This window comes from Anomaloglossus baeobatrachus, chromosome 7, assembly GCF_048569485.1.
Source record: "Anomaloglossus baeobatrachus isolate aAnoBae1 chromosome 7, aAnoBae1.hap1, whole genome shotgun sequence".
Lineage (NCBI taxonomy): Eukaryota > Metazoa > Chordata > Amphibia > Anura > Aromobatidae > Anomaloglossus > Anomaloglossus baeobatrachus.
Window position 1 is genome coordinate 275,843,645 of NC_134359.1, and position 72,089 is coordinate 275,915,733.

General features: G+C 46.3%; 2 protein-coding genes across 2 annotated transcripts in view; both read left to right on the forward strand.

Moving 5' to 3' along the window:
* The first annotated feature begins 432 nt into the window (after nucleotides 1–432).
* On the forward strand, nucleotides 433–31,875 carry LOC142245442 (uncharacterized). Its single transcript, XM_075318146.1, has 4 exons — nucleotides 433–466; nucleotides 2,164–2,271; nucleotides 6,114–6,942; nucleotides 29,271–31,875. Exons 2-4 carry the CDS (start codon nucleotides 2,211–2,213, stop codon nucleotides 30,457–30,459), a joined length of 2,079 nt encoding a protein of 692 aa, XP_075174261.1. The 5' UTR covers nucleotides 433–466; nucleotides 2,164–2,210; the 3' UTR covers nucleotides 30,460–31,875.
* A 20,815-nt stretch (nucleotides 31,876–52,690) lies between these two features.
* Nucleotides 52,691–72,089, forward strand: part of LOC142245446 (uncharacterized) — a 19,621-nt gene continuing 222 nt past the window's right edge. Inside the window, exons 1-3 of the mRNA XM_075318155.1 lie at nucleotides 52,691–52,900; nucleotides 54,543–54,650; nucleotides 70,185–72,089. The exon at nucleotides 70,185–72,089 is cut by the window's right edge and continues 222 nt beyond it. Coding sequence (XP_075174270.1) covers nucleotides 54,590–54,650; nucleotides 70,185–72,089 — 1,966 coding nt within the window. The 5' untranslated portion in view covers nucleotides 52,691–52,900; nucleotides 54,543–54,589. The remainder of the gene's footprint in view (nucleotides 52,901–54,542; nucleotides 54,651–70,184) is intronic.

Sequence of the window (72,089 nt, forward strand, 5' to 3'; positions counted from 1 at the left end):
CTGCAGGCCTGACACAGGGGGAGATCGCACTCAGCGCTGCAGGCCTGACACAGGGAGAGATCGCACTCAGCACTGCAGGCCTGACACAGGGGGAGATCGCACTCAGCACTGCAGGCCTGACACAGGGAGAGATCGCACTCAGCACTGCAGGCCTGACACAGGGGGAGATCGCACTCAGCACTGCAGGCCTGACACAGGGAGAGATCACACTCAGCGCTGCAGGCCTGACACAGGGAGAGATCACACTCAGCACCGCAGGCCTGACACAGGGAAGCATGGAAGGAGTCACCACAGTCTGCAGACAGCAGAGGAGCCCCTCCCGCTCCTCCAACAGCTTCACAGACTGTGCAGCCACAGGGGGAAGGAGGAACCAGAGACAGCAGGAAGAGGAAAGAAAAGAGCGGAAGAGGAGAGAAAGAAGGTAACGACGGTCAGCAAGAGAGACAACTGACATCAGAGACAGGAGGTAAGAGAGAAACTGGAGGGAAGAGAGAGAAACTAGAGATAGAAAAGAATGGAGGTAGGAGAGAGGAGGTAAATTCCTGAATGTAGGGGGGGAACGTGGTCTATGATATTACATCAACACAATGCACAATTTGTGATCAGCAGTTTCCAGACAATGCACTTTTTTCCCACCATGTTGCACCTTTATCTTTACACTTTGGTTCTGTTGCTGTGTGTAATCATTGTGTTATCTGTGGTGTTACATGGGACTGGAGGTTTTGTCCACATTATATTTATTTAGAGAGTTATCATTGTGTGAAGACAAAATAATGAAAAATCACTTTGAATTGTTGTACAGTAAAGGGTACTTTACACACAACAATATCGCTAACGATATATCGTCGGGGTCACGGTGTTCGTGACGCACATACGGCGTTGTTAGCGATATCGTTGTGTGTGACTAAAAGGAGCAACGTTCAATGACCGCAAAAACGTAAAAAATCGTTGATCGTTGACACGTCGCTCCTTTTCATAATATCGTTGGTGGTGCATGCCGCTGGTTGTTCGTCGTTCCTGCGGCACCACACATCACTATGTGTGACACCACAGGAATGATGAACATCATCCTAGCTGCGTCCACCGGAAAGGAGGAAGGAAGGAGGTGGGCGGCATGTTCCGGCCGCTCATCTCCTCCCCTCCTCTTCTATTGGGCGGGTGTTTAGTGACGCTGCTGTGATGTCGCTGTGACGCCGAATGCACCTCCCCCTTGAAGGAGGGATTGTTTGGCAGCAACAGCGACGTCGCTGAACAGGTATGTGCGCGTGACGCTGCCGTAGCGATATTGTTCGCTACGGCAGCGATCACTACATATCGCATGAACGACGGGGGCGGGTGCTATCGCTCGTGACATCGCTACCAATCGCTAGCGATGTCGCAGCATGTAAAGCACCCTTTAGGCTACGTTCACACATCAGTTTTTTTTCATCAGGCAAAATCCGGAAAAAAAACAGATCCAGCGCCGGATCCGTTTCATCCCCATTGATTTGTATTATTGCCAGATTGTGCCTGATGGCCTTGCGTTGTATCCGGCTTTTGACAGATCCGGCGTAATTACTCAATGCGGCGGCCGGATGGAACGTCTCATTGAACGATTTTTGTCTCTGAAAAAAAAACGCATTGCGCGGATACGGCGTGATTTACAATGGAAGCCTATGGACGCCGGATCTGGCGCTATGCGGCAAAAAACGGATGTGGACGCCAGATTCGTTTATTTAAACTAAGCATGCTCCAATTTATTGTAAAAGACGGATCCAGCAAAAAAAAAAACAATGGATGAAACGGATGCAAAAACAGATGCGCCTGATCCGTTTTTTTATAGATCCGGTATACCGAATCCATAAAAAAAAAAAGGATCCGGCGCATCCGTTTTTGAGTATTCTGCGCCGTATCCATTGCATCAGGCACACGCCGGATTGTGCCTGATGCCAAAAAACTGATGTGTGAACATAAGCTTACCGGACCCTGCTCCACAGACACCTGCTTCTACCACTAGGTGCCGCTGTACTGACTCTGAGGACAGCACTGGTGATATAGGAGGTGATGATGTTAGCAGTGATTGGCTGCTCAGGTGCCACACGAGTTTGTAGGAAAAGCGTCCATCTAGAACTTTCCATGTGAGATTTCCTTCTCTCTGTGACTTTTACATTATTATTTTCACAGTTTTGAAATCCTGGAAAAATCTGAAGAAGATTCATCCCGAAGCCATAATGGAGAAAGGAGAAAGCGATGTGTGGGGAGATGAGCGGTGCAAAGAGGAGGATCCTACAGGTAATCGCCCCACAATATAAATAAGAGCAGAGCCACACTCTCCTCATTCTCCGGAGCAGATGTAGCGCCCCAGAGACGGGGATTACTACAGGGTTTTATAATATTAATAGAGTTGATCGGATGGCAAATAATCCAGTACCAGCGGATCACTGCCAGATTTAAAAAAAAGAGTCCGATCCGCTCCGGAATCCGGTGCCCATATAAGTCAATGGGGATCGGAATCCGGAGGTTAAAAATGTTTGTGGAGGGGTTAGGGGGCTAGGAGTGAGCGCGGCATCTCACCGAGGCGCTGTCATGGCGGCACACTCCTTCCGGGTCACGCTGTTACCTTCCGGAGCAGACAATTCAATATTCATTGTTTTCCCCGCCCACCGGCGTGTGTTGGTTGCAGCTAGACACGCCCCCACCCTGAGTGGCAGAGTGTCAGCTAACTGCAACCAATCACAGGCGCCAGGATGGCCGGTGGGCGGGGAAAGCAGTGCACTGTCGGTCAGTTCACGGTGGTAAAAATAAACACTCGGCACTTGGCAGCACAATTATAGCATGCGGCTGCAGCCCTAGCTGTCGCACTGTATCTGAGCTGTGTATACAGTGCCCAGAGTCACACGTGCGAGGCTTTGCCGGGTGCTGCCATGGCAGACTCGCGTGAACCCCTCGCATGTGTGATTCCGGTGAAAGTAAAAAAAAAAACAAAACGACGTGCGGTTGCCCCTATTTTCATCCCCAGCCAAGATAACGCCAGCCGGGGGCTGGTATTCCAGCCCGCAGCCACCCGGTAGTGCCGTATCTATTAGATGTGACTATACCGGTGTGTATGCTACTGGCTCTTCTCTCAGGCGTGATGCGGTGCCAGTCGGGGTAATAGCAGGGGTTAATAACAGCACACAGTTGCTACTAAACCCTAGGTTAGTGTGATGGCACAGGTGTCTATCAGATACCTGCATCACACTAACCTGTAAATGACAGTAAATAAACAAAACACACAGAAAAATCCTTTATTTGGAATAAAATACAAACATCCCCTCCTTCACCACTTTATTAAGCCCAAACACCCTGCAGCTCCGACGTAATCCACAGGAGAAGTCCCACATCGCTACAGCTCTGCTACATCTGAATATCACAGAGACCGCTCTCTGTGATCTCCAGAGAATGAATGAGCTGCGCATTGAGCGGTGACGTCACTCAGGTCATTTGCGGTCACAGCTGGAGATTCCCACGGTCCTTCATCTGTGATCGCAGGTGGAGGTCATTGAGTTCACAGACCTGCATCTCCTAGCAGAAAAATCGCAGTTTTTTTGGCCAAGAGATACAGATTTTGTGCTGAAATTTTTATACCATATTCCTGCATCCAATCTACACCTCCTGGCAAAAAAGCGGTGTTTTGGAGCAATTTTTTTGCCGCGGTTATTTTTACCAGGAGGTACCTAGAAACACATGCACGCTCCTGTCAGAAGTGTGCAGCAGTGCGGGTCTGACATCACCCGACACAGCCTCCTGCTGTCTGAACATGAGCGTGCATGTACCTAGAAACACATGCACGCTCCTGTTAGAAGTTTGCAGCTGTTCTGCGAGGTCAGACTCGCGGGAGTTCCTCACAAGTGTGACTGCAGTGTAGAAAAAAAACGCTTGCTTTATTTATTTTTTTTAAATAAATAAAAAAAAAAACGACGTGCGGTCCCCCATCTATTAGATGTGACAATACCGGTGTGCGATACCGGCTCTTCCCAGAGGCGTGATGCGGTGCCAGTCGGGGTAATAGCAGGGGTTAATAACAGCACACGTCTGCTGCTAAACCCTAGCTTTGTGTGGTGGCACAGGTGTCTATCAGATACCTGCATCACACAAACCTGTAAGTGACAGTAAATAAACACAGACACAGAGAACAATCCTTTATTTGAAATAAAGTACAAAACACACCCTGCTTCACCTCTTTATTAAGCCCAAACACCCTGCAGCTCTGACATAATCCACAGGAGAAGTCCCACGCCGACACACACACTAGTGGATGCAGGAGAGCAGACAGCAGCTGCCAAACTACAAGGCTCAGCATCCTCCATCTAGGACTGTATGCAGGATTTTTTAACCCCCCCCCCCCAAAAAAAATGACGTGGGCTTTACCATATTTTTGTATGCTAGCCAAGTACAGCAGGCAGCTACGGGCTGCCCCCAACCCCCAGCTGCCTATTTGTACCCGGCTGGGCACTAAAAAATATAGGGAAGCCCTTTTTTTTATTATTATTATTATTATTATTATTTCATGAATTTTATGAAATAATTAAAAAAAAAATGACATGGGCTTCGCCCAATTTTTGAGTCCAGCCAGGTACAACTAGGCACCTGGGGATTGGAATCCGCAGTGCAGAGTTCCCAAGCTTTCTGGGCACCCCCGCTGCGAATTGCAGTCCGCAGCCACCCCAGAAAATGGCGCTTTCATAGAAGCGCCATCTTCTAGCGCTGTATCCAACTCTTCTAGCTGCCCTGATGCCGGGTGGCTCACTGGGTAATAATGGGGTTAGGGCTAGGTGTGTATTATCAGCTAGCTCTAAGCCCGAAATTCATGGTGTCACGCCAATATTAGACATGGCCACCATAAATTTCTAGTAAAGATAAAAAAAAAAACCACAGAAAAATATTTTTATTAGAAAGAAAACACAATTAGTGACTCCATTTTTATTGAAATAAAGAACCCCTCTCCGCAGTAATCCTGGGTCAAGGGTCCCACGCCGTCCAATCCGGATCCAATATCATCTGAAAAAAACAAACAAACTACACACTTCAGTGCTGCGTCGGACTGGCTACCGGAGGAAACTCCAGTAATGCCAGGCCTGGATTCAGAACACACACACACACCACACAGCGTGCGCGCGCACACACACACCACACAGCGTGCGCACGCACACACCACACAGCGTGCGCACGCACACACACTACACTGCGCACACACTGCGCACGCACACACACACACACACACTGCACAGAATCACACACATAGCACAGACACACACACACACTGCACACACATAGCACAGACACACAGCTGTGAGTGCTTTCCTGCGGTGACCTGGCATTCAGAAGGTGAGCCCAAGTCAATGCAGGGGCGCACACACAGCATTGTGAACTCACCTCACCTGAGCCCCGGTGTCCTAGGCAGCTGCTGTGCTGGTAGCATAGCTGCAGCTAATCGCGTCCTCCTGTCAGCTGATCTCCAGTCCTGTTGTAACCGCGCGCGCACCCGCGGTCACAATGGGATCTGAAGAAGCGAGGGCGCATGCGCCGCACTCTCGTGCACACAGCTGCATGGTACTGCGGGCTTGAGAAACATGGCGCCGGAGATAAGCGCTATGCGCAGGCGCCAACTCCGACGTCATGTTACTGAAGAGGGAAATTTAAATACAACCAGAGAGAGGGAGGAACAGGCAGCGGGGGGGAAGGGACCGGGATACAAGTGCATAACACGCCCGGACATTAGGAAAGAGGTGTACACGTCAATCAAAAAGTGCACGAATTTTCAAACTTTATAAAGTTGGATTTCGCTGCCTAAGCACCCTAGCTGCACCCTGATGGTATGTACACACTCTGCCTGATAGTGCCAGTACTGCACTGGCTGCACCTTATAGACGAAAAACCTGATGTTTGGTTCCCTTTAAAGCTAGAAACCAGCGGCAGCGGGGATAACACCTCCAAGCCAGATATCGGGCTGAGGGACAGGGGCATCAAATGAGACTTGTCCCAATTTATACAAAGTGCTGAAAAAAAGTTTTCTTACATTTTTAATTTTAATATTTTGATAAACTTAAACAATTATATTTATTTTGCTCAAAAATAAGTTTTATTCTTGACAGATGACTGTACCAGCAACTCTGAAGGACATCTGATATCTCCAGATTTTAAAGCAGAAGATTGTAGCATCATACAAGACACATATGAAGATCATGGCATACACTCATCACAGACTGTTACGCAAACTAGAAGTCACAAAAAAAGTGTGGAAGATCAAAGTGAGCCCTCTAGGAAACAATCATTTTCTTCCTCAGAATATGGGAAACGTTTTGGTCAGACATCAAATTTTGTTGTACCTGTGAGATCACACACTGAAAGGAAACCATTTTCATGTTCAGAATGTGAGAAATGTTTTCCATATAAATCAAGCCTTGTTGCACATGAGAGAAGTCACACAGGGGAGAAGCCATTTTCATGTTCAGAATGTGGGAAATGTTTCGCAGAAAAATCAACTCTTGTTAAACATGAGCGTGTTCACACAGGAGAGAGGCCATTTGCATGCTCAGAATGTGGGCAATGTTTTAAATGTCAATCAAATGTTATTAGACATGTGCGTCTCCACACAGGAGAGATGCCATTTTCATGCTCAGAATGTGGGAAATGTTTTAAGAAGAAAGAATCTCTTGTTACACATCAGAGAATTCACACAGGAGAGAAACCATTTTCCTGTTCAGAATGTGGGAAATGTTTTACAGAAAAATCAACTCTTGTTACACATCAGAGAATTCACACTGGCGAGAAGCCTTTTTCATGTTCAGAATGTGGGAAATGTTTTAACGAAAAATCAACTCTTGTTACACATCAGAGAATTCACACTGGAGCGAAGCCATTTTCATGCTCAGAATGTGGGAAATTGTTTACTACTAAAACTCATCTTGTTAGACATGAGCGGCTTCACACACGAGCGAACCATTTTCATGCTCAGAATGTGGGCAATGTTTTACTAAGAAATCACAGCTAGTTAGACATCAGAGAACTCACACTACGATGAAGCCACTTTTACTTTTATTTTTAGTCAACTGAAAATGTTTTTTTTACTGACACTTTGTTAGTAAGAAATTTAAATCAATGGTTTGGTTTTTTATTTATAGAAATTTGACTTTTTTTTTTTTTTTTAAATATTCAAACTTTTGTTATACCAGTAAACCTATTAGCTAACATTTACCCTATGTCAGCATAATACTTTACTTTGTCAGAAGCGTTAAATGTTTAAGAGAAAGTTTTCATTATTTTAGGACAATTTACAAATCTTATTCTTTTAAGGACCAATTCGGTTTTGAAGTGACTTTGAGGGGCCTTTTATATTGGAAATTCTCCTGAAAGGATGTAATTTTAATAATAGCATGCCAGAAAAGTATGCAAAACTGCTTTTAGGAATTTTAACGCTTTAGGTGCTTCTTAAGAAATAGTATAAAACATAATGGAATTAAAAATTGTGGGACGTGCAGTCGGTGAAAAACAACACCTATAATGAAGCGAGTAAAGGGTGCTTTACACGCTGTGCTATCGCTAACGATTTATCGTTGGGGTCACAGTGTTTGTGACGCACATCCGGTGTCGTTAGAGACATCGCAGCAAACGAGCGACCTTAAACGATCGCAAAAGAGACAAAAAATGTTGGTTTTGGAGAGGTCGTCTAAACACCAAAAATCGTTGTCTCGTACGTAGCGATATTGTTCGTCGTTCCTGCGGCATCACACATCGCTATATGTGACACCGCTGGAGCAATGAACATCTCCTTACCTGCCTCCACCGGCAATGCGGAAGGAAGGAGGTGGGCGGGATGTTGCGTCCCACTCATCTCCGCCCCTCCGCTTCTATTGGCCGGCCGCTTAGTGACGTTGCGGTGATGTCACTGTGACGCCGAACGCACCTCCCCGTTGAAGGAGGGATTGTTCGGCTGTCACAGTGACGACGCTGCCGTAGCGATAAGGATCGCTACGGCAGCGATCACTACATATCGCTCGTACGACGGGGGCGGGCCTATCGCGCTCGACATCGCTAGCAATGTCGCAGCGTGTAAAGCACCCTTAAGAAAGTTAGATTGGCATATGAGAACTATTTGGAGAAGGCAACAATCAATAACCAAAATATTTATTTAATGGCAAAGTCAGAATTTGATATTTGTCTAGAAAGATTAGAAACCGTAAAAGGACAAAGAAAAGAAGCAGAATTTTTTTAAATTTTGAAACAAAGCAGGAACACTTCTAGTGAATATGGCAAAAGGGGGAAGACTTTTGTCTTTTATTGGGTCATTAAAAGACACAGAAGGGAACATTCAGAACAACTACGAAAAAATAAATGAGAGTTTACAAAACTATTATTCGAGATCATTTAACCCCTTCAGCCCCCGGGCACTTTCCGTTTTTGCGTTTTTGTTTTTTGCTCCCCTTCTTCCGAGAGGCGTAACTTTTTTATTTTTCCATCAATCTTGCCATATGAGGGCTTGTTTTTTGCGGGATGAGTTGTACTTTTAAATGAAACCATACGTTTTACCATATAGTGTACTGGAAAACGGCAAAAACATTCCAAGTGCGGAAAAATTGCAAAAAAAGTGGGATTGTACAATAGTTTTTGGGATATTTTATTCACCGTGTTCACTATATGGTAAAACTGATGTGTGGGTATGATGCCTCAGGTCGGTGCGAGTTTGTAGACACCAAACATGTATAGGTTTACTTGTATCTAAGGGGTTAAAAAAATTCACAAGCTTGTCCAAAAAACGTGGCGCACGTTTTGCGCCATTTTCCAAAACCCGTAGCGTTCTCATTTTTCAGGATCTGAGGCTCAGTGATGGCTTATTTTTTGCGTCTCGACCTGACGTTCTTAACGGTACCATTTTTGCGCAGATGCTACGTTTTGATCGCCTGTTATTGCATTTTGCGCAAAATTTGTGGCGACCAAAAAACATAATTTTGGCGTTTGGAATTTTTTTGCCGCTACGCCGTTTACTGATCAGATTCATTGATTTTATATTTTGATACATCGGGCATTTCTGAACGTGGCAATACCAAATATGTGTGTATTTTTTATTTTTTTAACCCTTTAATTTTCAATGGGGTGAAAGGGGGGTGATTTGAACTTTTAGGTTTTTTATTTTTTTTTAATTTTTTAAAACTTTTTTTTTTACTTTTTTTTTTATTTTACTAGTCCCCCTAGGGGGCTATAGCGATCAGCAATCCGATCGCTTTGCACTATCTGCAGATCTCAGCTACAGAGCTGAGAACTGCAGATTTGCTGCTTCACTTTCAATGCCGGCTGTATTCCGGCATTGAGAGGAAGTGACTCATGTTAGCTACAGGCGTCATCACATGACCCTGTGCTACCATGGCAACCACCGAAAGTCACGTGATCATGTCACGTGACTTCCGGTGGGGGCGGGGTAAGTCACTGTCATGGCGGCGCCCATATACATATCGCTGCCAAGACTTTGGCAGCGAAATGTAAGGGGTTAATGGCCGCGGGTGGAAGCGATTCCACCCGCGGCTAGCAGGTACACATATCAGCTGTTGATAACACCTGATATGTGCGCCGATCGCCGCAGGGGGCGGGGCTTACCGACACACGATCCATGATGTATCTAGTACGTCATGGGTCGTTAAGGGGTTAAACAAGGGACGGCCGATGAGAATGAAGGGAGAAAGTTTCTCGATACGTTAAATTTACCTTCCGTTGAAGATGCAGATAGGGAATTTTTAAATATACCAATAAGGCTTACGACACACATCCGTGCTGCCGGCACGTGTTTGTCATTTTTTACACGTACCGGCAGCACGGAGACACGTTAACCAATGCTACCCTATTGTAGCAGGCACACACACGTAAAACCACACGGAACGTGTGTCCGTGTGCGTTTGTACGTGTGTGCGTTTTTCAAAGCGCTGACATGTCAGTGATTTCTCCCGCAGCACGGGTGTCACACGGCCCGCACCCGTACCACACGGGTGTAGTGTGGATGCGGTCCCGTGTGACACGCGCCGGAGAAAACACACATGTCAGTGAAAAAAAAAAAAAAACATTAACTCACCTTCTCCAGCCCTCCTGTCTCTGCCGCTGCTGCCTCTTGCTGCCGACCGCCGCTCATTATTCTCATTGAATATTCACTTCACTGCCTGGCAGCAGCAGCAGCGGGGAGACGGGAGGGCTGGAGACCGAGGATCAGCACCACGGACAGCAGCGCGGACAGCAGGAAGGACCAGGTGAGTATGTTAATTACCGGTTATACGTGTGCTATCGCGGATAGCACACGTAGAACACACGTGTCACGCACGTACCAGAGACACGTACTTACCTGCACGCAACACGCAGGGAAAATACGTGTCTCTCGGCACATGCGTGAATTTCACGTGAGTGTGGCAGAAGCCCAAGAAAGGAAGATGTAGACCAGACGAGTAGAAAATTGACACATCATAAAGTGCCAGGTCCTGATGGTCCAACAAGAGAATTTTATAAAATCTTTAATGAAGACATCACGCCAAGATCGATGAGGGTATTTCACTTCACACTACAAAATAAAAGGGCAGAATAGATTTGGGGTGTGTCTTTTTTTTTTGGGGGGGGGGGCAGTATTGTGCTAGAATAAAAGTTGTCATATTTATACATAATTTTTACTCTATAGTGTTCCTCTCCCGCACACCATCAATTTAATTGTAAGCTAATGTGCATTTTAATTTGTTTTATATGCTTTTACTGTACAGTATTTTGTATTAGTGTACTGTAATAAGTTTATATGAATACAGTACATTATTTTGTATTACTGTAATAAGTTTGAAAAAATACAGTAAATATTTTTGGGTTATGGAACAAATTGTCTGCTTTTCACTTATTTCCTATGGGAACATTCTCTTTGATATAAGAGGAACTTGGTTTAAGAGCTCACTCCCGGAACCAATTATGCTCGTAATCCAAGGTTCCACTGTAAAAGTGTTATATAAAAGTGGAAAAGCTATAAACGATCTATTGTCTTACAGACAAATATCTTTAATCAATCTAGATATTAAACGATCTACAACATTAGCAGATTGTTTGTTTGGCCCAACTACTACGGTCACTTATAGGACCACATCAAGATTAATTTGTTAACCTCTTCATGACACATAATGTACTGGGTACGTCATGGCGGTAAGTCCGGCACATAGGTGATTTGAACAGCTGACATGTGTGTCTCACAGGCGTGGGTGGATCTGCGATCCACCTGCGCCAATTAGCCCCTTAGATCGTGCTGTCAAAATGTGACAGCACGATGTAACTGCTGCATTAATCGCGCACTCACCCGCCGAATTTGGAAGTCACGTGATGTCATAATGTGGAGTTGATGGTTGCCATGGTAGCACAGGATCATGTGATCACTCCTGTAGCTATCATGACTAACTTCCACTTACAGCAGGCAGAGCACTCGCTGTTAGAGAAGAGCAGCATTTCAGCAGGTCAGAGCTGTGTAGCTGTGATCTACAGAAATGAACAAGCGATCAGACTGCGGATCTTTATAGGCCCCTAGGGGAACTAGTAACTTAAAAAGAAAAAATTGAAAAAAAGCTTTAAAAAATGAAGAAAAAAAAAAGTTTAAATCACCCCCCATTTGCCGCATTTAAAATTAAAGGCTTAACAAATGTGCGTATATTATTTTTTTTTATCGCCGCATTAAAAATGCCCGATGTATCAAAATATAAAGTCAATTAATCTGATTGGAATTTTTTTACCTATACGCTGTTTACCAAACTCCAAAATTTAAGTTTTTTGGTCACCACAAATTTTGCACAAAATGCAATAACAGGCGATCAAAATTTATCATCTGCGCAAAAATGGTACCGTTAAACATCAGCTTGAGATTAAAAAAATAAGCCGTCACTGAGCCCCAGATCCCGAAAAATGAGAACGCTATGGGTTTTGGAAAATGGCGCAAAAAGTGTGCCACTTTTTTTTTTTTTTACAAACTTGTGAATGTTTTTTATCCCCCTTAGATAAAAGTAAACCTATACATGTTTGGTGTGTAAGAATTCGCACCGACACATACGGTTTACCATATAGTGAACACAGTGAACATAATATCCCAAAAAGAATTGTGCAATCGCACTTGCTTTGCTATTTTTCTGCACTTCAAATTTTTTGCCTTTTTCCAGTACACTATATGCTAAAACTCATGGTTTCATTTAAAAGTACAACTTGTCCAGCATAAAATAAGCCCTTATATGGCATCATTGATGTAAAAATATAAAAAAGCTACAAGAGGAATAAATATCATTACTTACAGCAAAGATGGAATTGCAGCTGGACGTTACCTAGGCCAAAAGCTACTACTCCTGCAGGATACAGCTAAGCCTTCACTAGAGGGAGGCATCACAGGTGCAGGAGGAGCAAATCACACACACACTTCCAAACATGGAGGGGGCGATTGCTGGATGGTAAAACTGCACATTGATGGCTTGCATAGAGCGCTGTTCCTTCTTGCAGATGCACAGTCACAAACCCGCAGCCTATTAGGCGACGCCCATATTCTTAGATCAGGCGGGCTGCCAAGCCGCACTCCACTGCACATCATACGGGGACAGAAACTCTAATATGCAAGGTCTAACAGAAATGGGCCTGGCTGTATCCTGTACACAAAAATGAGGTTTTTTGTTGGTGTTATGGCCATAAGACGGAAACCTACAACCCTCGTCACGGGAACCTCATACTTGTAGGTCCCTACACTATATATAAAATCAAAAAGCAACAAAAGAGGAATAAATATCATTACTTACAGCAAGATCATCAAGTCATCAGTGTGCAGTTTTACCATTCAGCAATCGCCTCTCCATGTTTGGAGGTGTGTGTGTGATTTGTTCCTCCTGTACCTGTGATGCCTCCCTCTAGTGTATCCTGCAGAAGTAGTAGCTATTGGCCTAGGTAACGTACAGCTGCAGTTAAATCTTTGCTGTAAGTATTGATGGAAAAATAAAAAAAGTTACTGCTCTCGGAAGAAGGTAAGTAAAAAAGGAAAAAACGGAATATCGTCCGGGGTGAAGGGGTTAAAACTAGTGCAGCAGTATGCAATATTCCAGCAGTATTGGGATACTGAGAGTCATGCAGTTTTGGGCAACAAACTGCACCAAAAAGTGACAAAACAGAGCGTGTGCAAAGGGAACTGAAGCTCCGAGTTGTCAAGTGACAGCCTCAAAATCCTAATGATTTAGAGATGATCTGCAAAGAGGAGTGGACCAAAATTCCTCCTGACATGCGCAAACCTCATCATCAACAAAAAATTTCTTGACTGCTGTGCTTGCCAACAAGGGTTTTGCCACCAAGTATTATGTCTTGTTTGCCACAGGGATGAAATACTTTTTTCTCTCTGCAAAATGCAAATTTATATAATTTATACAATGTGATTTTCTGAATTTTATTTGTGATATTTTATCTCTCACTGTTAAAATTAACCTTACCCTTAAAATCACAGACTGTTCATGTCTTTCTCAGTGGGTAAACTTACAAAATCAGCAAGGGATCAATAATTATTTCCTTCACTGTAAATGGCCAGAAAGTGTCACTCTTCCCTGATAATTCAGCGGATATCCCAAAAAAGGGTGGAATTCTTGGACATTAAGCTCAGATTACGACAATTGGATGTGTCTTATTCCATGGTATACCTGGCACGACGAGTAACGGCTATGAACTCTACGCATTTCTTTGAGTCTCCGAAGGATGCCCTCGGGTGGCTGGACAAGAACGAGAAATTCATTCAAGACTCAGGGCTGCGACGGGGCTCCCCACTGGATGAAGCAGGCGTGTGCTCCATCTCGCCCCTTTATGGTTTCTCTGCCTAAGTTATTTCTCTGTTTATGGGAAAAGCCACCCCCCTATTCTTTTGTCAAACTGGGGGAGGGCAGGGGGAGGCGATGTGGACTACCTCTCTCAGCTGGGACGTTTGATCCTCTGTGGTAGTTCTCTATGAAAGGCTGGTTATCTTGCATTTCATAGAGAACTACCACACTGCAGAAACCGAAAATGAGAGGGCGGCTGTCGGTTCCGGACCCGTTTATCACCTGGCAAAGCAGCTACAGCACTTTAAGAATTGGGAGGGAGAAGGTGAAGGAACCTCGCCATCAATAGTGGCAATGATACGTCATGCACTAGGAAAAGGGATCTGCCTGCGTAATTAGATTTAGGAGGGTTCTAAAAAGTATCTATCCCTATGTACCATACCTTAAGGGAGATGGGAAGAACCTGGGAAAAGGTAAAAGACATAATTAACGTGGGAACAGCTACTAAATATTTAATTATTTTGGGGAACTCAAACCTCCCTGAGCTGAACACGTTGCATGGGTTTGAGTTATGGCAGCGGAAGAGGCTCAAGAAGATACAGCAACTGTTTGATGAGGGAGGTGTTAAAGGGAACCTGTCTGGTCCAATATGCACCCAGAACCACGAGCAGTTCTGGGTGCATATTGCTAATATCTGCCTAACCTTCCCTGTATAGACGTTCATAGATAAAGAGATCTTTAGAAAAAGTATTTCTAAAGATCTTTTATCGTATGCTAATGAGAGAACGACTAGTCCCCTGTACGTTGCTTCCCTTGCTAGTTATCCCCATAATATTAGTACGCCCATGTGGGTGTACTAACATGCTAATGAATGCGCTGTGTCAGAGGATAATCTCACTCACCTCTCCGCTGCCATCGCGTCCGACGCTGGATTTCGGCTCAGTGCGCATGACCCCGGAGTTTCGGTCATGCACAATACTTCAGTTTGAAGCTGGGACACGTACACTCGGCTTCATAGTGCGCATGACCGAAAATCCGGGGTCATACGCTCTGAGTCAAAATCCAGTGTCGGGCAGCGATGGAAGCAGAGAGGTGAGACTATCCTCTGATGCTGCGTATTCATTAGCATGTTAACACGGGGGTGTTACTAACATGCTAATGGAGCCAACTAGCCAGGGGAACTAACGCCCATGGGACTAGTCCCCTCGCTCATTAGCATACGGTAAAATAGCCTTAGAAATACTTTTTCTAAAGATCTCTTTATCTATGCTAGTATATACAAGGACGGTTAGACAGGGAATAGCAATATGCACTCAAAACTGCTCAGGGTTCTGGGTGCATATTGGACCTGACAGGTTCTCTTTAAAACGTTCGAGATACTTAGAAGGGAATTCGATATCCTGAATAACAGGTTTTTATAATACCTTCAACTTAGGCATGCTTGTGAGGTACAATCTGGGCCAGTGAGTTTGTCACCAGTGGATCGGATGCCACTACTGAACATTTCGGTGGCGGCTGGGGACATTAAGGGGGCAATGTCCTGGTACTACCTGTATTTCCAAGATGCCAAAGGCAAGGCGGAGATCTGTGGAATTAGAGAAAAATGGCAGAGAGATGTGGAGATTATCCCTACTGAGGTATGGGAGGAGGTAGTGCAAAATATTCCACTACTGTCAGTAAGTGAGTCACAGAGATTTTCAAAATTATTTCTAGTACACAGGGTATATAGGATCCCAGTGTTTTTATTTAAAATAGGAGCTAGTACTGATTCATGTTGCTGGAAATGTGGAGCTGCGGATGCAGATGTGATCCTTGTGTGGAACTGTCCACGTCTTAGAAGGTATTGGACGGGTGTGCTCGGCCTCATAAACTTAGTATATGACTGTCAAATAGATCGTAGACCCCTGACATGTATTCTTGGGTATACTGCGGACCTTCCTATACAGGAGAGCCATAAGACACCTATTGCGCGCCAAGCACGGAAGGTCATAGCACTAAATTGGAAGAACACGGCCCCAAATACTAGAGAATTGATTGAGAAAGTAAACAATACACTTATGTTGTGCCCCGGGGCAGCCAGGCTACTCGGATTTGGACGTCTGTGGCTCAAGGGGTTCCGGTCAGAGGGCACCGTCGACCAGTTTTAAAAAAAGAAAAGAAAGAGAAAAATATAGTCCGACTACGCCACTCGTGGTGTGTGGCCAGGGATGGTAGAGCCGCCGCTGCAAGTTCCCGCCGGGGAGGATGGATGGGGGCAGCGTGGATGGTAGAGCCCTCCGCGAGCAGGGCTTTTCCCCAGGGGCAGGTGAAGGGTTAACATGGAGGCGCAATTTGGTTTTCTTTACTTACTACTGGGTTCGCACCCTGGAGACGTGCTGGATCCCAGGTGCGCCCGAGTCCACTATAGCTGTGCCAGCCAACCTGGTTCCACTCCCCCACTGATGCACTCTGGTGTATTTGACGGTCCTTCCTGGCGTGGAGCACTTGGAGGTCCGCCTGTTGTCTGGGTCCTGACACAGGCAGCTTGGACTATTTAAGGGAATATGTCCCGCTCCTCCCTTTGCTGCTGTTGCCTCGGACGTTAGTGGTGGCAGATGAGTCCTGGAAAAGCACCCGCCCGGCAGAGTTAACAGATGCCTTGAAGTCCTGGGATCTGCAGCCTGTGCGTGCAAAGTACTGGGAGCCTTGGATGTCCACCCCACAGGATCACTCTGTCCTTGGAGCTTGGTCTCTCGTTCTCCAGCTACTTTCTCCTCTGAGTGGCTGATCTTTCTACTCAGGTCTTTGCTACTTTCTCTGTGTCTCAAGATTCTGTTGTCTGTCTTGACACCTGTCCTTTTACTACCGCTCACTTCTCAACTCCTTCCTCTCTCTGTCTTCTGCTGACTAGCCACACTTCCCAGGTCACTCTCTCTTCCCCAGGTCTGGTCCATCCCTTCCTAGTTGGCTGCCTGTTCGCTCACAGTGCCCAGCCCGGTCACCTGGTTCTAAGGGGTCTCTCCCACCCTGGTTGTGAGTGTAAATGTCCTGTTGTGCTAGTGTGTGTACTGACTGGCACAAATTTATATATATATATATAATCAGAAGAGGCGGGCATATAAGAAATTTGAGGAACTATGGGCTCCATGGCTGGATACCCCAAATTTGTCCCCAACGACACTAACGTGGGCTAGAGCTTTGCTAGCGGGCCTGATTTAATTTGTCTTTGTGGAAGGGGACGTGTAAAATTATGATGGACTCCATGCGCTCCAATCAGATAATATGAATATTGCTGATCTATGCTTTGATATATACATGATTGTAAATGTACATGTAAACATATTTGAATGCTGAACCAGGTAGGAGAATTTATTGGGTGTGGGGGTGAGGGGCGGAGGAAAGGGGAATGTTTGACATACTTACATGTATGTGTCGCGGGCGGCGGCGCGCTGCGCTCGCTAACGCTTGGGTCCTGCTGCTGCTGCTCGGTGGCTCGAGTGGTGGGCCGGATCCGGGGACTCCTCGCCCGTGAGTGAAAAGGGGGGTGGTTTGGTTTGGGGATTTAGTCCGTGACGCCACCCACGGGTTGTGGGGAAGATGGGAACCACCGCTGCTGGTGACGGGGATCCCGGGAGCGATGGTAGGGAGCAGCTGGGATGTTGTTTTCCCCCTCCGTGGGTAGGGGTTGGTGGTCCCGGGGCCCGGTGGTGTGACGGGGAGGCAGGGTAGGTGAGGTGCAGGGTTGCAGGGACAGCGCGGCGCGGTGTCGGATGGCACGGGTGTACTCAGCAAGAGATGCACAAAGTCTCCGGTAAACCAAACGGCTGGATGGACGGGTCCCGCAGCCGGCTGCAGAGTCTCTCCCCGGACAGGTGATGGCGGCTGTCTTTCCCTGCACCTTTGTGTACTGTCTTGACTACGATGGGTTCCCAACGGTAGTCCGCTCCCCGGTGTATGGATGCCGGAGGAGCCCGTTTTGCCTGCAGGCGCTGGCCCTTGGGTCTCTAGCCGTTGGCGGTGGCTGTATACCCTCACGGTGCGGACGGTTGCCTTCTAACGGGTCTTTGGTTGTTAGGAAACCCCTGGGGTTCCTGTCACAGTCGGATTTGACTGTTGACAGTGACTCCAAGCCTAGTCGGGGTCCGATGGCCCTGCCTGTGTGTGCTAGCTTCACTTCGCTCCCCGGTCGGTACCGGCAGGCCACCGCCCGACCCCGGTCCTACGGTTCCGCGTTGATCCACCACTCCTGCAGACGGCCGCCATCGTCTGCCAACCTTGCTGTCAGTGCCTGGGCCACAACCCAGACACTCTCCACTTTACTCCTCTCACTTCAACCTCCTAAACTTCACTGCTTCTTTTCCCGCGTCCAGGCCTGTGAACTCCTCGGTGGGTGGGGCCAACCGCCTGGCTCCGCCCCACCTGGTGTGGACATCAGACCCTGGAGGGAGGCAACAAGGGTTTTGTGTCTGGCTAATGTAACTGCCTAGGGTGGTGGGGGTGTGTTCGTGTTACCTGTGATGACCTGGCTAGTCCAGGGCGCCACATATGCACATTTTTGTTGAACTAAAACTGTTTAATAAAAAAATACCTGATTTAAAAATATGAAACGAGGGACGAGGGTGGACAGTTCATCAAGACAATGATCTCCAACACAGCCAAGGAAACTCAATTGGTTTCAGAGAAAAGCAATAAAGCTGCTAGAATGGCCGAGCCGATCACCAAAGCTGAATACAATAGAAAATTCATGCAAGGAACTAAAGCTCAGAGTTCATAGAAGGCCTGACACATGGAGAGATTGCACTGAGCACCGCAGGCCTGACACAGGGAGAGATTGCACTGAGCACTGCAGACATGACACAGGGAAGCATGGAAGGAGTCACCACAGTCTGCAGACAGCAGAGGAGCCCCTCCCGCTCCTCCAACAGCTTCACAGACTGTGCAGCCACAGGGGGAAGGAGGAACCAGAGACACCAGGAAGAAGGAAAGAAAAGAGCGGAAGAGGAGAGGAAGAAGGTAACGACTGTCAGCAGACAAGAGAGACAACTGACATCAGAGACAGGAGGTAAGCAAGAAACTGGGGGGGAAGAGAGAGAGTGAGAGGCTGGAGGGAAGAGTGAGAGGCTGGAGGGAAGAGTGAGAGGCTGGAGGGAAGAGAGAGAGGCTGGAGGGAAGAGAGAGAGTGAGAGGCTGGAGGGAAGAGAGAGTGAGAGGCTGGAGGGAAGAGAGAGTGAGAGGCTGGAGGGAAGAGAGAGAGAGAGGGTGGAGGGAAGAGAGAGGGTGGAGGGAAGAGAGAGAGTGAGAGGCTGGAGGGAAGAGAGAGAGGCTGGAGGGAAGAGAGAGAGGCTGGAGGGAAGAGTGAGAGGCTGGAGGGAAGAGTGAGAGGCTGGAGGGAAGAGTGAGAGGCTGGAGGGAAGAGTGAGAGGCTGGAGGGAAGAGTGAGAGGCTGGAGGGAAGAGTGAGAGGCTGGAGGGAAGAGTGAGAGGCTGGAGGGAAGAGTGAGAGGCTGGAGGGAAGAGTGAGAGGCTGGAGGGAAGAGTGAGAGGCTGGAGGGAAGAGAGAGAGTGAGAGGCTGGAGGGAAGAGAGAGAGAGAGGGTGGAGGGAAGAGAGAGGGTGGAGGGAAGAGAGAGAGTGAGAGGCTGGAGGGAAGAGAGAGAGAGAGGGTGGAGGGAAGAGAGAGAGAGAGGGTGGAGGGAAGAGAGAGGGTGGAGGGAAGAGAGAGAGTGAGAGGCTGGAGGGAAGAGTGAGAGGCTGGAGGGAAGAGTGAGAGGCTGGAGGGAAGAGTGAGAGGCTGGAGGGAAGAGTGAGAGGCTGGAGGGAAGAGTGAGAGGCTGGAGGGAAGAGAGAGAGGCTGGAGGGAAGAGAGAGAGGCTGGAGGGAAGAGAGAGGGAGGCTGGAGGGAAGTGAGAGAGGCTGGAGGGAAGTGAGAGAGGCTGGAGGGAAGTAAGAGAGGCTGGAGGGAAGAATGAGAGGCTGGAGGAGGGAGAGAGGCTGGAGGAAGGAGAGAGGCTGGAGGAAGGAGTGAGGCTGGAGGGAAGGGAGAGAGGCTGGAGGGAAAGGAGAGAGGCTGGAGGGAAGAGAGTGTGAGGCTGGAGGGAAGAGTGAGAAACAAGAGATAGAAAAGAATGGAGGTAGGAGAGTGGAGATAAATTCCTGAATGCAGGTGGGAACGTGGTTTATGATATTACAACACAATGCACAATTTGTGAACATCAAAGAAGCCAAAGAATATAAAATATATTTTTTATTCATTACTTATTAAAATTCATATATGAAAAAACTCCACTATATAATACCCTAGGACAAGGTAAAACAGGTCAGAAGGTTTAGCCAATGGTTCTACATTTAACATAGGGATTTAAGGATTCATAGTGCCCCATAGTTGAATATACATAGTTGAATATACATATACAAGGCTTTCATGTAAATTCCACATTTCATCACTTCATCTTCATTATGTATTTATATATATGCACTTTTATATATTATATATTGTATCATCTATTTATTATGTACTTGCATTCAACTATTGTATATGTGCACTTTTTATATATGCACCTATTTATTTATATATGCATATTGATGCCTTCTGACATTGTTTTTCTGACAATTCGTGATGCACTATATTCTTTAAGAGCCCATAAAGATATTGATGTACGTGTTGCATATGAAGAGGGTCGTCCCCTCGTGTTAAAATCGGTGCTGTCTTGTAGTTTTGTGTGCACTGCCCTCACAGTGTGATGCGCGGGTCTGGAGAGGCTTGGACTGCGACTTTGGCCCGGCGGCTAGAATTGACCAGGCGCTGCTTCCGTTGTCATGTGACAGATGGAACGCAGTATGCGGGTCAGAGCCGCCGGGCGGAAGTTCCTTTCATTTCCGGCACTCCGGCCTCCCGACGCCGCGCAAAACAGCATGGGTGAGTGCAATCCACGTAATCAGGCAGCGTACTATATAAAGACCGAGTCCCCCTACCCCAACACACGCCCCCTGAAGAAGAAAAAGGCGAAACACGTGTTGGGGTCGCAGGACGTGGTTATCAGGTCTTCAACAGGTAAATTGCATACTAATGGTTTCCCTGAGGGGTTGAGGGTTACTTTTCCTACCGATTAAGCTATGTGGTGTATTATGTGGTAACCATATGTTTATGGTACTCCGGTTACATGTCCACATAGCAGGTTATATACCAATGTTACCTGGAATCCCTCATTGACTTTAAATTTAGTTATGGTATGTGGCACCTAGCTATTGGTTACCATATAGTATGTTACCGTGATGATGTTTATGTAATGGGTTCTGCACTTGGAAAAGAGTAGATTGAATTTTCATTGTAGCCTTGTATATGTATATTCAACTATGGGGCACTATGAATCCTTAAATCCCTATGTTAAATGTAGAACCATTGGCTAAACCTTCTGACCTGTTTTACCTTGTCCTAGGGTATTATATAGTGGAGTTTTTTCATATATGAATTTTAATAAGTAATGAATAAAAAATATATTTTATATTCTTTGGCTTCTTTGAGCTTCTTTAATATCTGTATACCTATAACAGATTTTTGTGTGATTTAACTTGAATAGAAGCTTTACCACAGTGGTGGTGGAAGTATGTTATAGTAGGCAAAACGTGTGAACAATTTGTGAACAGCAGTTTCCAGACAGTGCAGTTTTTTCCCTCCATGTTGCAGGTATCATTACAATTTGGTTCTGTTGCCGTGTGTAATCATTGTGTTATCTCTGGTGTTACATGGGACTGCAGGTTTTGTCTACATTATAGTTACTTAGAGAGTTCTCAATGTGTGAAGACAAAATAATAAATAATGAAGGAAATCACTTTATCATATTGTTGTACACTTACCGGACCCTGCTCCAGTGACGCCTGCTTCTACCACTAGGTGCCGCTGTACTGACTCTGAGGGCGGCACTGGTGATATAGGAGGTGATGATGTCGGCAATGATTGGCGGCTCAGTTGCCACACGAGCTTGTAGGAAAAGCGTCCATCTAGAACATTCCATGAGTTTTCCTTCTGTCTGTGACTTTTACATTATTATTTTCACAGTTTTGAAATCCAGGAAAAATCTGAGGAAGATTCATCTTGAAGCCATAATGGAGAAAGGAGAAAGCGATGTGTGGGGAGATGAGCGGTGCAAAGAGGAGGATCCTACAGGTAATCGCCCCACAATATAAATAAGAGCAGAGCCACACTCTCCTCATTCTCCGGAGCAGATGTAGCGCCGCAGAGCCGGGGATTACTACAGGGTTTTATAATATTAACAGTAGTTTACATTGTTTACATGTGGTATGCGGTGTACACTGGTACATCAAGGGTTAAACTCTCCACAGGGCTTGTTACTGGGCAGAATAGCTGGTGGGCGGAGTCTTAGTACATAACTGCCGTTACCTCAGGTGTTAGTCAGAGTACAGTTGGAGCTCAGCCAGTGCACAGGCCAGACACATGAGGGGACTTTACTCCCCGCTCCAGAGGGCTGTATGGGAACCGACTGACCCGAAACTACGAGCAGGATCTCTTAGGACTTTTACACCTTTAGGCCCCCTTCACACGTCAGTGATTCTGGTACGTTCGTGCTTTTTTTTATACTTACCAGAATCACTGACATACGCAGACCCATTATAATCAATGGGTCTGCTCACACATCAGTGATTTTTCACTGAACGTGTCTCCGTGCAGAGTACAAGCGTGTCCGTGATTCTGCACGGGGACAAGTCCGTTTTTTTTCTGGCATCACTGATGACCCACGGACCACACTATGGTGTGATCAGTGTGTGATCCATGAAACACATGCCTGCAAAACACTGACATATCAAATAATAAATATTTTCAACTCACCTTTCCAGCGATGCGCTGTCCAGCCTTCGCTCTCTGCAGCTCCTGCCCGGTTCATGAATATTCATGAAAGCAGGAACAGCCGACCCGGAAGTAGCTGCTGAGAGCGGTGGGCGGACGCTGCAGAGCCGAGGAGTTCAGCACCATGGACAGCAGGAGCAAAGTCAGGTGAGTAATGTCCATATGCAATCACGGATCACGGATTGCACATGGACAACCCACGTGTGCCGTGAATCACGGAACACGGAGGGACATGTGCGTGTTTTACACGTCAGTGAAGAACGTCAGTGTTTTTCACTGACGTGTGAAACGGGCCTTAGATGGAATGCCCTGGTGTGTACAGTGCCCTAATCTACCTGAACCTTAACCCCTTCACTCTCGAGCCTGTTTTCACCTTCATGACCCGGCCAATTTTTTTCAATTCTGACCAGTGTGACTTTATGAGATTATAACTCTGGAACGCTTCCACGGATCCCAGTGATTTTGAGGTTGTATTTTTCATGGCATATTGTACTTCACGTTAGTGGTAAACTTAGGACGATATTTTTTGTTTGTGAAAATATCGAAAATTTCACAATTTTCAGACTTTGAATTTTTATGCCCTTAAACCAGAGAGTTATGTCACAGAAAATAGTTAATGAATAACATTTTCCACATGTCTACTTTACATATGTACAATTTTAAAAGTTAGAAGGGTTCAAAATTGATCAGCAATTCCTAATTTTTCCAAGAAAATGTACAAAACCATTTTTAGGGACCACATCACATTTGACTTTGATTGGCCAAGGTGACAGAAAATACCCAAAAGTGACACCTCTCTAAAAATTGCACCCCTGAACCTCTTCACGACACATGTCGTACTGGGTAAGTCATGGATCATGTGAGGTTAATCCCCGCAGGCTGCCATGGGCAGTCTGTGGCGATCCGCACACATATCAGTGGATTTCAACAGCTGACGTGTGCCTGCTAGTTGCGAGTGGAATCGCATTCCACCCACGACTATTAACCCCTTACATCTCACTGCCAAAATCTGGCAGCGAGATGTATATGCGCGCGGCCATAACGATAACTTACCCGCCCTCATCGGAAGTCACGTAATGTGATCACATGACTTCCAGTGGTTGCCATGGTAGCACAGAGTCATGTGATGAGGCCTGTAGCTATCATGAGTCAGTTGCTCTTAGGCCATGTGCCCACGGGAGCTTTTTGCTGCGGAGTTTGCCACGGAAAACCTGCGGATTTTTCTGGATTTTCCAGATAAATCCGCAGGTTCTAGCATATACAGGCACTCCCCATGTTACCCTATGGGACATGGGGAGTGTCTGTGTCCACGCTGCGGAAAGTGCGGCCGCGGAGATCCCTCAGCAGCACCTAACTGCATGTCAATTATTCATGCGGATTTACTTGCGGAGATCCCGGCCCTCCGCTATGGAGATAGAGGCCGGCACGTCCGAAGGTAAATCGCGTGAAAGTCCGCATGTTTCCCGCAGCTATTCCGCTAGAAACTTGCAGCTAAAAATAGCTGCGGATGCCAGCGGGCAGCTGCGGGAAACATGCGGCCGTACCTGCGAATATATCCGCAGGTACGAGCGCCCGTGGGCACATGGCCTTACACCCGGCAGACTGCGGTGTGTAATAGGAGAGCTCCTTTTCTGCAGATCACAGCTGTGTAGCTGCGATCTGGAGAAATGGAAGAGCGATCAGACTGCTGATCATTATAGTCCCTTAAGGGACCTAGTAAAATAAAAAAAGTGAAAAAAAAAGTTTAAAAAAATAAAAAAAACTAAAAGTTCAAATCACTCCCCATTCGCCCCATTGAAAATAAAGGGGATAAAAAACATACACATATTTATTTGGTATTGCCTAGTTCAGAAATGCCCGATCTATCAAAATATAAAATCAATTAATCTGATCAGTAAATGGCGTAGCTGCAACAAATTCCAAACGCCAAAATTACATTTTTTGGTCGCCGCAAAGTGTGCACAAAATGCAATAACAGGCGATCAAAACGTAGCATCTGCTCAAAAATGGTACCGTTAAAAACGTCAGCTGAAGATGCAAAATATAAGTCATCACTGAGCCATAGATACAGAAAAATGAGAACACTACGGGTTTTGGAAAATGGCGCAAAACGTGCGCCACTTTCGTGGACAAAAATGTGAATTTTGTTTAACCCCTTAGATGCAAGTAAACCTATACATGTTTGGTGTCTACAAACTCGCACCGACCTCACGCAGCACAGCGACACATCAGTTGTACCATTTAGTGAACACAGTGAATAAAATATCCCAAAAACTATTGTGCGAGCACTCTTTTTTTTGCAGTTTTTCCACACTTGAAATTTTTTTGCTGTTTTCCAGTACAGTGTATGGTAAAGCTTATTGTTTCATTTAAAAGTACAACTTGTCCCGCAAAAAAACAAGCCCTCATATGGCAAGATTGACGTAAAAATAAAAAAGTTATGGCTCTCGGAAGAAAGAGAGGAAAAAAAACAAAAATGCAAAAACGCCCGGAGCTAAAGATATTAAATTTCTCAAAATCACTTTCAAGAAGTTTATTAACCCTTCAGTTGCTTCACAGGAACTAAAGCAATGTGGAAGGAAAAAATGAAATAATTATTTTTTTTACCACAAAAATGCTACTTTAGCTGAAAATTTTAAATTTTCCCAAGGGCAATAAGAGAAAATGCACCTTAGAATTTGTTGGGCAATTTCTCCTGAGTACGCTGATACCACATATGTCGTGTTTGGGCGTACAGCAGGGCTCAGAAGGAAGGAAGGAAGGGTCATTTGAATTTTAGAGCATAAAATTGTCTGGAATAGAGTACTGTTCTACATGCGTACAGCTTCCGATGCGAGAGCATCGGAAGTGATATGCTAATGACCCTCTGCTGCAAGCGTCAGCCGAGGGTCATGTGACTGTGATGCGATCTTGCGATTGTATCACAGCTCCGGAGAAGAGGGAGGGAGCACTTTCTCCCCATCTCCTCCGCTGCCTGTCTCTGCGTATATTGTACTGCAGTCGCATGACATACGAGTACAGTGCAATGTTTCTTACGCTCCTATAGTCTCATATGTGGGTGCGTGAGCCGAGACTCGCTGCCAAACGCAGCATGCCGCTGTGGCATGAGAAATCAATCTCAGATGGACGCTGCCCCATAGTTTTGCACTGGTGTGCGTGCAATCCAATGTTTTATCGGATTGCACTTGTCCATGAAAATCGCAAGTGGAGCAGTACCCATAGATAGCAGACGCCATGTCGCGTTTGTAGAGCCCCTGATGTGCCTAAATAGTGGAGCTCCCCCACAAATTACCCCATTTTGAAAATAGACTCCTCAAGGAATGTATCTAGATAGTTGATGAGCACCTTGAATCCCCAGGTGCTTCACAGAATTTTATAACGTTGAGTGAAGAAAATGAAAAAATACATTTTTAACCATAAAAGTGTTTTTTTAATACCAAATTTTTCAAATTCACTAGGGTAACATGAAATGATAAACCATACAATTTTTTGTGCAATTTCTCCTAAGAAACCCAATACCCCATATGTGGTGGAAAACTACTTTTAAGGCACAGTGCAATGTGAAGAAGGGAAAGAGCGCCATATCATAATGCAGATTTAGTTGGAATGATTTGTGGGTGCCATGTCACATTGGCAGAGCCCCTGAGGTGCCAGAACAGCGGAAATCCCCCCAAGTGACCCCCATTTTATAAACTGCACCCTTCAATGAATTCATCCAGGGATGCAATGAGCCTATTGACCCTACAAGTGTGTCACAAAATTTTGTACTATTGAGCTATGAAGAAAAAAACAATTACATTTTTACCACTAAAATGTTGTTTTAACTCCAGATTTCCAATTTTCAAAATGCGAATAGATTAAAAAAAGGCCAAATAATGTGTTACACAATTTCTCCTAAATGTGGTAATACCCCATATGTGAATGTACAGTACTATTTGGCTGCACCATAGGTCTCGAGAGGGAAGGAGAACTATTAGATTTTTGGAGCACAGATTTTCCTAGAATAGTATGAGGTTTCCATTTGCAGAGCCCCTAAGTGTCAGAACAGAAGAAACCCCCTCAAGTGATCAAATTTTGGATATTACACCTCTCTTAGAATTCATCTACAGGTGTAGTGAGAATTTTGTCTCTAGACACTAGTGAAGATGGATACAGTACATGTATGCAGTGGGATAAAACCACACATAGGAGTATTAGGCTATGTGCCCACGCTACAGGATTTACCGCGGATTTGCCGCGGATTTTGCCGCGGATTTACCGCGGATTTGCCGAAAATCTGCAGCAGCAGCACTTCCAAGCCATTTCAATGGCATTTTGGAAATGCTGTGCCCATGCTGCGGATTTTTCCGCTGCGGATTTGCCGCGGATTTTGATCCGGAAAAATCTGCAGCATGTCAATTGTTTGGTGCAGATTTGGTGCGGATTTTTGGTTTTGAATGGGGAAAAAAAAAAAAATGAAATCCGCATCAAAATCCGCGGCAAATCCGCGGTAAATTCGCGGCAAATCCGCGGGTGCAGATTTGCCGCGAAAGTCGCGGATTTTCAGGCAGAAAAATCCGCAGGGACATTCTAGCGTGGGCACATAGCCTTAGGAACATGTTGGTGTGGAAAATAAATGTAAAATTAGTGAGAGAAACCCATTATTAAAAGGTAAAACACCCACATAGTGAAGTCTATCACTAAATAGAGGAGGGGTAAAAATGGTACCATAGCAGTAAATGGAATGACCTATCCTAGGGTACTGGGGCTTGTTAGCTTTCATTTTCATGTAGCAATGATGGCTTGTTTTCATTCTCTCATGCATTTTTTATTATTGCAGAACATTTACTATTTAAAGAACGGATGCGCTGCTGATAATGATGATTTTTATGCTAGAGTAAAATATAGGATCAGTGACAAATGTTTTATTCTTTGATGTTTGTACTGGGTAAAAATCGGGAATTAACATACCCTGTTTCCCCGAAAATAAGACACTGTCTTATATTTTTTTTTTGCTCTTAAAAAAGCACTATGTCTTATTTTCAGGGGGTGTCTTATTCTCGAGGAGACCCCCCACAAAAAGCAGACCCCCCCCATCCAGGGATTGTCATACTTACCAGCCCAGGGCGTCTGTATGGCTCCCAGATCCTTCTGTGATCTCCCAGAAGGTGTGCTGCACGCCTCCCCTGCGTCTGGCTGACATCAGATCTCACACACACACACTTCTCCCTGTGATCTCCCTGCAACTGTGCTCCCCTGCGTCTGGCTGGCATCAGATCTCACACACACACACACACACACACACACATCAGATCACACTCACTCACACACAAACACACACCCACCCACCCCACTTCTTCCCACCCACCCCACGGTCCCAGCAGCTGTGCTCCTCTGCCTCCTGCCGACACTCACAGATCCGATTGCTTACGTTCACACACATCAGACAGTATACACACACACCTCTCACTTCTCCCTGTGCCCTCCGGTGGGCGGTCCCAGCAGCTGTGCTGCACGCCATGCTCCTCTGCCTTCTGCCGACACTCACAGATCCAATCGCATACACACACACTCACACATCAGAACACACTCACACATCAGACAGCATACACGCACACATCGGATCGCATACACTCACACACACACTGACGATATCGCACATACGCACTCACAACATCCGGAGATACCACATGCTTCCAGCCATGTGAACCTCCGGCAGGTCCTGGAAGGTCACTGCACGCACAGTATTGCCGCCGAGAAGCAAGCGATATCACTGGATGTTGTGAGTGTGTGGATGCGATCTGATGTGTGTGTGAGGTATGTGTGAGAGTGAGTGTGATCTGATGTGTGTGTGTCTGTTCTTATGTGTGTGTGTGTGAGTTCTGCAGGACCTTGATGCGCTCACCTGCTCCTGGTCGGCGTCTGGTAAGTATGATTGGGGGTCTTCTTTCTTCTGTCTTCTCTCATCTGGGGGTGCCTGCTGCCTATAATGAAGTGTCCTGCAGTGTCTTTAACTCTTTCACCGCTGCATGACACTTCATTATTGACCGCAGCTATGTCTTATTTTCAGGGGATATCTTATATTAAAGCTTCCCTGAAAACTCCTGGGATGTCTTATTTTCTGGGGATGTCTTATTTTCGGGGAAACACGGTATTAGTAAAATTAATTCTTTGTGGTATCATCACATCATATAAATCAGTTATTCATTGAACATTGCAACATACCTTACAATTTGTGTGGAATTTTTAAACTTTTACTTTTCTTACATTTTTAATTTTAATATTTAGATAAACCTAAAAATTATATTTATTTTGCTCAAAAATAAGTTTTATTCTTGACAGATGACTGTACCAGCAACTCTGAAGGACATCTGATATCTCCAGACTTTAAAGCAGAAGATTATAAGCTCACACAAGATACATATGAAGATCATGGCATACACTCATCACAGATTAAGCAAAATAGAAGTCACAGAAGAAGTGTGGAAGATCAAAGTGAGTCCTCTAGGAAGCAGCCATTTTCTTCCTCAGAATATGGGAAACGTTTTGGTCAGAAATCAAATTTTGTTGTCCCTGTGAGATCACACACTGAAAAGAAGCCATTTTCATGTTCAGAATGTGGCAAATGTTTTGCTTATAAATCAAGCCTCGTTACACATGAGAGAAATCACACAGGGGAGAAGCCATTTTCATGTTCAGAATGTGGCAAATGTTTTGCTTATAAATTAAGCCTCATTACACATGAGAGAAGTCACACAGGGGTGAAGCCATTTTCATGTTCAGAATGTGAGAAAAGATTTACTAAGAAATTTTATCTTGCTAAACATAAGAAAATTCACACAGGAGAAAAGCCATTTTCATGTTCAGAATGTGGGAAATGTTTTATTTATGAATCAAATCTTGTTGCACATCAGAGAACTCACAGAGGAGGGAAGCCATTTTCATGTTCAGAATGTGAGCAAAGTTTTACTAACAAATTTAATCTTGTTACACATCAAAGAATTCACACAGGAGAGAAGCCATTTTCATGTTCAGAATGTGAGCAAGATTTTAATAGTAAATTTGAACTTGTTACACATCAAAGAAGTCACACAGGAGAGAAGCCATTTTTATGTTCAGAATGTGGGAAATGTTTTACAGAAAAAGCAACTCTTGTTAAACATAAGCATGTTCACACAGGAGAGAGGCCATTTTCATGCTCAGAATGTGGGAAATGTTTTACAGAAAAAACAAATCTTGTTAAACATCAGAGAACTCACACAGGAGAAAAGCCATTTTCATGTTCAGAATGTGAGCAAGGTTTTACTCAGAAATGTAATCTTGTTACACATCAAAGAATTCACACAGGAGAGAAGCCATTTTTATGTTCAGAATGTGGAAAATGTTTTACAAATAAAGCAATTCTTGTTAAACATGAGCGAGTTCACTCAGATAAAAAGCCATTTTCATGCTCAGAATGTGGCAAATGTTTTAAATGTAAATCAAATCTTATTAGTCATGTTCGTATTCACACAGGAGAGAAGCCATTTTCATGCTCAGAATGTGGGAAATGTTTTAAATGTAAATCAAATCTTAATAGTCATGTGCGTATTCACACAGGAGAGAAGCCATTTTCATGTTCAAAATGTGGGAAATGTTTTATTGAAAAATCTGGTCTTACTAGACATCAGTTAATTCACATAGACAATAAGTCATTTTCATGTTTTGAATGTGGGAAATGTTTTAAAGAAAAATCAACTCTTGTTACACATCAGAGAATTCACACAGGAGAGAAGCTATTTTCATGCTCAGAATGTGGAAAATTGTTTACTACGAAATCTCATCTTGTTAGACATGAGAGGCTTCACACATGAGAGAAACCATTTTCCTGTTCAGAATGTGGGCAACGTTTTACTAAGAAATCACAGCTTGTTAAACAACAGAGAACTCACACTACGATGAAGCCACTTTTATTTTTAGTCAACTGAAAATGTTTTTTTTTTCACCTGACACTTTGTACTTTATGTTAGTAATAAATTTAAATCAATATATTTTTTTTTATTTATGGAAATTTGATAAAAAAAAATATATTTTCCAACTTTTGTTATACCTGTAAACCTATTAGCCACCATTTACCTTATGTCAGCATAATACTTTACTTTGTCAGAAGGGTTAAAAGTTTAGGAGAGAGTTTTTATTATTTTAGGATAATTTGCAAAACTTATTCTTTTAGGGACCAATTCGGTTTTGAAGTGACTTTGAAGGGCCTTTTATATTGGAAATTCTCCTGAAGGAATGTAATTTTAATAATAGCATGCCAGAAAAGTATACAAAACTGCTTTCAGGAAGTTTAACCCTTTATGTGCTTCTTAGGAAATAGTGTAAAACATAATGGAATTAAGAATTGTGGGATGTGCAATCGGCATAAAACACCTTGTGGGCTTATAATGATCGAGTAAGAAGGTTAGATTGGCATATAAGAACTGTTTAGAGAAGGCAACAATCAATAACGAAAATATTTGGGTAACGGCAAAGTCAGAATTTGATATTTGGCTAGAAAGATTAGAAACAATAAAAGGGCCTTTGCCTTTGAAAAGAAGCAGAATTTTTTAAATTTCAAAACAAAGAAGGGACATTTCTACCGAATATGGGAAAAAGGCAGAAGACTTTGGTCTTTTATTGAGTCATTAAAAGACACAGAAGGGAACATTGATAACAACTCCGAAAAAATGAATGATATTTTACAAAAATATTATTCAATATTATACAAATAAGGGACGGCCGATGAGAATGAAGGGAGCAAGCTTCTCGATACGTTAAACTTACCTTCTATTGAAGATGCAGATAGGGAATTTTTAAATATACTAATAAGAAAGGAAGATGTAGACCAGACGAGTGGAATATTGATACATAATAAAGTGCCAGGTCCTGACGGTCCAACAAGAGAATTTTATGAACTCTTAAATGAAGACATGACTCCAACATTGATGAGGGTATTTCACTTCACACTATAAAATAAAAAGGCAAAATAGATTTGGGGTGTGTTTTTTTTTTTTTTTTTTTGGGGGGGGGAATTGTGCTAGAATAAAAGTTGTCATATTTATACATCATTTTTTCTCTGTAGTGTACGTCCCGCACATCTATTGTAAGCTAATGTGCAGTTTCATTTGTTTTATATTATTGTACTGTACAGCTTTTTGTAATAATTTTATATGAATATAGTACATTATTTTATATTACTGTAATAAGTTTGTATAAATACAGTAAATATTTTTGGGCTGTGGAACAAATTGTCTGCATTTCACTTATTCCATATGGGAAAATTCGCTGTGATATAAGAGTAACTTGGTTTACCGTATTTTTCGGACCATAAGACGCACTTTTTTCCCCCCAAATGTTGGGGGAAAGTGGGGGGTGCGTCTTATGGTCTGACTATAAGGCTGCGGGGACTGAGGGTGCCGCGGTGCAGCGGGTCATCGGCGGCACGAGCAGGCTGTAACAGCCTGCCGTGACCATGTGGGCCCGTTCATTACATATGCACGCCCATCCTCCCGCCCATCATCTCTCAGCGAAACCGGCGCTGACAGGTGGGCGGGGTGATAGGCGGGGGGGGGGGTGTGCGTGCATAATTAGCAGCCGGCCGTGATCACCCCTGGCAACTACAGCCTGGAGTGATCATGTGCGGCTGTATTCACTGCCCCCCGTGCATCATTATCAGCGCTGGGTGCAGTGAGTCAGTGTAGTCACCCGTCACCGTGTGTGGAGCCGCCCCCCTGCAGCATCGCGTCTTCCTGTCTGTGCCGGCGGTCAGCTGATCTGGACACTAGCGGCGCGCACCGCGATGACGTCATCGCTGTGCGCGCCGCTAGTATCCACCAGAATCGATCAGCTTACCGCCGGCACAGACAAGAAGACGCGATGCTGCAGACACCGATGACGGCTCCACACAGCGGCGCTGCAGCTGAGACAGAGATCGGTGCTTCAGGGAGTGAGGAAGGGTAAGTATAAACGTTTATTTTTTTTTTTCCTGTGCCACAGGATACACGCCATTTACCAGGATGGGGGCATTTCATGAGCAGGATGGATGGGGGCATTTCATGAGCAGGATGGATGGGGACATTTCATGAGCAGGATGGATGGGGGCATTTCATGAGCAGGATGGATGGGGGCATTTCATGAGCAGGATGGATGGGGGCATTTCATGAGCAGGATGGATGGGGGCATATCTTGAGCAGGATGGATGGGGGCATATCATGAGCAGGATGGATGGGGGCATTTCATGAGCAGGATGGATGGGAGCATATCATGAGCAGTATGGATGGGGGAATTTCATGAGCAGGATGGATGGGGGCATTTCATGAGCAGGATGGATGGGGGCATTTCATGAGCAGGATGGATGGGGGCATATCTTGAGCAGGATGGATGGGGGCATTTCATGAGCAGGATGGATGGGGGCATTTCATGAGCAGGATGGATGGGGGCATATCATGAGCAGTATGGATGGGGGCATTTCATGAGCAGGATGGATGGGGGCATTTCATGAGCAGGATGGATGGGGGCATATCATGAGCAGGATGGATGGGGGCATTTCATGAGCAGGATGGATGGGGGCATATCTTGAGCATGATGGATGGGGGCATATCATGAGCAGGATGGATGGGGGCATATCATGAGCAGGATGGATGGGGGCATATCACGAGCAGGATGGATGGGGGCATATCACGAGCAGGATGGATGGGGGCATATCATGAGCAGGATGGATGGGGGCATATCATGAGCAGGATGGATGGGGACATTTCATGAGCAGGATGGATGGGAGCATTTCATGAGCAGGATGGATGGGGGCATTTCATGAGCATGATGGATGGGGGCATATCATGAGCAGGACGGATGGGGGCATTTCATGAGCAGGATGGATGGGGGCATATCATGAGCAGGATGGATGGGGGTATATCATGAGCAGGATGGATGGGGGGTATATTATTAGCAGGATGGGGGGTATATGAGCAGGATCATATACAAGGCAGGAGGATCCTTATCAGAATGGGGTACCTTAGTAGAGAATTTGGGGACATTACCCCCATAACAGTGTCAGCAGCAGATCCTCGCCCCATAACAGTGTGTCATGACCATATTTTTTGGTTAAAATTTTATTTTCCTATTTTCCTCCTCTAAAACCAGGGTGCCTCTTATGGTCAGGTGCGTCTTATAGTCCGAAAAATACGGTAAGTAATCTTAGTGAATTGGACCCAGGTCCCGCGAATATTATTTAGGCAGTAATTAATTCAGTTATTCCCAATTAACAATCTTTATTTAGATATAAAAAATCACACCACCAGTGTACAATATAAATATAGTGACTAATTAGGTCACTTGCATATAGACATAATCCAAGACAAAATGAGAGATAAACATAGATATTTGTCAAAAGTGAGGGTTCACATATAAGGGCGGCTTTGCACACTACGACATCGCAGGTGCGATGTCGGTGGGGTCAAATTGAAAGTGACGCACATCCGGCATCGCATGCGACATCGTAGTGTGTAAAGCCTAGATGATACGATTAACGAGCACAAAATCGTCGTAATCGTATCATCGGTGCAGCGTCGGCGTAATCCATAATTACGCTGACGCGACGGTCCGATGTTGTTCCTCGTTCCTGCGGCAGCACACATCGCTGTGTGTGAAGCCGCAGGAGCGAGGAACATCTCCTACCGGCGTCACTGCGGCTTCCGTAGGATATGCGGAAGGAAGGAGGTGGGCGGGATGTTTACATCCTGCTCATCTCCGCCCCTCCGCCGCTATTGGCCGCCTGCCGTGTGACGTTGCTATGACGCCGCACGACCCGTCCCCTTAGGAAGGAGGCGGGTCGCCAGCCAGAGCGACGGTCGCAGGGCGGGTGAGTGGGTGTGAAGCTGGCGTAGCGATATTTTTCGCTACGCCAGCTATCACACGATATCGTACCTGCGACAGGGGCGGGGACTATCGCGTGCGACATCGCAGCATCGGCTTGCGATGTCGCAACGTGCAAAGCCCGCCTAAGGGATCACATCAGAGCCCAGGACTTAACTTAGGGGCCGTGATTCGGTTGTTCAGGCAGCGCCACACAGTATGAGAGGCATTAAAGGGAAGGTATCGTAAAAAAAAAAATAATAATAATAACTGAAAAAATGTAAAGTAATAATGTTTAAATGTTTTGTTTAAATATTATTTATTTTTTAATTGTGCAAAATATAAAAAAAAAAATTAAAAAGTTTGATATTTTCCACTGTTAAACACTAGGGGGAGCAGCTTCTGAAATCCTACTGAATTTCAACTGTATAAAAAGCTCAGGTTACAGCTGCAGTAAAGTGGGCGGAGTCTGCTCTCCTGTGTGATTGGACGCCTCCCTCTCCTAATCTGAGTGTTTACAACAGATAACAGAATGACATGTAAGGACACAATGCAGAGCCATTTTCCTGGTGACCAGAAATGTCTAAAGTGTCACCAAGGACAGCAGGAGTATCACACAGGATAGGATTAGATACACGGCTCTGCAGACAGTATCACACAGGATAGGATTAGATACACAGCTCAGCAGACAGTATCACACAGGACAGGATTAGATACACGGATCTGCAGACAGTATCACACAGTATAGGATTAGATACACAGCTCAGCAGACAGTATCACACAGGAGAGGATTAGATACACAGCTCTGCAGACAGTATCACACAGGATAGGATTAGATACACAGCTCAGCAGACAGTATCACACAGGAGAGGATTAGATACACAGCTCAGCAGACAGTATCACAGGATAGGATTAGATACACAGCTCAGCAGACAGTATCACACAGGAGAGGATTAGATACACAGCTCAGCAGACAGTATCACACAGGATAGGATGAGATACACAGCTCAGCAGACAGTATCACACAGGATAGGATTAGATACACAGCCCTGCAGACAGTATCACACAGGATAGGATTAGATACACAGCTCTGCAGACAGTATCACACAGGAAAGGATTAGATACACAGCTCAGCAGACAGTATCACACAGGAAAGGATTAGATACACAGCTCAGCAGACAGTATCACACAGGATAGGATTAGATACACAGCTCAGCAGACAGTATCACACAGGATAGGATTAGATACACAGCCCTGCAGACAGTATCACACAGGATAGGATTAGATACACAGCTCTGCAGACAGTATCACACAGGATAGGATTAGATACACAGCTCAGCAGACAGTATCACACAGGACAGGATTAGATACACAGCTCAGCAGACAGTATCACACAGGATAGGATTAGATACACAGCTCAGCAGACAGTATCACACAGGATAGGATTAGATACACAGCCCTGCAGACAGTATCACACAGGATAGGATTAGATACACAGCTCAGCACACAGTATCACACAGGAGAGGATTAGATACACAGCTCAGCAGACAGTATCACAGGATAGGATTAGATACACAGCTCAGAAGACAGTATCACACAGGATAGGATTAGATACACAGCTCAGTAGACAGTATCACACAGGATAGGATTAGATACACAGCTCAGCAGACAGTATCACACAGGATAGGATTAGATACACAGCCCTGCAGACAGAATCACACAGGATAGGATTAGATACACAGCTGTGCAGACAGTATCACAGGATAGGATTAGATACACAGCTGTGCAGACAGTATCACAGGATAGGATTAGATACACGGCTCAGCAGATAGTATCACACAGGAGTATTAAATACACGGCTAAGCAGACAGTATCACACCGGACATGATTAGATGCACAGCTCAGCAGACAGTATGACACGATAGGATTGGATACACGGCTCTGCAGACAGTATCACACAGGATAGGATTAGATACACAGCTCAGAAGACAGTATCACAGGATAGGATTAGATACACAGCTGTGCAGACAGTATCACACAGGAGAGGATTAGATACACAGCTCAGCAGACAGTATCACATAGGAGAGGATTAGATACACAGCTCAGCAGACAGTATCACACAGGGTAGGATTAGATACACAGCTCAGCAGACAGAATCACAGGATAGGATTAGATACACGGCTCAGCAGATAGTATCACACAGGAGTATTAGATACACGGCTAAGCAGACAGTATCACACCGGACATGATTAGATACACAGCTCAGCAGACAGTATGACACAATAGGATTGGATACACGGCTCTGCAGACAGTATCACACAGGATAGGATTAGATACACAGCCGTGCAGACCATATCACACAGCAGAGGATTAGATACACAGCTTTGCAGACATCACACAGGATAGGATTAGATACATAGCTGAGCAGACAGTATCACACAATAGGATTAGATACACAGCCCTGCAGACAGTATCACACGATAGGATTAGATACACAGCCCTGCAGACAGTATTACACGATAGGATTAGATACACAGCTCAGCAGACAGTATGACACGATAGGATTGGATACACGGCTCTGCAGACAGTATCACACAGGAGAGGATTAGATACACAGCCCTGCAGACAGTATCAGACAACATAGGATTAGATACATGGCTCAGCAGACAGTATCACACGACAGCATTAGATACACAGCTCAGCAGACAGTATCACACGACAGGATTAGATACACAGCCGTACAGACAGTATCACACAGGAGAGGATTAGATACACAACCCTGCAGACAGTATCACCGGTACACACACAGGTACTCACATGCAGTGGCGCACGTGCGCGCACACACACACACACACACACACACACAATCACCCCTGATGGGGACCTTGTGCCCCACACACACACACACACACACACAATCACCCCTGATGGGGACCTTGTGCCACACACACACACACATACACACAATCACCCCTGATGGGGACCTTGTGCCCCACACACACACACACACACACAATCACCCCTGATGGGGACCTTGTGCCCCCCCCCACACACACACACACACACAATCACCCCTGATGGGGACCTTGTGCCCCACACACACACACACACACAATCACCCCTGATGGGGACCTTGTGCCACACACACACACACACACACACACACACACACACACAATCACCCCTGATGGGGACCTTGTGCCCCACACACACACACACACACACACACACACACACACACAATCACCCCTGATGGGGACCTTGTGGCACACACACACACACACACTCACCCCTGATGGGGACCTTGTGCTACACACAGACAAACACACACAATCACCCCTGATGGGGACCTTGTGCTACACACACACACACACACACACTCACCCCTGATGGGGACCTTGTGCTACACATACACACACACACACACACACACACACACACACACAAGCACACAATCACCCCTGATGGGGACCTTGTGCCACACACACACAATCATCCCTGATGGGGACCTTGTGCTACACATACACAATCACCCCTGATGGGGACCTTGTGACACACACACACACACACACAATCACCCATGATGGGGACCTTGTGCTACACACCCACACACACACACACACACACAATCACCCCTGATGGGGACCTTGTGCCACACACACACACACACACACAATCACCCCTGATGGGGACCTTGTGCTACACACACACACACACACACACACACACAATCACCCCTGATGGGGACCTTGTGCTACACACACACACACAATCACCCCTGATGGGGACCTTGTGCCACACACACACAATCAACCCTGATGGGGACCTTGTGCTACACACACACACACACACACTCACCCCTGATGGGGACCTTGTGCTACACACACAATCACCCCTGATGGGGACCTTGTGCCACACACACACACACACACACAATCACCCCTGATGGAGACCTTGTGCTACACACACACACACACAATCACCCCTGATGGGGACCTTGTGCTACACACACACACAAAATCACCCCTGATGGGGACCTTGTGCCACACACACACACACAATCACCCCTGATGGGGACCTTGTGCCACACACACACACCTTTCACATCATTCCTCCCTGTGACCTCCGGTGGGCGCTCCAGGCAGCTATGCTGCATGCCATCCTCCCCTGCGTCCGGCCGACATTTCACACATCCGATCGCATACACTCACACATCCGATTGCATACACTCACACGTCCGATCGCATACACTCACACATCCGATCGCATACACTCACACACACACTCACGATATCGCACATACCTGTACAATTGCGCGCACACACTCACAATATCCGGAGATATCACATGCTTCCCATGTGATCCTCTCGCAGGTCCTGGAAGCTCACTGCACAGCATCGCAAGCGCCGACACACACTCACAATCACCCCTGATGGGGATCTTGTGACACACACACACACACAGCAGCGGCGGGCAGAGCTGGGGGAGCTGCGGCAGCGGGCAGAGCGGGGACTTGGGAGAACGGAGGGAGGGTGGTGTCATTGGAGACGGTAACGGCGGGGGGGGAGGGGCGGCGTCAGAAGCTGGGGCAGAGCAGGGGCTGGGGAGAACGGAGGGATGGGATGTCATCGGAGACAGTAACGGCGGGGGGGGAGGGGAGGCGGCACCCCGTACTCACACATCCCGGCGGGTGACAGGAGTAAAGTGGAGCAAACAGCACACGCTGTGAGCTCCACAATAATGGTGCTGAACACCTCCCTCTGTTGTGTTCTTTACAGCCCAGGGGGCGCGTCCAGGTCACAGCACACGCCCACTGTAACGTACTTCATGGGGTCGGAGCCCGACTATCAGAGTCTATGCACAGGGGCTGCCATAAAGGAAGGAGTTACTGTCGTTACACACAGGGCAAATCCAGCATGGCAGCCCCCAGTGCCTCCAGTAAAATAAGAATTACATAAAAACTAAATAAGCTGCGATTTTCATTTTGTATTAGAAATACTTGATTTCATAATCACTATTTTTCATACAAAAATAAAAAACCGCGACACCTTCCCTTTAAGAGAATTGCAGTCCATATAGGTCCAGGTAAGTATATACTTTTGACAAATATCTATGTTTATCTCTCATTTTGTCTTGGATTATGTCTATATGCAAGTGACCTAATTGGTCACTATATTTATATTGTACACTGGTGGTGTGATTTTTTTTATATCTAAATAAAGATTGTTAATTGGGAATAACTGAATTAATTACTAACTTGGTTTAAGAGCACACTCCCGGAACCAATTATGCTCGAAATCCAAGGTTCCACTGTATATTAAAGTGTTATATAAAAATGGAAAAGCTATAAATGATCCGTCGTCTTACAGAGCAATATCTTTAATCAATCAAGATATTAAACTATTTATCTAAAACATTAGGAGATTGTCACTTATAGGACCACATCAAGTTGGATTTGTTAACCTCGTCACAACATGACGTACTGGGTACGTCATGGCTTATATCCTCCACTAGTCAGCTGATTTGAACAGCTGACGTGTGCCTCGCAGACATGGGTAGACCTCTTACATAGCGCTGTCAAAATGTGACAGCGCAATGTAACTGCCCATCGCATTAATCACGCACTCATCCGCCGAATTTTGAAGTCATGTAATGTGATCACGTGGAGCCGATGGTTGCCATGGTAGCACAGGGTCATGTGAGGACTCCTGTAGCTATCATGACTCACTTCCACTTACAGCAGGCAGAGCACTCGCTGTTTAGAGAAGAGCAGCATTTTAGCAGATCAGAGCTGTGTAGCTGTGATCTACAGAAATGAACAAGCGATCAAACTGCGGATCTTTATAGCCCACTAGGGGAACTAGTAAAATAAAAAAAAAAAATGAAAAAAGGCTTTAAAAAATAAAAAAAAAAATTAAAAAAACCCAAAAGTTCAAATCACCTCCAGTTGTCCCATTGAAAATTTAAAGAGTTAATAAAATAAAAAATATACACACATTTGGTATCACCGCGTTCAGAAATGCCCGATGTATCAAAATATAAAATCAATTAAAGTTAACCTGTCAGTGAGAGATTCTTAAAAATTTGGCAGCCCTGGATCCTTTTCAAAAATACTGAAGCCTTTCGAGAACTGTTCGGCCCTTGAGCTGTTAGCGATCCCGCTCACAGTTATTAACTTAACCCGCCACACCTGGGAGCACGACGGACTTCCTCTCCCTCAGACCTTGCCTTCCCTCTCCTTCCCTCACCCACTTTCGCTGCTTTTCGCTACTCATCTCCTTTCTTCTCTTGGCTATCTATTATTTATACTCTAAGATGCCTTGCATTACGGTTAGAGGGTCACTCCTTTGCTCAATATATGGGATCTACATGCCAGACTGATGTCGCAGACTCCTCTTTTCCTCATTGGTTCAAAATCTTGCCTCTCATGGAGAGAGAGGGTTAATGTGGATAGATTAATGGATGAGGGGGGGACGGAGAGAGCAGCAAAGTTAAAATTACATAAAGCAGGGCCTTACAGGTTTACCGTATTACTATTTTGTTCTCTTCTTGGAGAAAATTGTATTCATAACTGAATTGAATAGTTCAATTCTTTCGGAATAAGACTGTTATTGTAAAATTGGTCTGTAAGATCTAACTCTTTTTCTTCTTATTTTCTGTATTATGTTTTTTTTCTTAATAAAGAAAGATTATACATAAAGTTAACCTTTCAGGTCCAATATGCACTCAGAACCATGAGCAGATCTGGGTGCATATTAGTAATCCCTGCCTAACCGTCCCTGTATCTAGTAGCATAGATAAAGAGATCTTTAGAAAAAGTATTTTTAAAGATCTTTTACCGTATGCTAATGAGCGAGGGGACTAGTCCCCTGGGCGTTAGTTCCCCTTGCAAGTCAGCCCCATTAGCATGTTAGTATACCCCTGTGGGCGTGCTAACATGCTAATGAATGCGCAGCATCAGAGGATGATCTTACTTATCTCTCTGCTACCATCGCTGAATTTCAGCTCAGTGCGCATGACTCTGGAGGTTCGGTCATGCGCACTATGAACCAGGTGTAAGTGCGCATGACCAAACCTCCTTGGTTTTTCTTCATTTTATTCTGCCTAAGTTATTTCCCTGTTTATGGGAAAAATTGCCCCCATATTCTTCTGTCGAACTGGACAAATACTTTGTGGGGGGAGGCAATCTCTCTCAGCTGGGACATTTGATCCCGTGCAGTAGTTCTCTATGAAAGGCTGGTTATCCTGCATTAATATGTTAAATTGTGTCTCCCAGGGCTGCCTGTCTTGCTTTCCCGACTCTTTCGCCTACCTGCTTACAGGACCTCCGTGATGTCATAGCCATGTGACCAGTCTGTAACCCAATTTCTGTACAACAGTCACAGCAGAGTGGTCACATGGCTATGACATCATGGAAGGTCCTTTAGTCAGTGGGGGTTACCAGGGGGCACAGCAATGATCGGAAGCGGAAGCAGCCGGAAGACAGTCTGCGAGACGCATCGCGGGACCTGTAAGTATAATCATAATGATTTTTAATAATGTGCTTTTTTTTTTTTTACTGTCCCTGGACCCAAACTTGACACGAACTGTAACAAGAGCTTCTCAGGAAAGTTTGGGTTCACCCATTACTACTCATAATACTGTGAGAACAATGGTTTATGTACAATGGCGAGAGGATATTTGGTTACCATATGTCTCCCACGGGGTAGGAGTAGTAGGGTATTGAGGGTAGTTTTACGTCTGTACTCCAAATGGTGAGGAGTGTGTTTGATAGACCCTATGGTCAACTAACTGCTTGTTAAGTTGTTGGGAGGGGGAGGGTACAGTTTTCAATTGAAGAAAATACGGCTAGATCTGTGGTTCAGAAAATTTAATGGGGTTTGTAGGAGAATTCGACCTATACTTATTTTGCCCGATGCAACACAATGGCAGAACAGGTGACGATGCTGACTTGGAATGTTAGAGGAATTAATGACGGGGTGAAATGTGGAGCGGTGCTGGACTTTGCGAAATCCTTCCCATCAGCGATAATATGTCTGCAAGAGACCCACTTGACTAAAGGGCGCTTTACACGCAGAGACATCGCTAGAGATGTCGCTCGTGAATGCACCCGCCCCCGTCGTTTGTGCGTCACGGGCAAATCGCTGCCCATGGCGCACAATATCGCTAGTACCCGTCACACGGACTTACCTTCCTAGCGACGTCGCTGTGGCTGGCGAACAGCCTCTTTTCTAAGGGGGCAGTTCGTGCGGCGTCACAGCAACGTCACACGGCAGGCGTCCAATAGAAGCGGAGGGGCGGAGAGCAGCCGCATGAAAGACACGCCAACCTCGTTGCCGGAGGACGCAGGAACAGTGTTGGTCGTCGTTCCTGGGGTGTCACACGTAACAATGTGTGCTGCCTCAGGAACGACGAACAACCTGCGTCCAGAACAAGGAACGACATTTGGGAAATGGATGATATGTCAACAACCAACGACTTGATAAGTATTTTGCATCGTTAGCGGTCGCTTGTACGTGTCACACGCAACGACGTCGCTAACGAGGTTGAATGTGCGTCACGAATTCCGTGACCCCGACGACATCTCGTTAGCGATGTCGTTGCGTGTAACGGGGCCTTAAGGACAGGACACATCTGTTGAAAGCGGCATGGATTGGTCATATTTTCCACGCTACTTATTCAAATTATGCTGGGGAGGGCAGTTTGGTAATACACCGAAACATACCTTTTGTTTGTCAGTCAATCAAAATCGATGAAGAAGGGAGGTATATCTGTCTTTTAGCACAGTTATCAGGGGCTGCATGTATCATAGTGGCAGTCTACATTCCTCCTCCATACTCGGGAAAGGTTCTCCATGAAGCTCTTCAATTTGCAGCGCAGACACCTTTACTGCCACTCTTGATACTTATAAACTGAAAAATAAGGAGCGCTGATAGTGTAATACCAACAGATCAGTGAGGTAGATCAGGAAAAATACACTCACCTGAAAAGGTTGTGAGATAATCACAACCACTGATAGAGCATAGGATGAAGGCGTCTGCTGCAGCCCCACAAGGATGTGCATACAAATCAGAGTGAAGAGGGGGTTAATGCCGCGCATCAGCCAAAATGAAGATGTAGCACGTTGATGTTATAAACGTATTCTTTTATTCCATCGGTCTACGCGTTTCGAGGATACACCTCTTCTTCAGGACCAGTGCATCAACATATGACTATGTTGATGCACTGGTCCTGAAGAAGAGGTGTATCCTCGAAACGCGTAGACCGATGGAATAAAAGAATACGTTTATAACATCAACGTGCTACATCTTCATTTTGGCTGATGCGCGGCATTAACCCCCTCTTCACTCTGATTTGTATGCACTCTTGATACTTAGGGATTTTAACAATATGATCAATGAGGAAATGGATAGGCTGAGACAGAAGAGGGGGAGATGGAGAGAGACTGACTCCGTTCAAGAGACTCCTATCTGAAGTTGAACTGATGGACTTATAGAGAATCCATAACCGGGGCGTAAAAATCTATTCCTGTTTCTCTACCTCTTTTGGCTCGTTATCAAGGATTGACCTGGCTCTTGGAAACGTGCAGATGGCGAGAACAGTAAGCCTGGTAGAGTATTTGCCACGGAACATTTCAGATCACGTCCCACTTCGACTAGTGATACAGCTGGAGGCTAGGAAAGGAGGTGCCCCTATCCCCTGTAGATTTTATCCATTCTGGCGAACTATATTCTCTAAGGGTAGTAAGACCCCCAGATTACTTGAGGAATTCTTTCTTCACAATAAGGGGTCATCTTCGGTGGCTATTGTATGGGATACAAGTAAGGCATTTCTTAGAGGCGTTCTTATTAAAAAGGTAAATGGCAGTAAAAACTCATCCAAAGCGTTTGAAAACACATTGAAAACGGAGGCTCAAGAGGCTGTCTGCCTATGTCGCTCACCCTTCGGACAGCACCAAGGCCATGTTGGAGCACAAGCAGCAACAGCTAGCTCAATATATGCTGACAAAAGCAAGTGATAGACTATTCTTTAAAAAGCAAAGCTACTTTGAAAAGGGGGAGAAGGTGGGTCATCTGCTTGCATGTGTTTCAAAGGCTCAACAGGGAAGATCTTTTGTCTCGGAAATGAAGAGAAGATAAGGCATGCCGAGTAGTCAGACAGGGAGGTGTTAATAGTGCTTGGGGATTTTTTTGGGGAGCTCTATTGCTTTAAAGTGTCCCCCTTAGTGGAGGACATTCAAACATTTTTGACGCAAGGAAATATACCGGCCCTCTCATACGACAACACACGGGTGCTAGATGCTCTGTTTAGCCTGGAGGAATTATAACAAGCTCTGTCATCAATGCCTAATAATAAGTCTCCGGGTACGGATGGCCTGCCAACTGAGATCTTTAAGTCCTATAGTTCTATTTTACTGCCCCAGTTGCTGGAGGTATTTAATGAAGCACTGGAGATTGGGAGGCTCCCACCGAACATGATTGAAGCTCTTATTGTGGTAATTTCCTAAACAGGATAAACACCCCAGTCTGCCAGAATCCTATTGCCTGATATACTTGCTACCTTTTGACACCAAAATTCTTGCAAAGGCCTTGGCCAACCAACTCGCTCGGTTAATCTCTTAGTATAGTTCAGAAAGATTGGTCTGCACTCAGACAGAAGAATAGTGGTGCAAGTGAAAAAGCAAGTCCAATTCAAGATAAAGGATAATTTCACTGCACTCATTGATTGTAATGTAAAATGTGCGACTGTGAAGTCATTCAATGTTTCGACTCCACCTGGGTCTTAAAGTGTCTTTACACGCTACGAGATCGCTAAAGCGATATCGTTGGGGGTCACGGAATTTGTGACGCACATCCGGCCGCTTTAGTGATGTCGTTGCGTGTGACACCTATTAGCGATTTTGAATTGTTGCAAAAACATTCAAAATCGCTAATCGGTGACATGCTCCCCTCTTCCCAAATATCGTTGCTGCTGCAGTAACGATGTTGTTCCTCGTTTCTGTGGCAGCACACATCGCTCCGTGTGACACCGCAGGAGCGAGGAACCTCTCCTTACCTGCGTCCCGCCAGCAATGAGGAAGGAAGGAGGTGGGCGGGATGTTCGTCCCGCTCATCTCCGCCCCTCCGCTTTGATTGGGCGGCCGCTTAGTGACGTCGCTGTGACGCTGAACGAACTACCCCCTTAGAAAGGAGGCAGGTCACAGCGACGTTGCAGAGCAGGTATGTGCATGTGACGCTGCCGTAGTGATAATGTTCGCTACGGCAGCGATCGCCACATATCGGCCGTACGATGGGGGCGGGTGCAATCACGCTCGACATCGCTAGCATCGGCTAGCAATGTCGCAGCGTGTAAAGCGGCCTTTAGTCAAGAGTCGCTTAAAGATGGGTGCCTGGGATATGGAAGTTGAGTGAATTAAAAAGTTGGTAAAGAATGCCTTGAGGATAAAGGTCCTGGGTGTAACGGGCGCAGCAGCGCTGTGGCTGGTGATATGATGATACACCATGTCAGGCACCTATCTTTAAGCGACTCTTGACTAAGACCCAGGTGGGTTTGAAACGTCGAATGACATCACAGTCGCTTCAATAAATTTGATTTTTTTTCCATTACAATCAATGAGTGCGGGTAATCTCTATAAAACCGGACCAAGCAGGCTTCCTGCCAAATAAATCCACTTCCATTAATATCCGACGGCTTTATTTAAATCTCCAGCTGCCTACAGGGGACCAGTTTAAAGTGGTGGTCTTGTTAGATGCCGCTAAAGCATTTGATAGTATTGAATGGAAATACTTATGGATAGTGCTAGCTAATATGGGCTTTGGTGAGAAGTTCATCTGCTGGGTGAAAGTATTGTATCTGGCGCCCAGGGCAAGTGTTAAGGTCAATGGTCTGTTATCAGAGGGGTTTTCACTGGCTAGAGGGACCAGGCAGAGATGCCCGCTGCCCCCACTGCTGTTTGCCATTGCCACTCAACCTCTAGATGCTGCCCTTAGGCGGGCTTTGCACACTACGACATCGCAGGTGCGATGTCGGTGGGGTCAAATTGAAAGTGACGCACATCCGGCATCGCATGCGACATTGTAGTGTGTAAAGCCTAGATGATACGATTAACGAGCGCAAAATCGTCGTAATCGTATCATCGGTGCAGCGTCGGCGTAATCCATAATTACGCTGACGCGACGGTCCGATGTTGTTCCTCGCTCCTGCGGCAGCACACATCGCTGTGTGTGAGGTCGCAGGAGCGAGGAACATCTCCTACCGGCGTCACCGCGGCTTCCGTAGGATATGCGGAAGGAAGGAGGTGGGCGGGGAAGGAGGTGGGCGGGATGTTTACATCCTGCTCATCTCCGCCCCTCCGCCGCTATTGGCAGCCTGCCTTGTGAAGTCGCTATGACGCCGCACGACCCGCCCCCTTAGGAAAGAGGCGGGTTGCCGGCCAGAGCGACGGTCGCAGGGCAGGTGAGTGCATGTGAAGCTGGCATAGCGATAATTTTCGCTACGCCAGCTATCATACGATATCGTACCTGCGACGGGGACGGGGACTATCGCGTGCGACATCGCAGCATCGGCTTGCGATGTCGCAACGTGCAAAGCCCGCCTTAGAGCATCAAGAGGCGTGAAAGGCTTTTTGTATAGCAATTTGACAGAAAAGGTTGCACTGTATGCCTATGATTAGCTAATGTTCTAAATGATTGGCCAAATTCCCTAAAATAAGTAATATACGTCAGTGACCAATTTAGCACACTGTCCGGATTAACAATTCGGCCGCTTTCACACTTGCGTTCAGCGCAATCCGCCGCTATGGAGAATAGCGCAGTCCGTTAACGCACTGCGCTATTTTCCATAGACTTGTATTGACGATGCACTGTAACGCAAGTGTCTGCGTTGCATCCGCTGGACAACGCTGCATCGTTATTTTGATGCAGTGTCGAGCGGAGGGAATGCTACATGTAGCGCTTTTTGGGTCGTTAAAATAACGCACCTTGACGGATTCCGTTGGAATCCGCCAAGGTGTCTAATGATTGTCTATGGTGGCGGATTCCGCCGCTATGCGCTAAGCGGCAGAATCCGCTGACGGATTCCGTCACATTCTACTGAGCATGCTCAGCATGTCCAGCAGAACGATCGAAATCGTTTAAAATCACTCATGGTCTCTCTCCTCCCCCCCTCTCTCATACTCACCGATCATGGGCGCGACGCTGCACAGTTGTCACAAAGCTCCGGCGGCTTTTCCTCTTTTGAAAAAGCCGGACGCTCATTATTCCATTTAGTATTCACTGCTTCCCCCGCCCACCGACGCCTATGATTGGTTGCAGTCAGACCCACCCCCACGCTGAGTGACAGCTGTCTCACTGCAACTAATTACAGCCGCCGGTGGGCGGGCCTATATCGTGCAGTACAATAAATAAATAATTTAAAAAAAGGCGTGCGGTCCCTTCTAATTTTGATACCAGCCAAGGAAAAGTCACATGGCTGAAGGCTGGTATTCTCAGGATGGGGAGCCCCATGTTATGGGGAGCCCCCCAGCCTAACAATATCAGCCAGCAGCCGCCCGGAATTGCCGCATCCATTAGATGCGACAGTCCCGGGACTCTACCCGGCTCATCCCGAATTGCCCTGGTGCGGTGGCAATCGAGGTAATAAGGAGTTAATGGCAGCAGCCCATAGCTGCCACTAAGTCCTAGGTTAATCATGGCAGGCATGTATGAGACACCCACAATGATTCACCTGTAAGTGAAAGTAAATAAACACATACACCCGAAAAAAACCTTTATTTGGAATAAAAGATAAAAAACACCCTCTTAAACCACTTTATTAATCCCCAAATACCCCTCTAGGTCCAGCATAATCCACACGAGGTCCCGCGACGCATCCAGCTCTACTACATGAAGCTGCCAGGAGCGGCCGTTGAACACCGCCGCTCTTTGTCAGCTCCAGGCAGCAACTGAAGTGAGTCGCGCTGTCAGAGGGGACGTCACTGAGGTAGTGTGTGCGGTGATGATGGGTGCGGTAGTGCCGGTGTGTATGCCGTGATGAGTGTGGTACTGACTGCGTGTGTGCGGTGATGATGAGTGCGGTAGTGCCTGCATGTGCGCGGTGTTGATGGGGGTGGTAGTGCCTGGGTGTGCGCGGTGATGATGAGTTCGGTAGTGCCGGGGTGTGTGTGATGATGAGTGCGGTAGTGCCGGGGTGTGTGATGTCATTAGGGCCCGCCCCTCCAGTCACTGAGTACCTGTAGAGGTGTTTGAATAAGTGAGAAGGTGACAGACTAAAGGTGACTGCAGAAAACCAAAGCTTGGTGTAAACTGCCGCTTTCGATGATATGGAGAGCTAATCTAGTAAAAATAATGCCCCAGGCACTATACTTATTACATAATGCACCAGTGTGATTACCCCAACGTAAGTTTTACAAAATTATCATTACCTTCAGAGAATTGATTTGGAAAAGGGGAATAGCGTGGATAAAATTGCAGGCACTGCGGAAACCAAAAATGAGAGGGGAGCTGGTGGTTCCGGACCCGTTTCTTTATTACCTTGGCAACGCAGCTACAGCACTTTAAGAATTGGGAGGGAGCAGGTGCAGGAACCTCGCCGTCAATAGTGGCAATGATACGTCATGCGCTAGGAAAAAGGGATCTGCCTGTGTAATTAGATTCAGGAGGGTTCTTAAAAGTATCTATCCCTATGTACCATACCTTAAGGGAGATGGGAAAAACCTGGGACAAGGTAAAAGACATAATTAAAGTGGGAACAGCTACTAAATATTCACTTATTTCGGGAAACTCAAACCTCCCTGAGCTGAACACGTTGTATGGGTTTGAGTTATGGCAGCGGAAGACGCTCAAGAACATACAGAAACTGTTTGATGAGGGAAGTGTTAAAGGGAACCTGTCAGGTCCAATATGCACCCAGAACCACAACCAGTTCTGGGTGCATATTGCTAATACCTGCCTAACCATTCCTGTATACACTAGCATAAAGAGATCTTTAGAAAAGGTATTTCTAAAGATTTTTTATCGTGTGCTAATGAGGCCAGGGACTAGTCCCCTGGGCATTGCTTCCCTTGCTAGTCGGCCCAATTAGCAAGTTAGTATGCCCCTGTGGGTGTACTAACATGCTAATGAATGCGCGGCGTCAGAGGATGATCTCACTCACCTCTCCGCTGCCATCGCGTCCGACGCTGGATTTCGTCTCAGTGCGCATGACCCCAGAGTTTCGGTCATGCACACTACTTCAGTTTGAAGCCAGGAGGCGTACACCCGGCTTCATAGTGCGCATGACCGAAACTCCGGGGTCATGCGCATGGAGTCAAAATCCATTGTCGGGCGGCGATGGAAGCGGAGAGGTGAGGCCATCCTCTGATGCTGCGCATTCATTAGCATGTTAGCATGCCAACAGGTGCATACTAACATGCTAATGGGGTGACTAGACAGGGGAACTAACGCCCAGGGGACTAGTCCCCTCGCTCATTAGCATACGGTAAAAGATCTTTAGAAATACTTGTTCTAAAGATCTCTTTATCTATGCTAGTGTATACAGGAACCGTTAGGCAGGGATTAGCAATATGCACCCGGGACTGCTCGTGGTTCTTTGTGCATATTGCACCAGACAGGTTCCCTGTAAGGTGTTTGTTCCTGACAGGTCTACTTTAAGACGTTCGAGATACTTAGAAGGGATTTTGATATTCTGAATAACAGGTTTTTCCAATACCTTCAACTTTGGCACGCTTGTGAGGTACAGTCTGGGCCTGTGATTTTGTCACCAGTGGATCGGATGCCACTACTGAACATTTCGGTGGCAGCTGGGGACACTAAGGGGGCAATGTCCTGGTACTACCTGTTTTTCCAAGATGCCAAAGGCAAGGTGTAGACCTGTGAAATTAGAGAAAAATGGCAGAGAGATGTGGAGATTATCCCTACTGAGGTATGGGAGGAGGTAGTGCAAAATATTCCACTACTGTCACTAAGTGAGTCTCAGAGGTTTTCAAAATTATTTCTAGTACACAGGGTATATAGGACCCCGGTGTTTTTAGTTAACACTAGAAGTCCCAGCAATTTCGAGCTCCCCCTGAAGTCCCGAAAGAGGGTCAAATGACATACAATAAACTGAATAGAACTAACTAGAAACTAAATGGCTAAACTCAATGGAAAACAACAACCTCCTGTGGTGCGACAGTAATGGCCTTAATTACAGAACAAAAGATGGTGATTATAGTATGTTAGCTAAAATCCTTCAGGTCATTCGACCCCTCTCTGGGTTCCAAAGGTGGAAATGTTAAATGACCCCTCTCTGGGACTTCTAGTGTTAAATTAGGGGCTAGCTCTGATTCATGTTGCTGGAAATATAGAGCTGCAGATGCAGATGTGATCTTGCTTGTGTGGAACTGTCCGCATCTGAGAAGATATTAAACAGGTGTATTCGACCTCATAAACTCAGTATATGACTGTCAGATAGATCGTGGACCCCTGACGTGTATTCTTGGGTATACTGCGGACCTTCCTATACAGGAGAGCCATAAGGCTATGTGTGCACGTTGCGTTTTTACCCGCGTTTCCGCTGCGTTTTTAACGGCTGCGTTTTTGTGCCAAAACGCATGCGTTTTGGTTTTCCAGCAAAGTCTATGGAAAAAGATGAATTTCTGTTGGCACTTTGCTTTTTTTTCTGCAGCGTTTAATTTGCATATTTTTGGTCAAAAACCATGCAGAAAAAGTGTTGTTTTTGCCATTTCTGCAGCGTTTTGTTAACATTGCAGTCAATGAGAAATGGCAAAAACCAAGATTCTTCAATTTTCCTACGTTTTACCTGCTTTTTAGGTGCAGAAAACATGCGTTTTAGACAAACAAAACGCATGCTTTTCTAACATTAAATTAATGGAATAATATGTCCCTTTACACACACACATAATCCGACAAATAAATTAAATTATGGTTTTTTTTTTCTATTTTTGGAATTAATATGATAAAACCGCTATATTTTCAAGAAATATAACTATTTTCTTTAATAATTATAAAATTATCTATGTTTTGCTTTTCTCTTTTTTTCATTCTTTTTGACTATTTAATCTTTATTTAGCAGTGTCTTGATGTTCAAAACGCATCTGTGAAAACGCATGTAGAAACGCATGGAAAAAGGGCTAAAAACGCATCCAAAACGCGGTAAATACGCATGCGTTTTTAGTGCTAAAAAATGGTCAAAAGCCATTTTGTCAAAAACCAAGGGCTTAAAAACACACAGAATAAACTGCAGGCAGTACAACGCAACGTGCGCACATAGCCTAAGACAGCTATTGCGTGTATTCTATACCAAGCACGGAAGGTTAGAGCACTAAATTGGAAGAACAGCACGGCCCCAGATACTAGAGAATTGATTAAGAAAGTAAACAATACACATAGACTTAAGAAATATGTACGAGTAGATCAGAAGAGGAGGGCATATAAGAAATATGTATATCAGAAGAGGAGGGCATATAAGAAATATGTATATCAGAAGAGGAGGGCATATAAGAAATATGTATATCAGAAGAGGAGGGCATATAAGAAATATGTATATCAGAAGAGGTGGGCATATAAGAAATTTGAGGACCTATGAGCTCCGTGGCTGGATACCCCAAATTTGGCCCCGACGACGCTGATGTGGGCTAGAGCCTTGCTAGCGGGCCTGATTTAGATTCTTTGTGGAAAGGGACACGTAAAATTATAAAGATGGACTTCATGCGCTCCAGTCAGATAATATGAACGTTGCTGATCTATGTTTTGATATATACATGATTGTAAATGTACAAGTAAACGTATTTTAATGCTGAACCAGGTAGGGAAATTTATTGGGTGTGGGGGTGGGGGGGCGGAGGAAAGAGGAATGGTTTACTCAGTGGTCCCCAACCTTTTTAGCCACAGTCATTCAGCTCTGAGAGCGGGTTGCGAGCCACATTCAGCTTTGAGCGAGGGTTGCGAGCCACATCCAGCTTTGAGCGAGGGTTGCGAGCCACATCCAGCTCCCTCCCCTCACAGTAGTGACACCCAGAATCCCCATCATCGGTATAATGAGAGCCAAAGCTTCTCCACAGAAATCATACTGAGGTAGTATACCAAGATCCAGGGATCCAAGCCTTCTCCCATCCAGATCTGCTCTTCTATGCTGTGGAGCTTCTCACAATAGTCACTATCTGGAGACCTACTCTTCACAGGGAGAGATCGCACTCAGCGCTGCAGGCCTGACACAGGGAAGCATGGAAGAAGGAGTCACTAGCACAGTCTGCAGACAGCAGAGGAGCCCCTCCCGCTCCTCCAACAGCTTCACAGACTGCTGTGCAGCCACAGGGGGAAGGAGGAACCAGAGACACCAGGAAGAGGAAAGAAAAGAGCGGAAGAGGAGAGAAAGAAGGTAACGACGGTCAGCAAGAGAGACAACTGACATCAGAGACAGGAGGTAAGAGAGAAACTGGAGGGAAGAGGGGAGGCTGGAGAGAAGAGAGTGAGAGGCTGGAGAGAAGAGAGTGGGGAGGCTGGAGGGAAGAGAGTGGGGAGGCTGGAGAGAAGAGAGTGGGGAGGCTGGAGAGAAGAGAGTGGGGAGGCTGGAGAGAAGAGAGTGGGGAGGCTGGAGAGAAGAGAGTGAGAGGCTGGAGAGAAGAGAGTGGGGAGGCTGGAGGGAAGAGAGTGGGGAGGCTGGAGAGAAGAGAGTGGGGAGGCTGGAGAGAAGAGAGTGGGGAGGCTGGAGAGAAGAGAGTGGGGAGGCTGGAGAGAAGAGAGTGGGGAGGCTGGAGAGAAGAGAGTGGGGAGGCTGGAGAGAAGAGAGTGGGGAGGCTGGAGAGAAGAGTGGGGAGGCTGGAGAGAAGAGTGGGGAGGCTGGAGAGAAGAGAGTGGGGAGGCTGGAGAGAAGAGTGTGGGGAGGCTGGAGAGAAGAGAGTGGAGAGGCTGGAGAGAAGAGTGGAGAGGCTGGAGAGAAGAGTGGAGAGGCTGGAGAGAAGAGTGGAGAGGCTGGGGGGGGAGAGTGGAGAGGCTGGGGGGGAAGAGTGGAGAGGCTGGGGGGGAAGAGTGGAGAGGCTGGGGGGGTAGAGTGGAGAGGCTGGGGGGGAAGAGTGGAGAGGCTGGGGGGGAAGAGTGGAGAGGCTGGGGGGGAAGAGTGGAGAGGCTGGGGGGGAAGAGTGGAGAGGCTGGGGGGGAAGAGTGGAGAGGCTGGGGGGGAAGAGTGGAGAGGCTGGGTGAGAAGAGTGGAGAGGCTGGGTGAGAAGAGTGGAGTGGCTGGGTGAGAAGAGTGGAGTGGCTGGGTGAGAAGAGTGGAGTGGCTGGGTGAGAAGAGTGGAGTGGCTGGGTGAGAAGAGTGGAGTGGCTGGGTGAGAAGAGTGGAGTGGCTGGGTGAGAAGAGTGGAGTGGCTGGGTGAGAAGAGTGGAGTGGCTGGGTGAGAAGAGTGGAGTGGCTGGGTGAGAAGAGTGGAGTGGCTGGGTGAGAAGAGTGGAGTGGCTGGGGGGGAAGAGTGGAGAGGCTGGGTGAGAAGAGTGGAGTGGCTGGGGGGGAAGAGTGAGAGAGAGGCTGGAGAGAAGAGTGAGAGAGAGGCTGGAGGGAAGAGTGAGAAACGAGATAAAAAAAGAATGGAGGGAGGAGGTAAATTCCTGAATGTAGGGGGAACGTGGTCTATGATGTTACATAAACACGATGCACAATTCTGTGATCAGCAGTTTCCAGACAATGCACTTTTTTTCCTCCATGTTGCAGGTATCTTTGCACTTTGGTTTGGTTCTTCTGTTGCCGTGTGTAATCATTGTGTTATCTCTGGTGTTACATGGGACTGCAGGTTTTGTCTACATTATAGTTACTTAGAGAGTTCTTATTGCGTGAAGACAAAAAAATTAAAGAAATCACTTTATCGTATTGTTGTACACTTACCGGACCCTGCTTCTACCACTAGGTGCCGCTGTACTGACTCTGAGGGCGGCACTGGTGATATAGGAGGTGATGATGTCGGCAATGATTGGCTGCTCAGGTGCCACACGAGCTTGTAGGAAAAGGGTCCATCTAGAACCTTCCATGAGTTTTCCTTCTGTCTGTGACTTTTACATTATTATTTTCACAGTTTTGAAATCCGGGAAAAATCTGAAGAAGATTCATCCTGAAGCCATAATGGAGAATGGAGAAAGCGATGTGTGGGGAGATAAGCGGTGCAAAGAGGAGGATCCTACAGGTAATCGCCCCACAATATAAATAAGAGCAGAGCCACACTCTCCTCATTCTCCGGAGCAGATGTAGCGCCCCAGAGCCGGGGATTACTACAGGGTTTTATAATATTAACAGTAGTTTCCATGAGGTATGCAGTGTACACCTCATACCTCAAGGGTTAAACTCTCCACAGGGCTTGTTACTGGGCAGAATAGCTGGTGGGCGGAGTCTTAGTACATAACTGCCGTTACCTCAGGTGTTAGTCAGAGTACAGTTGGAGCTCAGCCCGTGCACAGGCCAGACACATGAGGGGACTTTACTCCCCGCTCCAGAGGGCTGTATGGGAACCGACTGACCCGAAACTACGAGCAGGATCTCTTAGGACTTTTACACCTTTAGGCAGATGGAATGTCCTGGTCTGCACGGCGCCCTAATCTACCCAAAACTTAACCCCTTCACTCCCAAGTCTGTTTTCACCTTTATGATGCGGCCAATTTTTTTCAATTCTGACCAGTGTCACTTTATCAGGTTATAACCAGGGCTATGGAGTCGAAGTCTGTGTCCATTTTGGTGGAGTCGGTATAACATGGACCAACTCCTAAAATGTATAATTAATTGGGTCCAGCGGCACAATGCAGAATGTGCTGAATATTTTTTCATAAGAATTTGGGAAAGTTATGAAATGTCCTATAAATGTCTGTTCTATTCCTTATCAGAGTATCTCTGCTTTTAGTTGAGATGAATCTGTGCTGCACTTCACCTACATGATATAAGTAGTGATGTCAGCATTTTACTACAGTAAATTTATCACAAACATGAGTCATGTACAGTTGAAGCCATAAGCTTCACCCCACTCTCTAAGAAGACACATCTGCAGGTTTTTCCCTCCACTCTCTATAAAGACAAATCTGCAGGGTCTTCTCTCCACTCTCTAAAGGGTGCTTTTCACGCTGCGACATAGCTAGCGATGTCGTGCGCGATAGCACCTGCCCACGTCGCTGTTTCGTCATGGGGGTGATCGCTGCCATAGCAAACAATATCGCTACGGCAGTGTCACACGCACATACCTGCTTAGCGACGTCGCTGGAGACACCAAACAATCTCTCCTTTAAGGGGGCGGTTCGTTCAGTGTCACAGCGACGTCACTAAGTGGCCGCCCTATAGCAGAGGAGGGGCGGAGATGAGCGGCCGGAACATGCCGCCCACCTCCTTCCTTCCTCATTGCCGGTGGACGCAGGTAAGGAGATGTTCGTCGTTCCTGCGGTGTCACACATAGCGATGTGTGGTGCCGCAGGAACGACGAACAAACAGCATGCACCACCAACGATATTATGAAAAGGAGCGACGTGTCAACGATCAATGATTTTTGACGTTTTTGCGATCGTTGATCGTCGCTCCTTTTAGTCACACGCAATGATATCGCTAACGACGCCGGATGTGCGTCACAAACACCGTGACCCCGACGATATATCGTTAGCGATATCGTTGTGTGTAAAGTACCCTTAAGAAGATACTTTATTATTTATTATTATAGTGCCAATTATTCCATGGCGCTTTACAAGTGAAAAGGGTTATACATACAAACTAGTACAACAATCATTAACAATAAAAAACAGACTGGTATAGGAGGAGAGAGGACCCTGCCTGTGAGGGCTCACAGTCTACAGGGGATGGGTGAGGGTACAATAGGTGAGGACAAAGCTGGTTGTGCAGTGGTGTACTGGACTGCGGGTTATTGTAGGTTGTAGGCTTGTTGGAAGAGGTGGGTCTTTAGGTTCATCTTGAAGCGTTCCATGGTAGGTGGTAGTCTGATATGCTGGGGTAGAGCGTTCCAGAGTATGGGGGAGGCACGGGAGAAGTTTTGTATGCGATTGTGGGAAGAGGAGTAGAGAAGGAGATCTTGTAAGGATCTGAGGTTGCATGCAGGTAGGTACTGGGAGACTAGGTCACAGATGTAAGCAGGAGACAGGTTGTAGATGGCTTTGTATGTCATGGATAATGTTTTGAACTGGAGTCTTTGGGCAATGGGAAGCCAGTGAAGGGATTTTCAGAGTGGCGAGGCTGGGGAATAGTGGGGGGGGAGAGATGGATTAAGCGGGCCGCAGAGTTTAGGATAGATTGGAGGAGTGCAAGAGTGTTGGAAGGGAGGCCAGAGAGCAGGAGGTTGCAGTAGTCGAGGCGGGAAATGATGAGGTCATGTACTAATATTTTTGCTGATTCTTGGTACATATCTGCAGGTTTTTCCCTCCGCTCTCTATAAAGACACATCTACAGGTTTTTCTCACTATCTGACATGAAATCCGATTAAACCTTTGCTGTTTTAGGTCAATTAGGAGCCAAAATTATTTATATTTGCCAAATGCTGGAATAATGAGAGTGAGAATGTTTTAAGGCATTTTTATTACTTTCTGCAAAGTCAAAAGTTTACATACACTAAAGCGAGCTGTACACGCAGCGACATCGCTAGCGATGTCGCTGCCGATCGCACACGCCCCTGTCGTTTGTGCGTCACGGGCAAATCATTGCCCGTGGCGCACAACATCGCTAGGCCCTGTCACACGGACTTACCTTCCCTGCGACGCCGCTGTGGCTGGCGAACCGCCTCTTTTCTAAGGGGGCAGTTAGTGCGGCGTCACAGCAACGTCACACGGCAGGCGGCCAAAAGGGGCGGAGAGCAGCCGAAGGAAAGACACGCCCACCTCGTTGCCGGAGGACGCAGGTAAGCTGTTGTGCATTGTTCCCGGCGTGTCACACGTAACGATGTGTGCTCCCTCAGGAACAACGAACAACCTGCGTGCAAAAGCAGCAACGATAATCAGGATTACAACGACCGGACAACGATCAACGATAAGGTGAGTATTTTTGGTCGTTCATACGTGTCACATGCAACGACGTCGCTAACGAGGCCGGATGTGCTTCATGAATTTCGTGACCCCCAACGACATCTTCTTAGCGATGTCGCTGCGTGTAATGCCCGCTTAATAGTACTATGCCTTTAAGCAATATTGGACAGCCCATATGATGATGTCATGTCTTTGGAAGCTTCTGATAGGTTTATTGGCAACATCTGAGTTAGAGACCCAACTCTGGATGTATTTTAATGTACACCTGAAACACACTGCTTCTGTATGTAGCATCATGGGAAAGTTAAAAAAAAAATCAGCCAAGATTTCAGGAAGAGAATTGTGGACTTGCACAAGTCTGGTTCATCCTTGGGTGCAATTTCCAGATACCTGAAGGTGCCTCGTTCATCTGTACAAACAATCATATGCAAGTACAAACAAGATGGGAATGTCCAGCCATAATACTGCTCAGGAAGGAGACGGGTGCTGTGTATCAGAGATGAATGTGCTTTGGCATATCAACCCAAGAACAAAAGCAAAACATCTTGTGAAGATGCCGGTGGAAGCTGGTAAGATTGTGCCATTATCCACAGTGAAACGAATACTGTATCAGCATGGGCTGAAAGGCCACTCTGCGAGGAATAAGCCATTACTCCAAAATAAAAATAAAAAAGTAAGCTGCAAATGCACACAGGAACAAAGACCTTAAAGGGAACCTGTCAGGTGCAATATGCACCCAGAACCATGAGCAGTTCTGGGTGCATGTTGCTCCTCCCTGCTTAACCATTCCTGAATACACTAGCATAGATAAAGGGATCTTTAGAAAAAGTATTTCTTAAGATTTTTTATCTTATGCTAATGAGCGCAGGGACTAGTCCCAAAGGGGTTATATCCCCCGACTAGTCCGCCCTCTTAGCATGTTAGCACGCCCACATCGGTGTACTAACATGCAGTTCTGCATCACCAGCGGTGGCATGCGTACCTGTGTTTGCTGTGACTGTGCTTCTGAATGTCGGGCACTCCCGGTCATGCACAGTATGAAGCCGGGTGTAAGCGTCTTGGCTTCAGAGAGCTCTACTGCGCATGACTGGAAGTGCCCGGCATTCAGAAGAGTGTTGACAGTGAACACAGGTATGCGCGTCACCGCTGGTGATGCTGAATTGAATAGCATGTTAGTACGCCCCTGTGGGCGTACTAACATGCTATAAGGTCGGACTAGTTGAGAGATATAACACCCTTTTGACTAGTCCCTGTGCTCATTAGCATAAGATAAAATCTCTAAAGATCCCATTATCTATAGTAGTATATACAGGGACGGTTAGACAGAGATTAGCAATATGCACCCAGAACTGCTCGTCGTTCTGGGTGCATATTGCATCTGACAGTTTCTCTTTTTAATTTTTGGAAATGTGTTCTGTGGGCTGACGAAACTAAAATTGAACTGTTTAGTCATAATGACCATTTGTTATGTTTGGAGGAAAAAGGGAAAAGCTTTGATGCTTAAGAACACCATCCCAACTGTGAAACAGGGGGGTGTCAGCATCATGTTGTGGGGTTGTTTTGCTGCAGGAGGAACTGGTGCACTGTGCAAAATAGATGGTATCATGAGGAAAGAAGATTACATGGCAATACTGAAGCAACATCTGAAGACATCAGCCAGGAACTTAAAGCTTGGGCGGCAATGGGTCTTCCAAATGGATAATGACCCGAAGCTGCTGCCAAACTGGTTACAAAGTAGCTTAAGGATAACAGTCAATGTTTGGAGTGGCCATCACAAAACCCTGATCTCAATCCTATTGAAAATTCATGGGCAAAGCTGAAAAAGCCAGTGTGACCAAGGCGACCTACAAACATCGCTTAGTTACACTAGTTTTCTCAGGGACTGGGCCCAAATTCCTACCAACTATTGTGAGAAGCTTGTGGAAGGAGATCCAAAATGTTTCACCCAAGTCACACAGTGTAAGGGTAATGCCACCAAATACTAATGAAATGGAGAGAAATTTTTCACTTTGCAGAAAGTAATAAAAATGCCTTTAAACATTCTCTCTCTCTCATTATTCTGGCATTTGGTAAATATAAATCATTTTGGTTCCTAATTGACTTAAAACGCGAAAGGTTTATTCTGATTTCATGTCAGGGAGAAAAACACGCATATGTGTCTTTATAGAGAGCGGAGGGGAAAACCTGCAGATGTGTATTTATAGAGAGAGGAGGGAAAAACCTGCCGATGTGTCTTTATAGAGAGCAGAGGGAAACAAAGGGTTTCAACTGTATGAGGGAGTCGGAGTCAGAGAAATGATGGATTCGGCGGTTTGTCTTACCGACTCCACAACCTGGTTATAACTATGGAACGCTTCCACGGATCCCAGTGATTCTGAGAATATTTTTCATGACATATTGTATTTAATGTTGGTGGTAAATTTAACACAATATTTTTTGTTTATTTGGGAAAAATTGGAAATTTGGCGAACATTTTCAATCTTTGAATTTTTATTCCCTTTAAACCAGACAGAGAGATGTCACAAAAAATAGATAACATTTCCCACATGTCTACTGTACATCAGCACGATTTTAGAAGTTTGAGGGTTCATAGTTGATTAGCAATTTCTCCTTATTTCCTCACCCTATGACGGCACCACGAGAGTGGATCCGCCCATCCAGGACAGGAAACCTTCAGGTTAAAAAGGGGCGGTCCTCTCGCCGCTTCAGTTTGGTTTCCTGTCCTGGACGGATACTTCAGGATGCGGCCCTGGAGGGCCATGGATCTTCTAGCAAGCCTTACCTGGTCCCGACGGGCGGTTCTGGCGGCGGCACGGGTCCTGCCTCGCTCCGTTCGGGTGCCTGGAGGCGCCATGGCGGACCCCCGGGGGTTGCGTCCATGAGCGGGTGCAGTGCATCGGGCGGCAGGTAAGTACAGCAGCCTGCCGGTCCTTCCAGGGCGGCGGGGCTGCTCGCGGCCGCGTGTGCTGCACGCCGCTGCCATATTGGGGGCGTGTTTTGAGTGTGGGCGTTGCGCATGCACGGCAGCCGCACCTGACATGCGCTGATGTCGGCGGTGACGTCAGACCCAGGAAGTGGGTCCGGAGGCACGGGGGGTGGGGGGGGAACGTACTCCAGTGATCCAGCGCTCAGTTTAAAATGGAGCGCTGAGCTGGGGAAAAGTGCTCCAGTCCTCCTGCATAACGGAGGTGTTTGTTGACATAGCAAATGCCCTTAGGAATATGGACAAGGATGGGCACCGTGAGGAGGACCGGCACTCTGTGCGTGAGTCCTCCTCCCCTCCTGCTGGCAAGAAAGTGGTGAAACCACCGGAGCGTCGCAGGAGCGTCTCTGGCTCAGATGCCAGCTTATCCAGCAAGCGGGGCACCCGGGCCACTAAACAGACCCGAGATACATCTGACGGCAAAGGCGCCTCCAGAGGGAAGACTTTGATGAAAGCTCCTTCCCCAGAACCGGTACCGACCCTTCATCTCCTAGTGGGTGAGTGATCTTCGGGCATGTGTACCTGTTGTTCATTGTTTTCCTGGTGTTGTGTCTCCCCTCCGTCCCTGTCATGCAGAGGTTAAAAAACCACGGAACCACTGCCAAATCGAATAACAGGGAATGCGCCCTCTGTAACCATGAACTGGCTCCGTCCTGGTCCAAACGGCTCTGCAAGAACTGTATCCAGCAGACCATTTCAGATGAGACTCCTGGGTTTGCTAGTGATCTTCGTGCCATCATCCGGTCCGAAGTCCAGAGTTCTCTGCAGTCCCTGAAAGAGCCTCCTCGTAAACGGCATAGACAGGCCTCCCCGGCTTCGCCATCCAGTCGATCCGAGGGAGAGTGTGGGTCTTCTGGTTCTGCTTCTTCTTCCTCTGACAGTGAGGCTGATGTCCACCAATGTTTCCCAGTAGAAGGCATGAGCAAGTTGATTAAAACTGGCAGGGACACTATGGGCATTACTGAGGAGAAATTGCAGCCTTAAGTCCAGGATGTCATGTTTAAGGGTCTGGAGCATAGAAAGCGCAGGACCTTCCCGGTAGTGGACAAGATACAGGCGTTGATCTCCAGGGAATGGAAGAAACCGGATAAGCGGGGTTCTCTTCCAGGCGGCTTCAAGCACAAGTATCCCTTTGAGGACACTACCTGTTCCCATTGGGATAGGGCACCCAAATTGGATGTCGCAGTGGCTAAAGCATCAAAAAAGTTTTCCATTCCCTTTGAGGACATGGGATCCTTAAAGGACCCTATGGATCGGAAGGCGGATGTCTTCCTTAAAACCGCATGGGAGTCCTCAGCAGGTGCCCTCCGGTCTGCCATTGCAGCTACATGTACGGCACGGTCTCTGGCGATGTGGTTGTCCGAATTAGAGGAGAAGCTGAGGACCAAGGTTCCTTGGGACGAGATTATTTCTTCTCTCCCAAGGCTGCAGGGAGCGGCGGCTTTCATCTCAGATGCTTCGGCAGATTCCACTCGACTAGCTGCTAAGACTGCGGCCCTTTCTAATGCGGCTCGTCGGGCCTTATGGTTAAAATGTTGCCCAGGGGATCTACAGGTTAAGTCTAAGCTGTGTTCCATTCCCTGTCAGGGCAAGTTTCTTTTTGGATCGGTTCTGGATGATGTTCTTGAGAAGGCGGGGGACAGAAAAAGGAACTTTCCGGCCCCGTCCTTTCCCTCCTTCAAGCGATCCTTTCGTAAGAAGCAGTTCACCCGTAAGTTCACCCCCAGGAATAGAAGTACCTGGTCGGATCGAAAGAAGGATGATAAGGGGTTCTTGTTCAAGGGCCCTTCCCAATCCAAGAAGTCTTCCCAATGACTCCCTTCCCCAGGTGGGGTGGAGATTGACCTACTTTCTTCCGGCCTGGGAACGTATTTCTTCGAGCCCGTGGATTCTCAATATCATTCGATCAGGTCTGACATTTCCATTCCACAGTGTTCCTCCCAGGCGCTTTCTCCAGACGTCCCCGAGCGAACAACATGCCTTGGAAGGGGAAGTGAAGTCCCTATTGCGCCGGGCGGTCCTGACGGACGTCCCATTGGCAGAAAGGAGAGAGGGGTTTTACTCCCCTCTTTTTCTGGTCGGGAAACCGGACGGCTCCTTTTGGGTCATCATAAACCTCAAAGGTCTGAACAGCCACCTGCAAATCTTGCCTTCAAGATGGAATCAATGAAGTCCACAATCAAGTCTCTCTACCCGAATTGTCATATGGCTGTCCTGGATCTGAAGGATGCGTATTATCATGTTCCCATCGCTCCTCCCTTCCAGAAGTATCTCAGGGTGGCGGTGATGCTCGACGGGTCAGTGCGTCATCTACAGTTCAGGGCCTTACCATTCGGCCTGGCAATTGCGCCCCGAATCTTCACGAAGCTCGTCCTGGAAATCACTGCCCAGCTGCGGGAAGACAGAATTCTCATTATCCCGTATCTCGACGACTTCCTCATGGTGGGGGATTCAGCGACCCATTGTACTACCGTCCTTCAGACTGTCTGCTCAAAGCTGGAAGGTCTCGGCTGGATTTTGAACAGGGAGAAATCAAGGTTGCTTCCATCCACGGTGCAAGTCTTTTTGGGAGTTACTTTGGACTCTCTCCTTTTAGGAATTTCGTCTCCCACCTTCCAAAGTGGAGAAGATTCGCTCTCTGGTGCAGCAGGCGGTGGCGGTTCCGCACATGTCCCTGCGACGGGCTATGTCTCTTCTGCGCTCCATGACCTCTACTCTCCCTGCAGTTTTATGGGCTCAAGCACATACCAGTGCCCTCCAGTGGGATATTTTGGAACATCAGTCGTTTCTGGGGGACAGGTTGAATAATCGGATTACTCTGAGCTCCAGCTCCATCGCCTCCCTTCACTGGTGGCTGGTTCCTGCGCACCTCACGAGGGGAGTCCCATGGTCTGTCCTGGTGTCCCGAAGTGTGACCACGGATGCCAGTGTGTCCGGATTGGGGGTTCACTTGCTGGACCGTCCGATTCAAGGTCTCTGGTCACCCAGGGAGGCAGCTTCCTCCTCCAATATCAGAGAGCTGCTGGCCGTGGAACGGGCACTGACTGGACTTCTCCCTTCACTGACCGGTCACCATACCCGGGTGTTGTCGGACAATCAGGTGACGGTGGCTTATCTGAACCATCAGGGGGGCACAAGATCCAGGTCCCTTATGATGATAGCCGACAGGATTCTGTTACTAGCAGAAACTCACCTTCTGTCCCTCACTGCTGTTCACATCAGGGGGAAAGACAACCTCGCGGCGGATTTTCTGAGTCGCACTCGCCTGAGCGAGGGGGAGTGGGCACTCAACTCGTCCGTCTTCAACCTCATCACGGCCAGGTGGGGGGTTCCAGCCATCGACCTTTTTTCCACCAAACAGAACAGGAAGGTTCCTCAGTTTTGCTCTCTCAATCCCAAGGAACTTCCGTATGCTGTGGACGCCCTGTCAATCCCGTGGGACTTTCCCCTAGCATATGCATTCCCACCACTGGTCCCTCTCCCCTCAGTCCTGAAGGAAATCAGGGACGACGGGGCCAGAGTTCTTCTAATTGCTCCCTTCTGGCCAAAGTGACCATGGTTTTTTGGCTGGTTCGGATGTCTCTGACCGACCCGTGGGTCCTCCCGGAACTTCCGAATCTCCTGTCCCAGGGACCTGTGTGCCATCCTCCGACAGTCAAATTGCACCTGACGGCATGGAATTTGAGAGGGCGTTACTGATCAGTAAGGGATTTTCCCCCAATTTAGTTTCCACGCTGTTAGGTTGTAGAAAACCTGTGACAACCAAGATCTACTGTAGGACTTGGAGAAAGTTCTTATCTTCCTTGTGTGCTAGTGTAACCGGGGAGGTTCCCATCGGTCCCATCCTGGAATTCCTGCAGTGTGGGTTGGACAAGGGGTTGGCGGTTAGCACACTCAAGGTCCAGATCTCCGCTTTGGCAGCACTCTACAATTATGATGTCGCGGGGAACCCTTGGGTGGCTCGGTTTATCAGGGCTAGTTCGCGCCAGCGTCCTAAATGGGTAGTCTCCCTCCCCCCTTGGGACCTTAACCTGGTTTTGGGGGCCCTGACGGATCCTCCGTTTGAGCCCCTTGACTCCATCCCTGTAAAATGTCTTTCCCTAAAGACGGTCCTCCTGGTAGCCCTGACCTCGGCCCGTAGGATTAGCGACATTCAGGGCCTTTCTATTGACCCACCTTACACTCAAATACTGGACGATAGGGTAGTTTTGCGCCCTGACCCTGCGTACCCCCCCAAGGTGGTTTCTCGGTTTCATACGTCCCAGGAGATTGTGTTGCCATCCTTTTGCACTAACCCGACGCGTGCAGAGGAAAGGCATTGGCATTGTCTGGATGTACTTCGTTGTCTCATCCAGTATCTTCTTGTCACCAGTTCCTGGAGGAGGGACAAGTCTCTGTTTGTCTCTTTCCAGGGGCCTCAAAAGGGGGTTAAGTGTTCCAAATCCACACTGGCCAGGTGGATTAGGGACGCCATTGCGTTAGCTTACACGGCAAGAAGTGCTGCTGTTCCGGTGGGTCTGAAGGCACATTCCACGCGGGCTGTAGCATCTTCTTGGGCAGAGCGGGCGGATGTTTCCATTGCTCAAATTTGTAAAGCTGCCACATGGTCCTCACCCTCGACCTTTTATAGGCATTATAGGTTGGATCTTTCCTTCTCCGACCTCACCTTTGGGAGGCGTATTCTACAGGCTGTGGTCCCTCCCTAATTTTTCTTTTCGCTGTAATTCTCTCGTGGTGCCGTCATAGGGTGAGGGAAAAATACGTAATTACTTACCGGTAATGTGTTTTTTCCGAACCCATGACGGCACCCTTATATTCCCACCCTGCACTGGGGATTGTTGGTTGGTTCCCCTTCCTTTCTTCCTTCTTCCACAATTTTTCTGGTGGTGGCCTTATACTAACCTGTTGTTTTTTTCGGAGGTTCTCTCATGCTCTGTAATCAAACTGAAGCGGCGAGAGGACCGCCCCTTTTTAACCTGAAGGTTTCCTGTCCTGGATGGGCGGATCCTCTTTAGTGGTGGCGTCATGGGTTCGGAAAAAACACATTACCGGTAAGTAATTACGTATTTTTCCAAGAAAATTTACAAAACCATTTTTTAGGGGCTACAACACAATTTGAATTTGAGGCCTTGGTGACAGAAAATACCCAAAAGCGACACCATTCTAATAATTTCACTCATAAAAGTACTCAAAATCATATTCAAAAAGTTTATTAACCCTTTAGGAACTTCACAGGAACTAAAGCAATATGGAACGAAAAAATGAAAATTTTATTTCTTCACACAAAAATGCTACTTTAGCCCCAAATATTGAATTTTCACAAGGGCAATAAGAGAAAATGCACCTTACAATTTGTTGTGCAATTTCTCCAGAGTGAGTACGCCGATACCACGCATGTGGTGGAAGTCTACTGTTTGGATGCACAACAGGGCTCAGAAGGGAGAAAGGGCCATTTTTAATTTTAGAGCTCAAAATTGTCTGGAATAGGGGCTTGACTATAGTTTTTTATTAGGTTTTCACTAGAGCCTCTAAAGGTGAGGATTTTGCACTGCAGGTGGTAACCAGGTGCCACTCAGGAAGACTGGTGCTGCGGCGGCTGGCATCAGGAGTATGGACATGGATAGTCACTGATATGGTAGGAGCAGTGTAAGGGGGTGGCAGGAGCTCCATTAACCTCCCCCACGACCTAGCCTCATGGGTGTGAGATGTATAGGTTACCAGTCAATTACCAGTATGTCTTGGGTTGGGATGCAGTTTTGCCGTCCACCACTAGATGGCACAAGATTCCCATAGTTTGCTTGGAGGGGAAAGTGAATGAGCTCTGGCGAGACAGTAGAAAAGAGAGGGGATTGAGTGGAAAAGAGGGTAGTGAAGAAGACAAGGTAGAGGGAGGCTGTGGAGGCAGAGTGGGAGAGACATCAGAGCCTCATGAATAGAAGGCCGCTCCTGTGGCTTGTGAACTGGCATGGAAAGACACGGATGTAGAAAGCGTGGTGCCAAGTCCTAGGGACCGCCACCGTGTACTATTGCTGAGGGAGTCATGAAGTGGGGATCAGCATAGCCAGAATGTCCAAACCCGCAGGGAGAAGGGCTGGTAATCCAGGAAGCCAGTGGGACTCTCTGACAGCCGTGGTAGTGGAAATCGTATGGAAGTGTATGTCTCGTCCGGTAAAGAAGCTGTGCCTATCCTCGGGAAAAGAAAGTGTTTATAAAGTCATTAAGGTTCAGATGTTGGACGAAAACCTGGAGTCTGCCTCTGATTTGGTGGGACGAGAAGCTACCATGAAGGTAAGGCGTACCACAACTACAAACCCATACCTTGGCAGATCCCCCGGTTGACCCTTCAGCAGCTGGGATGGCTGATGCGGCAAGCTCGGCTTTAGGGTACGATGCAGCAGATTTCGGGATAGCAGAATTGACAAATAGGATATGATGCACCTGCGGCCGGTATGGCAGACTAGGCCGATAGAGTACGATGTAGCTGCGGCCGGCATGGCAGACTTGACTGTTAGGATGCTATTCAGCAGCAATGGAATTGTCAGGTACTGGAACACAGAACAATATTAGTAATGGACTAAACAGCAGCACTTAATGAGCTGAGAACTAGCAACGTATAAACCTCCTTGCCCAGGCACCACACTTCCCTTTAAGTGCCCTAAGAGCACTCCCAGGAGGCTTGTGCAGCATGCGCATGCCTCGGGAATTGGCGGTAGGGGACAGAGCAGCCACTGCTGCACGGCTGGGAAGATTAGAGTGCGGGCGTCCCTGCCAAGGATGGAGGACAGGACTGTGCAGGAACTTTGGTAAGGGCGTTACATTGATGATATAGGAAGTTGATTGGGGCTTATTAGAAAACACGTTAACGTCATAAACAACAGATGATAAAATATGAAAAGTCGAAAAAAATACCTGATCTATGCAATGTGTCCTTATTAGAGAATCATAAAACAAGGGAAGTACGGAACATACCCTTGGACACACAGAATACACTAATATAAATCTCAAAATGGATAATATGACATATAAAGACAAGTACGTGACTCCAAAATCTCAAAGGTGCTACAGCTGTACCCTTGGAGATTCACCCCTATCTGACAACAGACGTTAAGCACTATAAGTAGCAACCAGTGATGCCCCAGTTCCTCAGCGGCTAGCCCTATTTTTCTCTGTTCCTAAGAAACTGTATCACTCGTTAATGCTCCTCGGATAAGGACAGAATCCATGGCTACAGAAGTAAAAGATACAATATAGATAAGCAATAGTTTGCTGGCTATGCATTAATATAAAATGCCAGCTGACAGAATGCCTCAGCGTGTTTTACCCTCTCCTTCATCTTTCCGGTGGGACGAAGGTAACAGGCTCATCAGGAGACAGAGGGTCAGCTGTGAACATTGATGTCCGCAGATTTAGATATACCGTATTTTTCAGACTATAGACGCACCGGACTATAAGACGCACCCTGGTTTTAGAGGAGGAAAATAGTAAAATAAAACTTTAAGCAAAAAAATGTGGTCATGACACACTGTTATGGGGCGATTATCTGCTGCTGACACTGTTATGGGGGTAATGTCCCCAAATTCTCTTTTAAGGTACCCCATCCTGGTAATCATCCTCCTGCCTCGTATTTGATCCTGCCATAAACCCCCATCCTGCTCATATACCCCGATCCTGCTCATATACCAGCATCCTGCTCATATTCCCCCATCCTGCTCATCTACTCCCATCCTGTTCATATATGCCATCCTGTTCATATACCCCCATCCTATTGATATACCCCCCATCCATCCTGCTCATATTCCCCCATCCATCCTGCTCATATATTCCCATCCTGTTCATATACCCCCATCCTGTTCATATACCCCCATCCTGTTCATATACCCCCCATCCATCCTGCTCATATACTCCCATCCTGCTATATGCCCCCATCGTGCTCATATACCATCCTGGTATATGGCCTGTATCCTATAGCACAGAGAAAAAAAATAAACGTTTATACTCACCTTTTCCTCACTCCCTGCAGCACCGATCATCTTCCTCTCTGCGCCACTGACCTGTGTGTGTGGAGCCGTTCCCCTGCAGCATCGCGATGTCTTCCTGTCTGTGCCAATCAGCTGATCAGCACAGATCAGCTGACCGGCACAGACAGGAAGACATCGCGTGCTGCAGGGGGACGGCTCCACACACGGGGACGGGTGAGTACACTGATTCACTGCACCCCGCGCTGATGATGACGCACGGGGAGCAGTGAATACAGCCGCACATGATCACTCCAGGCTGTAATTGCCAGGGGTGATCATGCATACCGGCTCTTTACTATGCGCGCGTCCCGCGCTCGTCCTCCCACCCACCTGTCAGCGCCGGCTTCTGCGCTGAGAAATGGGCGTGAGGATGGGCATGCATATGTAATGAGCGGGCCCATGTGGTCACAGCAGGCTGCTACAGCCTGCTCGTGCCCCCGATGACCCGCTCCACCGCAGCACCCTCATTCCCGGCCGCAGCCCTATAGTCAGACCATAAGACGCACCCCCAACTTTCCCCCAACGTTTAGGGGTAAAAAAGTGCGTCTTATGGTCCGAAAAATACGGTAGTCCATCACACCTGGCTCTAAAAAGAACAAAGTAGAAAGAAATGCATAAGTACATAATAATTCTAACATATCAGTAAATTTCCAACATAGCAGCGACCTGTATGACAGTACAGTCACAGTAACACTAATAATGTGTATGTAGGGAAGGCAAGCGCCTTAACACGCCAGTTCAGAAAACCCAGCTGTAAAACACAGGCGCTAGATGCTAAAGCGCTGACGCAGGCGCAATGACACCTCCAAAGAGGCGTATAACCTTGGATGTAATCGAGAGATACAGGAGCAGTGGGGCGCCACCAGGAGATAACGAAATCCCTGGTGCGCAGGCCCCGAAAGCCACCTCGTCAAGACTCATGAAAGCGCGTCGCCGCAATTACGTTTAAAGACGCAGTGGGGTTCTCCAGGAGGTAAACCCTGGTGCACAGGCGCCGAAAGGAATCCCGAAGCAGGCGCAGTAGCCCTCCGCTGGGCCATAGTTAAAGGTGCCGACGTGCATCTGACAAAAGGGAGAGCAGGGAATGAGAACATATCCATATGGAGAATGTGTGCCACTAGTGAAGATGACTACATGCTTGCAATAGGATAAACCCACACATAGGAGTATTAGGAACATGTCGGTGTGGAAAATAAATGTTCCACTACTGAGATAAACCCACTTTTAGAAGGTAAAACACCCACATAATGAAGTTTATAACTAAATAGAGGTGGGATAAAAATGGCACCGTAGTAGTAAATAGAATGACCTAGCCCGGGATACTAGGGCTTATTAGCTTTCATTTTCATGTAGCAATGATGGTTTGTTTTCATTCTCTCATGCATTTTTTATTACAGAAAATTCTCGATTTAAAGAACGGATGCGCTGCTGATAATGATAATTTTTACGCAAGCATAAAATATAGAATCAGTGACGAATGTTTAATTTTTGATGTTTCTACTGGGTAATGATCGGAAATTAACACATTAGTAAAATGAATTCTTTGTGGTATCATCACATCATGTAAAACAGTTATTCATTGAACATTGCTACATACACTACAATTTGTATGGAATTTTTAACTTTTACTTTTTCTCACATTTTTAATTTTCATATTTAGATACATTTTTTCAAGTTTATTTTGCTCAAAAATAAATCAGTTTTATTCTTGGCAGATGACTGTGCCAGCAGCTCTGAAGGACATCTGATGTCTCCAGATTTTAAAGCAGAAGATTGCAGCATCACACAAGATACATATGAAGATCATGGCATACACTCATCACAGACTGTTGAGCAAAATAAAAATCACAGAAGAAGTGTGGAAGATCAAAGTGTGCCCTCTAGGAAAAAGGCATTTTCTTCCTCAGAATATGGGAAATGTTTTGCTCAGAAATCAAATTTTGTTGTATCGGAGAGATCCCACACTGAAAAGAATGCATTTTCATGTTCAGAATGTGGCAGATGTTTTGCTTATAAATCACTACTTGTTATACATGAGAGATCCCACACTGGAGAGAAGCCATTTTCATGTTCAGAATGTGAGAAATGTTTTACTAGGCATTATGAACTTATTACACATAAGAAAATTCACACTGGAGAGCAGCCATTTTCATGTCCAGAGTGTGATAAATGTTTTCCATATAAATCAAGCCTTGTTGCACATAAGATAACTCACACAGGGGAGAAGCCATTTTCATGTTCTGAATGTGAGAAACGTTTTACTAAAAAATGTAATCTTGTTAAACATAAAAAAATTCACACAGGAGTGAAACCATTTTCATGTTCAGAATGTGGGAAATGTTTTACAGAAAAAACAAATCTTGTTGCACATCAGAAAACTCACACAGGAGAGAAGCCATTTTCATGTTCAGTATGTGAGAAATGTTTTATTTATAAATCATATCTTGTTGCACATCAGAGAACTCACACAGGTGAGAAGCCATTTTCATGTTCAGAATGTGAGCAAGGTTTTAATAGTAAATTTGATCTTGTTACACATCAAAGAATTCACACAGGAGAGAAACCATATTCATGTTCAGAATGTGGGAAATGTTTTACAGATAAATCAACTCTAAATCAACATGAGCGTGTTCACACAGGAGAGAAGCCATTTTCATGCTCAGAATGTGGGAAATGTTTTAAACGTAAATCAAATCTTATTAGTCATATGCGGCTTCACACAGGAGAGAAGCCATTTTCATGCTCGGAATGTGGGAAATGTTTTAAGGAGAAAGTATCTCTTGTTACACATCAGAGAAATCACACAGGAGAGAAAATATTTTTATGTTCAAAATGTGGGAAATGTTTTATTAAAAAATATACTCTTACTAGACATCAGAAAATTTGCACAGGAGAGAAGCTATTTTCCTGTTCACAGTGTGGAAAATGTTTTATAGAAAATGCAATTCTTATTGCACATCAGAGAACTCACCCAGAATGCAAGCCATTTTCATGTTCAGAATGTGAGCAAGGTTTTGCTAACAAGTCTAAGCTTGTTACACATCAGAGAATTCACACAGGAGAGAAGCCATTTTCATGTTCAAATTGTGGAAAATGTTTTAAAGATAAAGCAATTCTTGTTAAACATCAGACTGTTCACTCAGAAAATAAGCCATTTTCATGCTCCGAATGTGAGAAATGTTTTAAATATAAATCAAATCTTATTAGTCATATGCGTATTCACACGGGAGATAAGCCATTTTCATGCTCAGAATGTGAGAAATGTTTTACAGAGAAAGCATCTCTTGTTACACATCAGAGAATTCACACAGGAGAGAAGCCATTTTCATGTTCAAAATGTGGGAAATGTTTTAAATGTAAATCAAATCTTATTAGTCATGTGCGTATTCACACAGGACAGAAGTCATTTTCATGCTCAGAATGTGGAAAATGTTTTAAATATAAATCAAATCTTATTAGTCATATGCATATTCACACGGGAGAGAAGCCATTTTCATGCTCAGAATGTGGGAAATTTTATACGGAGAAAGGATCTCTTGTTACACATCAGAGAATTCACACAGGAGAGCAGCTATTTTCATGCTCAGAATGTGGGAAATTGTTTACTACGAAATCTCATC

Bases quoted from the DNA above. Each gene is read 5' to 3' on its own strand.
- LOC142245442 (XM_075318146.1), top strand. From the start codon at position 2,211: ATGGAGAAAGGAGAAAGCGATGTGTGGGGAGATGAGCGGTGCAAAGAG. The intron at 2,272-6,113 runs GTAATCGCCCCA...TATTCTTGACAG, and splicing joins CAAAGAGGAGGATCCTACAG to ATGACTGTACCAGCAACTCT. The intron at 6,943-29,270 runs GCTTCACACACG...TACACATGAGAG, and splicing joins CATCTTGTTAGACATGAGCG to AAATCACACAGGGGAGAAGC.